Source organism: Odontesthes bonariensis, chromosome 13, assembly GCF_027942865.1.
Source record: "Odontesthes bonariensis isolate fOdoBon6 chromosome 13, fOdoBon6.hap1, whole genome shotgun sequence".
NCBI lineage: Eukaryota > Metazoa > Chordata > Actinopteri > Atheriniformes > Atherinopsidae > Odontesthes > Odontesthes bonariensis.
The window spans coordinates 20,739,647-20,795,528 of record NC_134518.1 but is presented as its reverse complement, the minus strand read 5'-3'; the positions used below and the strand labels follow the sequence as shown (position 1 = coordinate 20,795,528).

At 41.4% G+C, this 55,882-nt stretch overlaps 4 protein-coding genes and 1 non-coding gene across 7 annotated transcripts; 2 read left to right on the top strand and 3 right to left on the bottom strand.

Moving 5' to 3' along the window:
* Positions 1-335: 335 nt before the first annotated feature.
* chrnb5b (cholinergic receptor, nicotinic, beta 5b) lies at positions 336-16,688 on the bottom strand. Its single transcript, XM_075480665.1, has 6 exons — positions 16,609-16,688; positions 8,525-8,670; positions 8,340-8,384; positions 7,778-7,887; positions 2,648-3,638; positions 336-491 (listed from the first exon to the last, which is right to left on the bottom strand). The coding sequence occupies exons 1-6, from the start codon at positions 16,658-16,660 to the stop codon at positions 336-338; spliced, it is 1,500 nt and encodes a 499-aa protein (XP_075336780.1). The 5' UTR covers positions 16,661-16,688.
* On the top strand, positions 863-944 carry trnas-uga (transfer RNA serine (anticodon UGA)). The gene has a single exon. It is a non-coding gene; the product is annotated as a tRNA-Ser (tRNA).
* Positions 16,689-33,166: 16,478 nt separating the features above from the next.
* Positions 33,167-45,660, bottom strand: LOC142397800 (E3 ubiquitin-protein ligase RNF38-like). 2 transcript variants are annotated; one of them, XM_075481516.1, is made up of 12 exons: positions 44,239-45,660; positions 41,199-41,251; positions 40,880-41,061; positions 39,096-39,561; positions 38,155-38,295; positions 37,820-38,008; positions 36,083-36,244; positions 35,881-35,981; positions 35,429-35,495; positions 35,202-35,323; positions 34,733-34,832; positions 33,167-34,170 (listed from the first exon to the last, which is right to left on the bottom strand). In XM_075481516.1, the coding sequence occupies exons 1-12, from the start codon at positions 44,528-44,530 to the stop codon at positions 34,108-34,110; spliced, it is 1,938 nt and encodes a 645-aa protein (XP_075337631.1). In that variant the 5' UTR covers positions 44,531-45,660; the 3' UTR covers positions 33,167-34,107. The 2 variants fall into 2 exon arrangements, with proteins under 2 accessions (XP_075337631.1, XP_075337630.1); XM_075481515.1 differs by having other exon boundaries at positions 35,414-35,495; positions 44,239-45,659.
* A 761-nt stretch (positions 45,661-46,421) lies between these two features.
* Positions 46,422-50,788, bottom strand: LOC142397319 (uncharacterized). 2 transcript variants are annotated; one of them, XM_075480663.1, is made up of 8 exons: positions 49,956-50,788; positions 48,427-48,488; positions 48,208-48,318; positions 47,915-48,085; positions 47,749-47,784; positions 47,419-47,523; positions 47,189-47,306; positions 46,422-47,017 (listed from the first exon to the last, which is right to left on the bottom strand). In XM_075480663.1, exons 1-8 carry the CDS (start codon positions 50,332-50,334, stop codon positions 46,518-46,520), a joined length of 1,482 nt encoding a protein of 493 aa, XP_075336778.1. In that variant the 5' UTR covers positions 50,335-50,788; the 3' UTR covers positions 46,422-46,517. The 2 variants fall into 2 exon arrangements, with proteins under 2 accessions (XP_075336778.1, XP_075336779.1); XM_075480664.1 differs by having other exon boundaries at positions 46,422-46,990.
* A 1,184-nt stretch (positions 50,789-51,972) lies between these two features.
* LOC142397162 (paired box protein Pax-1-like) lies at positions 51,973-55,575 on the top strand. The gene is made up of 5 exons (XM_075480505.1): positions 51,973-52,199; positions 53,205-53,402; positions 53,488-53,528; positions 53,608-53,706; positions 55,223-55,575. Exons 1-5 carry the CDS (start codon positions 51,973-51,975, stop codon positions 55,369-55,371), a joined length of 714 nt encoding a protein of 237 aa, XP_075336620.1. The 3' UTR covers positions 55,372-55,575.
* Positions 55,576-55,882: the final 307 nt, after the last annotated feature.

Genomic DNA, 55,882 nt, shown 5'->3' with positions numbered 1-55,882 from the left:
AACAAAGCAATAACATGTATAGCATTTAGGGTTACAGTTTACTGTTCTTGGCTATCTTTTATGTTTCAGGTTGAGAGAAATAAACAGATTCCAGATGTAAAACTTGTGTGGAGCAGAGGAAGGCAAGTCATGTAGAGAACAAAGAAAGCCGAAGATCGAAAATGAGTAACTGGTGAAAGAGGGCTCAAGTGTATCATTATCATTTCCTGGTTGGGGTGCGGCGAGTGGTGGATGTGTAAGTTTCACGTGTTGAATTGTTACCAGAGCTGTATTTTCTGAAGAGAATAAAAGCAGATTTCTAAGTCAAATCATAATCACAGTTCAGGATTCAGGTGTCAGTTATTCTCCGTGTCATCAATAATGGGGGTGTTGTAACTCTGGAACAGAGGCTGCATGAAGAGGCCCAACGTACCGACCACACACACAAATACAAAGATCCACAAGAAGAGCCGGTCAATCACCATCGCCACGTATTTCCAGTCTTCAATGATCTGCAGAGAGACAGAAAAGTCACATCTTAAATTCTGTCACTGTATTGTTTACTCTCCTGAATATAAGGGATTATTATTCATATCTAACTATTTATTGTCTTAAATTACTGAACTTTGAAGTGGTACCAAAATGACTCAATCTCTGAATTGCTCTGATCAACCAGATTTGTCATTAAACTGCTTTGTATTTAGCCTATTAATGCTTAATGTAATTCCTAGAGTAAGAAAACAATAGCAAAACAAAGATAACAAAAAGTAATAAGTAACAAAAAGTTCTGATATTTGTCTTAGTTTACAAAAGAAGCATTTAAAGACCCAACGGAAAATTAAGATTCCAGAAGCATCAAAGGATGCTTGGTGCAAATATATCTGCTGCGATGGCCGAGTGATTAAGGCATTGGACTTGAAATCCAATGGGATGTTCCCACACAGGTTTGAACCCTGCTCGCAGCGTATTTCTCTCTGGGTGCTGGGATTGGCTGCCCACTGCAGAAGGCATCTTTTCATTGATTGTGACCCTGTTCAATAGGTGCCAAACTGGATGGGTCAAATGCAGAGAGTAATTCTGTGTGACTTGAAACTTCTCCTACAAACAGGATTAAAACTTGCTTCTCTCCCAATTATGCTGCTTCAATGTTGTCCTTAAAGGGATAGTTCGCCTCTTTTGACATGAAGCTGTATGACATCCCATATTAGCAATATCATTTATGAACATTTTCTTACCCCCTGCTGCGTCCTGTGAGCCGAGTTCAAGCCGAGTTTTGGCGTTGACGAAGGTAGTCCGGCTAGTTGGCTGGGGCTAAAAAAATAAAGCGTCTTGCTTCTTAAAACAATATGCGTTCAAAAGAGTAATACATTTGCATCACAAAATCGTCGATCTAGAAAATGTCAGACCTCACATCGCTTGGCGCTATTTTTGCCTCCCTTGATATCAATGCGTCCAGCCACCTAGCTATAGCCGCACCTGTTACGGTGTTTACTGCTCGGAAGCAGGGGACTGCTCGGTCAGCACTTCGGTCTGCACAGTTTACATTGGATGCATTGATATCAAGGGAGGCAAAAATAGCGTCAAGCGATGTGAGGTCTGACTTTTTCTAGATTTACGATTTTGTGATGCAAATGTATTACTCTTTTGAACGCATATTGTTTTGAGAAGCAAGACGCTTTATTTTTTTAGCCCCAGCCAACTAGCCAGACTACCTTCGTCAACGCCAAAACTCGGCTTGAACTCGGCTCACAGGACGCAGCAGGAGGTAAGAAAATGTTCATAAATGATATTGCTAATATGGGATGTCATACAGCTTCATGTCAAAAGAGGCGAACTATCCCTTTAACAAAAAATACGTAATATGAAAAATGGCCATCTCTTGCCTACACCAAGATACAACTTTGGAGATGTGGACAAGTGTACCTGTTACTTATCTATCCTTGTTTATTAGAGCTGCATATAGATAATTTTTGTCTCACTGAAATAAAACATTGAATTCATGCTTTTTTAGAATTTGGGAATTCAAGAATTTACAAACTAGCCCCATCTCAACTAACTGCCCTGCCTGCAGCCCACCACACTCTACCTTTGCTAATTCTAGGAAGTTTGATCTGCTACTCCAACGAGCGAGACATAGCGCTGGTTAATACTGTTAAAGTTTACGTTTTGTCAAGCGGGAGAAAAAAAACCTGCCTGTGCTTTCTTTGTATATCAGGGGAGTCAAAATTCAATGGGTTCGTTGTATTGAACAGTGTAATATGTATAAATTCACATTGAATTTATACAGTTTCAGAGCTTTGATTGTGAAACTGCTACATTTTGTGCCGTAGTTGTAGAATGAGCTGAGGGGGAAATGAATGTGCCCATTCTTTGGCAACTCTGAAGGTCTGTACATAATGTCATGTCATTCCTCGCAATATTTGCAGAGATAATTCAGTTTTAGAGTAATGGCCTGACCGATAGATCAACTTTACTATTCATAAAGCCACACAGCTAGTGTGTAAGTTTGTAAATGCTGGCATATTTATATGAAAATGTGTTTGTTTATGCTGCTCGACATGCTGGAAATATCTTTAAAAACAACAGTGTGATCGCAACATTAGCTGTTTGAAAAAACAAGCCGGTGGGTGTATACATGCATCTGTAGATACTTCTTCCAAACACTTACCCCTTCATCATCATCCTCACTCTTCATCTTCTCAGCAATGTACCGCACTCCATCCACTGCATCCTCCACATTAATGTTGCCCTTAAGTGTCATCCTCCTTCTGAAGTCTGTGTTCTCTGACAAGTCATTGATCCTCCAGCCGTAGCGTTTGGCTGACTCCTCATTGACAAAGAAGGACGAGGACGAATCCGCTACTCCTGATGAACTTCCAGTCCCACCTTCTGCTCCACACAACTTCTGATCTGAATACTTTTGCTTCTGGTGTTTTTTCCGGAATCGTTCACGGATGTTAGAACTTCCAGGTCGCCGCATGAACAGGAAAGAGGGGAGCCGGTACAAGAAGACACGTTTGACCCAGGGTGGCATGGTGTGTGTACTGGGGGACCGATGGTGCACATTGAGAACACAAACGCTGGTGACAATGGAAAAGGTGACCAGCACCATCGTAAACATTAGGTACTTCCCAATCAGAGGCACTGCTAAAGATGTGGGTGGCACTATCTTCGAGATAAGGAGTAAAAACACAGTCAGGGCCAAGAGCACAGAGATGCAAAGAGTCATCTTCTCACCACAGTCTGATGGAAGGTAGAACACAAGAATAGCTAGCGATGTGATGAGAATGCAGGGAATGATCAGGTTGATGGTGTAGAACAGAGGTTTTCTCTTGATAATAAAGTCATAGGTGATATCCAGGTATCTGATATCATTGGGGTCTTCATTCTTGCGTCCAGGCAGTGAAACAATATCCCACTCACCACTGGGTTTGAAATCATCACGGGAGGCATAGTCACTGAGGAGGATCAGATCAATCTCTGTGTGGTCGTAGGTCCAAGAACGAAACTTGAGGGTGCAGTTCTGCTGGTCGAAGGGGAAATCCCGCACTTCAATTTTGCAGGCCGATTTGTAGATTGCTGGTGGGAGCCAGGCGACCTCTCCATTGTTGGACACCACAGCGTTGGAGTAGAAGGAGACTTCATAGGTCCCATCAGCACTGAAGAAAATTAAGAGATCAAAAGAAACAGAAAAGTCAGGCACTATAAAAGTGGGACTCTATTTAAAAAAGCAGATTCCCTTGAAAATATTTCATGGACCACCTCTTGCCGGGCAGTCTCCACTCCATGCATTTCGTAACATGTGGCTGTTTTGGGTCCAATTACAGCTACAGGTGTAAGGCCAAAGAGCAACAGCATACAAATGCATAACCCTAACTGGGACTGATTCGCTAGCTCATAGCCAAGCAACCGATGAATGAGCCTGAATACTGATTAATACTGTTTGTCAAAAGTTGGTCAATTGATCTTATGCTTCATGATGCTGCTCATTGAGAGGATTCTGCCACACCTTCAACTTTGTCCAAGAGGAGCCACTGTGATATATGTCACTGATTAAAATATTCTATGATCTGCCACATTCATCTTTGTCTTGTGCAAGCTCTTTTTCTCAGTGAAGGTCATTTTGAGGGATTGCTGTCAGAGAGACAAAAATATATTTTTGTAGTAAACTGATTTATAATTCTGTGTTTGAAAAAAAAAATTCATGTGAAAACACTTTTGTATGCAAAGGGGTTCATGGTCAGCTCAATGACTGCAAGGTGCCAAAATCATGAGACTGCAAAAGAAGCCCAAATCATGAGCCCTACACACCCATGCTTGACTGTTGGTTAGAGGTGTTTGTGTTAATATGCTCTTCAGTTTTCACAAAAAAAATTATGCCATGCATAGTGACCTAACATTGCTACTTTGGTCTCATCTGTCCAAAGAAGACTGTTCCAGAAGTCTTGAGGCTTTATCCTGCCAACCCTTCCAAACAAGTAATACCTACTTAATCTAACTTGTGCTTTGCAGCCATCTGCTGGGGCAGCAACATCAGAGCCAGAGCTTCAAAGAAACAGAAAATGATAAAGAAGGCTGGGCCTGTCCTGGGGACTGCTCTGGGGCCCCCAGGGCTGACTGTATTAATGCTGCACAAGTTGATGAGCATAATGGAAAAAAATGCCCACCCTCTACACAACATAGTGATGAAAGAATGTGTGTTCAGACAGAGACTTCTTCAGCTCTGCTTCAACTGTGACTGTCTCCTCATGTTTATACATCTATTCATTCTGTTTCTATGCAGCAGAAGTCAGAAGCAGATCTCGAAGTAACCTGGGCCCTGTGTCCCTCCTCGGATAAAACCTCCAGAGTTCTCCTCTGCCGCACCTTTGTTTCCCTCTCGCCATACAACAGACACAGCTCTACACTGTTTGCTAATCCAGACATGGACACTCACCACTGATTACGTTGATTGCCACATCTCATAGTTTTCTTAATCTATTTAGCGTTTTATATCTTGTTAAAAATGAATATATATATATATATATATATATATTTACTTTCAACTTGTGTCTCTCTTTTGGTCGTGGTTTTTGAGCCAAGTCATGACGCCACGCAGAGTGGCACATGAGGTCATTCCTGCCAGCAGCAAAAACCATGAGTCCTTGTAAGTACTGCAACATTATAATTTTCCTCTGGGTTTAAAATTTTCATTTAATTTTAATTCTAGTTTATTTAAATATTTTTGTTATTGTACAGTCAAGAACTATCCTTTTGGACGCTCACTGAGGCCTGTAGAGTCTGAGATGTTGTTTTGATCAACTTCTTTCAGTATTTCACAGTCTGAACTTGGGATGAACTTGCTGGGATGCTAGGGAGATTAGCAACTGTCTTGAATGTTTTCCCCTTGTGAATAATCTTTTTCTCTGTAATGATCAACTCCAAATAGTTTGTAAATGGCGTTATAACTTCCCAGATTGATGGCAGCAACAGTTACTTCTCTAAGATCATTATGATGTCTTTCCTCCTTGGCATTATGTTAACACACACCTGAATTCTTCAGACCTGCAAACTGTCCTTACTTCTGCTTTTAAAGAAGCGCTGACACATGATGATAGATCAAGTGCATTAATTAGCAGCACCTGGCTGCTACTTACTGTCTCAGATCCGATGGGAGCAGTAAGAGTGCAACTAAAATTTTGTCATCATTTGCATTTTGACAAAATTTTGTTAAATGAAACCAAATGACCAAATTATTTATTTTCTATGGCTTGAAACAATACACTTTAAAATTAAAAGAAGGTGTACTTTCTTTTTCTACATAACTGTAATTCATGACTGTTGAAATATGTTGAACTGCAAACGTTGTACCTGTCATCTTAAAGGAAAAGCAGACACACAAGACAGCAAATTTGAAAGCAACTACTGACACACTTCAAATGTGCAAAGATTGACTTTTCTTCTTCACCTGTCCAAGGCGGCAGGCAATGTATTATAAATTAGTCTCCTATCAATTATGAAATAAGCCAGGAATCACACTTTGTCTCTAATGGTTTGGGGTTGCTGAATATACACAGGTTAATTAAAAATGCAGTGGCTCCACCTGCCTAGAGTGAATTCTGGTCTACCAGATTGAAGTCACAATCATCTGCCATCATTTTGCTTCCTATGCAATTCTGAATGTCCAATGTCATTCAGCTGACTAGCAGTGAGGTAGCACAGTTACATGCACAGCTGAGTTGAGCTACAGTTACAACTGGCCTTGGCGACCACTATCCTTTTGTACATGCAAAGGAGGGGAATCGACGCAGCAATGCAATGGACAGTGTGAGAAAACATCTAAGACAATATACTACTTCTAGCTTTCCCTGTGGGAGATCAATGTACATATAAGTATAGCTGAATTCATCACACAGACACTGTCTTTAAATTAATCGAAAGGTGATTTTGTCAGATGATTCTACGATAATAATAAAATCCGGATTTTCAACAGGTAATATGATTGTAAAAGCTTAATAAATTCAAGCCCTGTGATCTGGAGAGTGTCTCTATCCCCAGTCCAGATTTTTGCAAGTCTATCAAATTCAAATGAAAAGGTCACTCCTGGCCTAAGAGAGTTGTGAAAGCAGTCAAACAAAGTTCTTGAGTTTTTTTGCTTTATCAGCAGATAATGGCCTTAACGGTGAGGTGCAAAGCTCTATAGCAGCAAGGGAAGGGGTTGGAGTAGTGACACAAGCATTTCTTTGTGACATTTACATAAACTAAGGAAGCAGGGGCTTCTATTCTCAGCACATTTTTCATGGTGAAAATTAGTAGGTAATGTTACACAAAACTAGCAGATGGAAAAGAGACACAGGTGTTGACCTAAATGGGTGACAGACGAGGTGAGGTCCAAAAGCTTTCGTGTATGTCAGCAAACACTCCTGTGAATAGAGGCTGTGGAACTACTTCCTCCTTGACTGAACTTATTACAGCCCTGAGATTCTCATATTTTTCCCCATCTAGTCATTATATACAGCTGCAAGATTATTTCTATATATATACAAAATTTAAATATTATCATGTCATTATTTTGTACAGTACTGCTCAATGTGCAAAACTAAGCAAAGATTCACGTGCTGATAACTTTGGATATACTGTGTGGGAGTCAGCGTTTCTTTATCTGTATTGACACAGATTTTACATGAATAGTTAGATAATAACGTGGTCCAGCGAACAAAAATAGTTTTTCTTTGTGTTTGCATATTCAGCCCGATGAGCAGAGGTCAGAAACCCATCAGATGAGGCTAATATGGATATTTTAGTCATAGCTGAATTAAGAAGGTTTTTTAATAGTTTTTGGAGGCAAAAAAAGACGCAGCCAATGGAGGGGAATTTGCTCCAATGAAATAGTGAAACAGTAATTTTGTTGGCCACATGATGAGGATAGCAGTTATCAGACCAAAACTGGTCACTTTTCAGAGTAGGATTAGCAGGAAAAAAAACTTTCAGGCATATCTTAATCTCAGTCTCTACCAATCTCCCTTTATGTGCCTGTTTTTTTTATTTTTTATTACTGTTTAGCACTAAAACATAACTCATAATCACCAGACACTCTGCAGACACTCCAAACAGTGTTTTTGGAACTGATAATCCAAAAAGGTGGCAACTGGTGGGAAAAAGAGCAATAAGAGGAGAGTGGAAATAAGAGGATTGACTCACAAACCTTTTAGAAAGTGGGGCTTTTATAACTGTTTAAATTAAGTTGTACAAGCTTTCTTTCTGCACCTACAACACTCACACACAAACACACACATTGTCTGTTGTAAAGCCGACATACTTGTTATAGAGGACGATGTCTGGCAGCCAGATGTGTTGTGACGGGAGACGAATTTTCTTGATTCCCTCATACTCATCGGGATCCCACGTTAATCTGTAGTCATTCCATCCCTGATGTAAAAATACTTGAATAAATGAATACGTTCAAATTTCACAAACATATATACACATAACAACATCAATCATTAATAATGTTACAGCATATAAGGAAATGTATAAGAATAACATACCAAAAAAAATACATGAATTCAGTAACCATGTATAAACATACAGGTTTATCCCAGTAAACAATTGTTGAGTGCATTTTAAACTATCGTACACCAACATCTTTGGCTAACATGCCTCGAGCTAACCTCACAAGTGGACCAGCTATGTGTTTTTGCACATTTTTCAAAAAAACGCTGAACTGTCACAAAGCCAAATGCACGTTCAAGTGTCTGCGTGTATGTGTCTGTAAACTAGTACAACTCAGACACTTGCTTTGTCTCTTTGAGGCATTTCACACCAGCATACACTCACCCTGACAAAGAAAAAAGTTGACGAGAATGGGTATGAACACAAACCTGTGTGAGCCAACAGTTGGTGGTCATGATCTGCTCCCTCTCGTTCTGAAATAAAGACAAACACGGCTGCAGGATTCAGACAGCAACTGAACTCTCATTTGAAACAACAGTGTGTTTGCAAATTATTTGAGTGTAGAATATGGTGCACCATGTGTTGCATGTGGTGTGTTTGCGTACTTCCTTACCACATTGATCAGCTGGGCCAGAGATACCAGAATGTAAATGGTGACCTGCTGGCTGTTGTTAACAGCAGGTCTGATAAGCTTGTTGTAGCGCTCTGGTGACAATAAGTGATTCACTAGCCGCTCCTCCACCTCCGCACACAGGGCAGCTGCATTCATGCAAAAACACATATTATAATATTATAATACACATAGAAGTATAAGAAAAACAGTTGAAATTATACATTATGGAACAAATCTTGTCATATGTGTGTGTGATGTGAGTACAAGCCACCTTTATATACATTCAAATAGTAATATTTTTTGTTGTCTTTTTATATGATCCAACACTGTTTAGGCACATATCCATGTTATAATGAATTTGAAGGACTTAAAAACCATTCAAGTCAGTCTTCTAGTTGGACACTTTAAATAGCTTTGATGTCTTGAACAAGTGTCAACTCAGCACGATTCAGAATTAAAACAATCATACTTGATTTTAAGTTCTAACACCAAAATAATTGCAATTCTAATAAAAGTTTAACAGTATTTCTTTTGCTTGGGTAAAACAGTAATATAGCACATAGTTGACACCTCATGTGAGCTACTTTCATTTATTCTATGTCACAAGGTCATTAAAATATCTTCTGGTGATAGTGTAACCTTATTCTGTTGAATGTACTAACCAAAAAAAGTCACAATGTCACCCCACAGTGAAGCATGGTGGTGGCGGTATCGTGCTGTGGGGGGGGGGGGGGGGGGGGGGGTTTCACCAGCAGGGTTTTTGTTTTCTTAATTTATTTTCTTAAATTACATAGTTTTTGTTTATACCCATTTGGAATATTCATTTCAGATTTCTTTGAATACAATCCCCAAAATATCTACATTACAGGTTATAATTACAAAAAAATATGAAAAACATCAGTTAGAGGTGAATATTTTGACAAGCCACAGTATTTCAGAAATGATTCATTCACTTTTGCTGTTTATTGAATACATATTTTTTCTGCACAAGTCTGCTTTCTTAAATCACCATCAATTTGCAATTTTTAGAATTTTAATGGTCATGTTTTCACACACCCTGACTACTGCAGAACCCCTCACAAGTGCATCTGGTTGAGAATAACTTGAATTGGCTATTTGTTCACTGACCTAACGTAGAATCTTATTTGTGTCCAACTTATTTAGGTCTGATTTCTGTTATAATTCGATGTTCTCTAAAAATGACAGAAAGCTGCCAGTGTCCTCCTATAAGGTCAGTGCAGCCAGTCTTCAGTCAGCACTCTGTTAGCTGACATATTGGTGAATCCTGTTTACATAAATGGGGTTAAAATGAGGACAATAGCAGATGCGCACACCCACACCTCAGACTCTGATAGATGAAGCAATGTTAAAATCTCGTGTTGTGTACTCTGACCTATGGTGTGATGTCGTGATGAAGCTTGCTGAAGGTACTCAGCTGTGATGAGTGTGTAATGAAAGCAATGAAATTAAGGTTGTATTTAGTGACAGTCCAACTCACAGCGCACGCACACACATCATACACCTATCTACTTCCCACGCATCTCATCGTATACGCCGTACATGCAATGTCTAGTTCGTGTGACAATAAAGGGTCACTTTGTAAAAAAAAACAGACATGCAAGAGACTGCCGATGAAGGGCTCCTTTGACCGTGACCTACACAAAACAATATATGACTGAGTAAGAGAGCTTCACATACAGCAAGTGAGTTAAAAAACTTCCATTGATAGATTTCGAAAATAAATATTCAATTTGAACTAGATGAGCCATCATTACCTCATTAACTAGTTGTCATACTCTACTGTCCACTACAATCTCATTATATTCTCCTTTGCTCCTAAACAAACAGACACTTGGTCTTGTGTCTCACACCTGTTCCTTTGCTTGCTGGTTGCTTGGTTTCTTGAAGGCCTGTGTTATAGCTTTGTGCTGCTTTGGCTACATGAGTAAACTCTGATTTACATAACTGCTATGCTTCCCTGTTCGGACGACTGCATGAACTGAAGGCTGACCAGATAGATAAGATAGCCGTTGATTTAGTTTTATTAGAGTTTTAACCCGGACTAAGAGATCTGAACACATCACAGCAGTTTTAAAATCTTTACTCTGGCTTCCAGTCAGTCACAGAATAGATTTTAAAAGCCTGCTGATGGTTTACAAATCCCAAAACGGTTTAGGCTCAAAATATATCTGTGAATATAAACCTAGCAGAGCTCTTAGATCCAAGGACTCAGGCCAGCTGGTCCAGTCCAGAGTCCAGACAAAACATGGAGAAGCAGCATTTAACTGTTATGCTGCTAACAAGTGGAACAAACTGCCAGTGGAGATTAAACTTTCACCAAATGTAGACATTTTTAAATCCAGGTTAAAAACATTTCTTTTCTCATGTGTCTATGCATGAAATCTGGACGATATATTTTAATTTATCTTTGCCTGTTTTTAAATTCATTTAAATTATTTTATTTGTTTCTCTTTATATTCTTTTGTGTATTTTTAATGCTTCTTACACTCCCTGCTGCAATGCTTTTATTTCATGTGAAGCACTTTGAATTGTTTTGTATATGAAATGTGCTATACAAATAAATTTGATTTGATTTGATTTAATTATCACAAATTATGTAATTAGGATTAATATTCGAAGTGGCGTCTTTTCTCTAGAGCGATCATCCAAGGCTTTGCCAGACCACAAAGAGACAAAAATAAGAATGAGGCCTCTGTTTACCAGGCCGATCCAAAATTTTCTTCAGATCATTATAAGAGTAAACAACAAGAGTAACGACAAAAACAACCAAAACAAAAGGTTGATAGACTTTGGGGAATGGTGTATCGCAACTTTAATATATGTTCCCTAATTCCAGTAATAAAGATCAACATTGTCACCACGAGATACTTATATATCTTAGTCAAGAGTTTATACTGAAATAGCTGTGCAAACACTTCTGAACTGCCATGCAAAGTTGTGCGCTTCACGCTTTGAATATTGTGTGTTTCAGCTCTGCTCTTGCAATGGTATAGAAGCATTTACTCATGATAGCTCTAAGCCATGTCAGGAGAAAACTGAAAATGAGTGGTGCCGAGCTTTGAAAAGACAGGGTGCGCTCTTAACATGGTCATTCTACATTAACCTCCAACAAGCCTCCATCTGAAGAGGAGACAGGAGATGAGTGTAATGTCAGAGCATCTGTGTGATGACGATATACCCTGAGGAGTAAACTTCCTCATAGGTACAAAGATCTGCCCGTCAGGATTAGACAGAGACATGCACAAGGAGAAGAGAACAACAGACAAACACACCACCATAAAAACATATGACACAGGACAAATTCCATGATTAGTATAATCATCTGTTAAGATTAAATAGGATCACATCACATCATGATGATGAGAATGACAGTGATTTACAAGTTTGGTTAATGGGATTGGAGCCTGGCAACAATTAATTATCTCTACATGCCATAACTATACATACTGCTGCGTGTCGGTATGCTGCTTTCCTGTTGTCATTTACAGCAACTGGTTTTAGGATTTTGGTAACCTGGGGATTAAAACCCCCACCGTCTTTAAATCCTGTTGGTTGAACAAGTTTTTTTTTTTTTTTCTGTATTATTTCTCACTGTGCTTTCGTTAGGTGGATTATGACCTCTTACAGAGCAAGAATCATTAAGCCCCAAAACAATGAAAAACAAATGGCAGACCACAGAACACTATTTAAGGAACCTGAATGCTTGGATACTGAATTGTTATTGGTATCTATGCTGTTAAAATGAAATAAAAGGATGGAGAAACATATCTACATTGACCTTTGACAAAAGGATCAATCCACTAGTTTTAGGCTTTATGATCAGTTTATTCATCAGGGGGTATTTCAGTCAGTTTGTGAAACAGTTGTCTCATGTCATCTGTGGCTGACCCTGCATAAAATTTACCAGGCAAGGGGAGCCAAAACAAAACAGCAGGAGACTAAATTATGGGGAATTTAGGAACTGCTGTTGTTGGAACTGCTTTGATCCATAAAAGCTTGCTAAAATCTGGATTTATCGGCCTCTGTTTAAATCTGTCAAATTTCAAAGAAATGCATACAAAATCTTTGCAGAGCGAATGATACTTGGGTGTCTGACATAGCTGAAGTGTTTATTGGTTTGTTTCTAGTTCCGCTTTATTTAGATTCACAAAGGCCAGGAAACTTTCAAATCAAAGCTTATTTAAGCCATCTCAAAGTAAGCTTAAACCCAATGACTAAATTTCACTTTCAAAAATCATATCTCTTCAGATTATGGAAACATGTTTGTTTCAGTGCAAACCTTGACTCTCCAACTTTAATGTATCCTACATTAGTTGGAACACTTTTTTGTCATACATCCACCCATACATTTTCTGCCACTTATCCAGCAAGGGCAACAGTCTGAGCAGAGATTCACAGCCACCTGCTCCACCTCTTCAAGGGGAATAACGAGGTGTCCCCAAACCAGCCAAGAGATATAATCTCTCCAGCAAGTCCTGGGTCTCCCCCAAGGCCGGACACATCTGAGAAACTTCTCCTAAAGGGCAGCCTGACCAGAGGCAAGAACATCCCCAACTGGTTCCTTTCAATGTGGAGGAAAAGCAACTCTATTTGATGGATCTCCTACACTTTTCAGTTTATTCCAGTTTATTTCAACGTGTGCTCACGGTCTCATTTGTTTGGTCATTGTTAACGGCTTATGACTGTAGGTTATGGCCGGAACGTAGATCAACTGATAAATCAACAGTTTTGCCTTTCAGCTCAGTTTTCTCTTCCTCGCAACAGGCTGATGGAGCTCTCAGGTTGTAAGGGACCAAATGGCCCGTGACAAAGGGCCCAGTACCCCATTCTTCTGAAGCACCACCCACAAAACACCACGAGCAACATGGCCATACAACATCAGGTGTACTAATTATCATGAAAGACTGGTACAAAAAACTCCCCCACACTATCCAGTATGCGATTGAAAATAAAAAGCTGGACTAGAGCTCCATGACCAGTAAGAACACCACACTGTTTATCCTGAATTTGAAGTTCTAACATCATCATTCATTCACTTGTTGTCCATTAACTTTTCAGTGAAGAAGCATTTGCGTAATGCTGACCAATCAGTAATATCCTAATCTATGTACTGTAAACATGCTCTAAAGAGTTTTGCACAAAAAATCGCAGTTAAGAGGTTGCTGTGTAACGATTAAATAAATGTAAGTTACGTTACACATACATTGTAATGGTCAGGGCTTGGAAAGTGGCTCCACCAAATGCTGGTGTCTCCAGCCTTTGCCTTTCCAAGACTGCTCTATGCCTGAGTGAAATGGGAGAAGTCGTTTTGACTTAAAAAATGTAAAAGGGACAGTATAAAAATAAACACAGCACAAATTTCACAAACTGGGAAAGACAGCTGACTTGATGCGACCACCAATACGAAGTGACGTCACTTAAGACGTCAAGTGTAGAAAGCATGGAATGATGTAAGGCGCAAACTTTGACGGCAAATGCTAAAACAGGAGCTGAGGCTAAAATGAGATGTGTATGAGGCTGACGTAAGTCGAGTTGAGTCATTGGGGAGTCTACCAGCAGGTCTCATCACACATGTATGCACACCTACACACACACACGCTCCTGTCCGCCTCACTGCACTCTCCACACCTCAATAATTCATGGCCGCTAAAATAAAAATACCATCATCTCTGATGTACAGAGACTCAAACATAATTACAGATTATTCTCCAAGTCATTCCCACCCACATAAAATCAACACAGTCCCCATCAGAACACATAAACAATGTAAAACTAAATAAAAAAAACAGACATCAGATATAAGGATGATCTATGTGATAAATCCAGAATCCAGACAGAAAAAAAACCACTCAGATTATGCATCCTGTTGGTTTCTCTTTAGGACACTGAATTATTCAGTGCATTACCATCTGTGGCGGACAAAAACAAATCAGGCTTCAGCTGTCTTCGGCTTTACTCAGTACACTGCCCTAATCTGTCATGCTATCAAAGACACTCGTGACATTCATATGCATCCATATGTGGTCAATTTCCAATGAGACATTTAAAATTAGGATGAAAATGAACAAGAAAGATTTTCCTGTTCCCATTATATAATGAGGATTCTGTTGGTTTCTGAGGTTTTGTGAGGATAAAACTTAACAATGATGATTTTATCTTATCTGTCACAACCTCTCCCATGACACTCCCTGTCCTGCCTTGCTCTTTAATTTGAGGACTAGCAGGAACAAAGGAGAAACAATGGATTCAAGAAAAGTGGCTTTTCTCAGTGTTTTGTTCCCACAGTGTCACTTTTGACTGCTGCTCAGGTTTGCACTGCCTGATTCAGTCTCTCATGTTTGCAAAGAGCATGAATTGCTCAATTCATCTGCCTGCGTCTCTCCCTCAAAGAGCAGCATCCGAGCAAGTTTTCCAAGACAATGACTAATGGTCTACTACGACGTGTTGACTCACCGATGCTGGGCCCTGTTGCTCTGTGGTTAAAAAGCAAGTTGTTTTTAAACTCAAGAGAAACAGCAACTTTTGAGTAAACCTGTGACAAAATGCTACATATTTCTCCCCACCCACATATGAAGTCATGAAAAATGGAGATAGTTTGAGATGTTGTCATGCACTTGCAAGTATCGAATGACAAAAGCAACGCACAACTACATTTAAAACAACATGCAGTATGCAGCTCACACTGAGAAAGACAAAGCACAAGGGACAGAAAAAAGGCACAATATAGAAATCACTATGTCAGAAAATTACAAATAAATGATAATGAGTTGGTTTGAATTGAATGATAACAAACTGGATGTAAGTATGATAAATCAATTGAATTGGACTGCATATAACTAAATTTGTATGTTTACTTTCTCTTTTAAGCGCTTTGAGATTGTTTGCTGTAAATTGCTGCTATGTGGTTGAATTCAACTGAATTAAACTGAATCTGACTGTAATCTTCTTCATTTTCTACCAGCCAATTCAAATCCTGGCTTGATTCTACTTCAAAAAGCCTGGAAATCCATTTCCTGTACAAATGTCCATCTGTGTCTGAGACACAGGGGGAAAAAAAGGTTTTCAAAAGTATTATTGCCAGATTAAAAAACTAATAAAGAATGAATAAACTTGCGTACATTGTATCTATCGTAGAAAGTTTGCCCTGTTTTCCTGTGTTGAACATAGATCCCATTTCAGAACCATGGACAACTCCTGGAAAAGATTCAGCTCTTAATTCATTTCATTTGAACGGCAGGGGGATGTGGTGATTAGCACCTTACACCAAGAATATTCCTAGTTCCACTCTTAGCTGGGGCCATTCTGGTTGGAGTTTCCATGTTCTCCCTGTGCGTATGTGGCTCTCTCTGGGTACTCCGGCTTCCTCTCACCATCCAAAAACATGCACATCAGGTTAAATTGGTAACTCTAAATAAACCCTAAGTGTGAGTGTGAGCGTGGATGGTTGTTTGTCTCGTTTGTCTCTATGTCGCCCTGTGATGGGCTGGCGACCTGTCCAGAGTGTACACTGCTTCTGCCCAATGACAGCTGGGATGGGCTCCAGCCATTCAGATTCTTACCATGCAGCTGCTTAATGGGCGAAAACAAGAACACAATAAACAATAAATTTGTCTTTATCAAATTTCCGACCAATACAAAAACTCATTATATTAGGACGAGGGTTTGTTGTTTAAAGAGGAGCCAGTTGATTGAGGCTTATTAAAATCACGTGCTTTAATGTCTGACGCAATAAAACGCTACTACTGATCCCCACTGGCCTGCTTCCCAGCGTCCGATACACTGTGTGTAAGGCAGAAATATGCACGGCATAAATGGTTCCCACACACACAGAAAAAAGAAAGAATTACACATTGCTTAAAGTTCTGTAAAAAAAAAAAAAGTAATATATGGCGTTTTTGGCAGCAAAACAAATTACTTGTCGGACCTAATTAACTGATTAGCATGGAGTCAAGAAAGAGTGATGGCATTTTACAACGGACAACTAAAGATAGTTCAATGAAAGCGCCATACACAAAGTAGAAGCCCCCTGTCCCATTCCGGGAGCATTTGAAAATATTACTCACTTGCCACGGTGAGAACCAGGACAGCCAACGCTGTTTTCACCGGGACTGCCATCGCTTCCTCCCCTCCAGTGCGACACACACGAAAACTTACAGATGGAGGGTCTGCCGCGTTTCCTTCTTTTTTGCGCTCGATTTGTAGGAGTAACGTGGGAAACAACAAGAAAAAGACTGGAGGAATTAAAGTGGTTTCATTGCGAGAGACTCCGTAGACGACCGCCGGTAGTTGAAGGCTGGAGGCATGGAGAGGAGTGCAGACTGTTGACTGAGCCGAGAGATGCAGAGGTTGGATGCTTTCTGCAAGAGCGCACCGACTCCACCGCTGGTCCTGGTGCTGTGATTGCGCGAAGCGGAAACCGGCAGAGGAGGTCAGATTCTCCTTAATTCTTCTTGAGCGATGCAAACAACGCCTTCCTGGGAAATATGAGTTTAAGGTTGGTGGGGATACTGCTATCCTGTTATCGCCAAAGCGGCCATTCTTCAGATCAAAGATTTAAGCGCACAGGTCCTCTCATTGCCCTTGCTGCCCAGCGCGCTCCCCGGCGTCAGTTTCACTCTCCGCCGTCTTGATCGACACAGTTTGAAGTGCGTGACAAAAAACAGGAAGCGATTACAGTCAGAGATCCCACAGGGATGCCCTTTAACACCAAGGAGTCACTTAACCAACCTAATCTCCTTCGATTAAATTTGCTTTTCCTCACTAGAGTTTTCCTTTTAAGTTTTAATCAAAATGCTCATTTATGAGACCTTAAAAGTTGCCTTTGTTATATTGTTATCTTATAAAAGAAAATATTTAATCTTAAGTGTTTTTTTAAATCGATTAATTATGAAAATGTACAGTCAATAATTCAGAAACTGAAGGAGCTTGTTAGCAGCGAAATGAAGAACTTGTTCTGTATCAGTGCAGTACAGGCTGATGGCTTCCCCAATGTGATAGGACATGGGGAGTGGAGGCTTAGGGTCATGACATTTTGCGCAGGCCACATGAAAATCTTTGGATTCAAACAATATGTCGTTTGAAATAATAGACCAGTAATTCAGAGAATAAGATATCGCGTTGATTATAGAGGCTATGTGTCCACTGATTCCCTCTATATGTCCACAAGGTAACAGTAAGCTACAGGAGATCGGAAAAGATCACGAGCAGATACAGGGAGAAAGAAAAAAGACAGTATTGTTTAAACAAAAACAAAACTCAGATTTGAATATGAACTGCAGGAGTGATACACAAAGCAGCAGCAAAGCAGATAAATACCAATCAGCTGTTATGATTCAAACACAGAGTAATAGTGACAATAAACAACAGCCAGAACCAAATAGTTCTTTGCCTGTCAACAAATGTCCATAAGCAGCAACCAAGATTTGTTTCACTTCGTAACATACATCAACAAGGGACGCAATCTGAAGCGACACCTATTGTCACACGCTCATGATGTATGAGTGAGCGCACATACATGTGTGTGAACACAGTACAATGGAGATAGGAAATGCAGCAGGCCCTCTCCGTATGCACACATCTTTGTGGTCAAACCACCTTTTAGCTGTCTTTTTGGTCATGTGAATGCAAGAGGAAGATGTTATCTTAAACATACTTACCAAAATTACTCCAGCTAATTATGTCAGCATGAACAGAAAGTAGTCGGACAAAAGGTGAAATAGAAAATATGTACATATATGTATAAAACAAGTGCAAGTACAAAAAATGTAAGATGTCACATCAAAGAATGGTTGAGGAGAACATATTCATTGTGGAAAAAAAGATTGTTTTAGGGGGTATGTTGTGTCCTAGAGCTAATAGCCAGTTAATCTTGCAGAGAAATGACTTCACTTCCAGTTGATGAGCTTTGTTACAGATTTAATCAAATCATGACAAAAAAAAGGCAATCGAAAATTAGAACCGATTTGATAACCTATATGTGAGGCTTGGTCAACTGTTCTAATTTGAGAAAACAGGAAAAATTTGACTGGACTGAATTTCTCGTTTAACAGATTTTGACAGAGATCAAAGTCACTAGGTGTTTCTATGGGAGAGGGGCCAAACTGCAGACATACCCTCTCCATATCGAAAGGAGTTAGCAGAGGTGGTACAGGGCATCTGGTTAGGATGCCACCTGGTCGCCTCCCTGAGGAGGTTTTCCGGGCACATCCTACTGGGAGGAGGTCCCGGGGCAGACCCAGGAATCACTGGAGGGATCATAGGTCCCTTCTGGCCTGGGAACGCCTCGGTATCCCCCAGGAGGAGCTGGAGATGTCTGGGTTTCTCTCCTGGACCTGTTGCCTCTGAGACCTGACCTTGTCTGAGCGGATGAAAATGAATGGTTTAAGTAGGGTTTGATTTAGTGATTTCACTTATTAGTTATTTATATATTATTGTGTGACTTTTATGATTTTACCTGTTTGGAGCTGAACTAATGCTTGAAATAACCACAGTAGACCACCCTCTCCAGTGTCACGTCGGGTCAAATGACCTTTTGGTGGCTTTGGAGAGAGTAATGTTTACTGTTTTGATGACTTCATCACTATCAGTATGAGTATATTCTACTTTTAGAATATTTCCAAAACAGACTTATTTCCCCCCGGTTCTACTTCTTGCAGGTAATCATCATCCAACCAAGCTGTATGCATTAAGGTAACTCCAACTTCAACCAGGCGGTTGAGTGTTTGAGGCACAGATGTGAAATGAAGTGACAACACTAAAACTGCAGTGTGCAACAACAACAAAGATGTATGAGAAAAAAAAATTAAATATGTTTTTCCTACTAGTACTGCTACTTTCAGCAAGTAATCACATTGCTCCATGAACTGTTATGAACTATTCATGTCTATTTTTAGCAGGTCCTTCTACTACAAAGGAGAAAGCCATATCATCAAATTAATGACATATAGAAGAATAGTACTGAAGGTGATGAAGAAGAAGAACGTGCAGAGATCTGGTCGAAAATAGCGTTTTGCAAGAAGTTAGAGGATATATATCTGAAAAATGGAAGCTCAGACTTTTTACATATCGCAAGAACCAGTATGTGAATCAGCATGAGAAACATGAATCATGAGACAGTGAAGTGGTTCCGGGACCAGCAAAGGCAGAAAAATGGGAACAGACATCGACTGAAATAGCTCATGAAAAGCAAAGCTTTTTTGGAATGACATTAAAGTTACATGTTTTCTCCTTGACAGTTCATTTATCCTGCCAATTTGGATAGTTTTTGTTGATAGATAGTGAGTGGAAGGCATTTGAAATGGTTGTCATCTCCAACTTGACCGCCAGATCTCGGTAATTGTTGCACATTGTTCCGTTAGATGGACCGGCAACCTGTTCAGGGTGAACTCCACCTCTCGCCTGATGGCGACTGGGATAGGTTCCAGCCACCTTGTGACCCCAAATTGGGTTAAGCAGGTATGGAAAATTGATGTATAGATGGATGTTCTTCCAGAGAACTGTCTCCAATTAGTGAGCCACCTAACCTAACCTTGGAGGTTATGACACTTACGACATTATTCCAAAGCAGTTACAGTTATCTGTTTGAGAGTAGTTTGAGTTTTATGACGTTAACAATTATTTGGATTAAGTTTAATACTTAAAAAGATTTTTTTCCATTGTCCCAAAAATGGAAATATTGCTATTTGTACAGAATTAGAGATAGTAGTAGGTAGATTTATACATAATGGACATTGCTAGACTGGCTGTTTCCAGTTCTTATTCTGGACCTTTTAACCGCATAGTGACTCCAACTTCATATTAATTATTAAGATATGAGGGTGAAATGAATCTTCCCATCCAAACCAAAGAGTGGTGAACAAGATTATTTCCCCAGATGTCTTGATGTTTCTTTAAGCCTCACATATATAGCAGATTCTGAACAAATGCAGTGTTACACGTGACATCTCAATCATGTACAACCAAAAGAAGATGCAGAACTTAGGTCTCACTTTCCTAATACAACAGAGGCATTTCACAGTTCATATGTGCATGAACACACACTCCATAAAATAACCACAGCTCCAGTTTCAACCTAATTATATTATCCCCCCATTACACCCCATTACAGCCACACTTGAACAACATGCAAGCATCAGCCTGGCAAAGTCCCCACCCGTCTCTACTAATAAACATTATCTCTGCATCCTAAAAGCAATGGAGAGGATCAGAGGGAGGCCAGATTTAATCAGAGCTACTTAGAGCTCACTGTGGGGTCTGCAGAGAAGCCAGTAAGCAAACACACAAGCATGCACTACAAGGAGAAAATCTTCACAGTCATTTTTTGCATACCATTACCTCATAGGACATTAGCAATATCACATATAGACCTTGAGAACTACTCTGACCTGCTGGGCTATAATCTGCCTTTTTTTTCCTACCTATTGAGGGTCCTTTTCTCTGAACGTGCAGAGCTGATCACTTTCACATCTAGTCTTGATGTGCAAATAAAAAAATAAAGGAGTGTCAGAACCATGTGAACACACATTTATGAATCAGGCAAAAAGAGTACCTATGCACATTTCTGCCTTTCAGTGTACACACAGTTTTAGTCATGGATCTACACTCAGTGATATACATATGGCCCCTGCTACCATAGGTTGGTTACAGCAAACTGACAACATCAGCATCTATTTCCCACCAGCTGCATATGTTTTTGTATGTGAATTGATTAAATATGTGTAGTTCCCTCCTTTCTCTCGAAAGCCTCCACACCAGCCTCCGTGTTATTTAAAATGTGTTTGCCTCCAACTGGCACTGTAAGTAACAGCGTGCCCTGTTGAAGTGACCGATTCCCCTGCTGCATTAATGTTGTCAGAAATTCACATCACTAAGGGACATTTTTGTCTTGGACTGACAGTATGAGATGAGACTCTCTAAGTTCCAGTCTGGTAACCTGTCACAGTTGATCACTGTCTTGTCCTAGTGGGACAGAATCAGTATGATGGGACTTCATCTTGTCGCATCTCGTCATTTAATTTCCTGTTGCAGCTTTTTGTTCCTTGCTATCAACAACAGCCACAAGTCTTCATTGTTATTTTCTACTCCTTGTCCATTTCATCCATTCATGCATGCTGTAATCCATTTCCTTTTTTCAACTCCTCCCATCTCCTCCAATTGCTCCTCTTATCATTTTAATTGCTCTTCTTGAGTCCTCAACTTACTCTGACACCTTCCTCTAATCTCTCTCAAAGCAAAGAGAAATAAAGGATGCATCCTACAGAGTTCCCAGTGGGTTGGAGAAAAATATTGGAAAAATCATGGGAAGGTCATATCGCTGAACTCAATTAAATGTTAGTGGGTATTCTGTGAGAACCTTTAGGTTGGTCCCAACACAAAGCATGAATCTGAGTAATCTACTAACGCTCCTGTAACAGTATAATTTTTTGTAAACACTTTTTGCAGCAAATTATCATTTATTACTTCTAGAAGATGTGAGACAGGCCTCAACTCTGACAATGTTTAAATCCAGGCGGAAAACAGTTCTTTTTGGCTGTGCGACAAATGAAAGTATTTTATCTGCACTCTTCGCTTTAATTGAATTAATTAATGATTATTTTTTATGAATTATTTTATTTGCCTTCTTTTGATTTTATGTAGCTATGTAGCGATTGTGCTCTAAAAATAAATTTGCCTTGCCTATTAGTTCTTGTTACGCGAATTTTAGCCCATTCCTCCCGACTAGATTTCTGTTACAATTGACAGTTGCTTCATGTCTGAGGGTTTCCCCTCCTAATGATTCTCTTCCAGGTCCTACATGAATCTTCTGTATATTAGTCCCACTGGATGTAACTTTGCTGTGAGAGGCAACAGAGGCGATCCTGGCTAAATTTACGCCCTGGGCGAACCATCCCTTGCCCCCCCCCCCCCCCCCCCACACACACACACACACACACACACACACACACACACACACACAAAAAAAAAGACTTACCCCGCCACCAACACAACAACATATTATATTATTTGTATTATTTTATTATATATAATCTTAAATTCAAAAGGTACAAAAAAAATGAGAAAAAAACATGATAAATAAATTAAATACAGTATATAGATATCAACACAAATCCTTAAATAACCTAAAAATACTAAAAATAACCGTTAACCAATGTCTTCTTGAAATACTGGTGATGGTAACTTCTTCCATCCAACTCATTCCTGGGGAAAACAAAGTCAGCAGGTACCTCACTTGGTCCTCTGCAAACCAGCTGTGTCCAAATTCTGTCTGTCAGAACTGAAGGCCAATTAGCAGGGTCAGTATACAGAAGCTCATCCTCAGGCACAGGATTTGGTGGGATTTCTGGTTGGGGCATTTCTAATAAAGAGAAAATGGTATTGTCATTAGTATACATGTTATTCACAGCATTTATAGCGTTTACAAAAGTAAAGAATTATGCAAAAATTATGCACACATACACCACAGTACACACACAGACACACAGACACACAGACACACACACACCTGAGGAGTCCTGCAAGGAACATGAGGCTGAGGCTGAGGTAGATGGCTCGAGGACCATCCCTGAAGAGGCCTGTGTGGCTGCAGAGGCAGATGGCCCCTCATGAGGGTCCAGGACCATGTCTGTGGAAGTGTTTGTCTCATTTGGCCAGTGGGTGCTCCAGCTCCAAAATATTTCAGAAGTGCCCCTGAATTTACAATTAAGATACAATATTATATAAGTTAGATCACACTAACATCACACATGCATCAGTTACCCAATTAAAATGACCATAATGCACATTTTATTAACATTTGTTAACATCCTATTAACTAAGCATAACACACTACAATTTAGTTAAAAAGGTATACCACATGTAGCTTACAAAATGCAATGTCAATGTACATTAGAAGTTATTTAATTTAGCATATAACTTATAACAATAAAAATAATCCAGGACTTCTGTGTGAATTTGCACTTGTTGTGTTGCAAACACAAACTAGACTAGGTTGCCTATGGGTGAAATTAGTTGCATGACATGACGCCTCAATTCTAATTCTAGTTTCTTCTCTTTCTAAACTGGGCACCTGATGGCTTCTTCGGTCTTTTACCATGATGATGATCCAAGATGACTTGCCATTATTACCTTTGCTTTTCCCATTAACACTGTCCGTTCACCCGTCAATCAACCGGAGTCAAGTGACGTAAACAAATTCACGTAGATGACTGCACAGATTTTTTTTAATTTATTTTTTTTTACATTTTTCACATAACCCAATTGATTACATGAAGGTATACAATTCATTTTAGGAATGAAATACAGTTTATTTGGATTGGCAGCAGTTTGTGTTGTGTGGCCTGGGATCAGTCTATCCCCCCCTCCCTCTTGCCTCTTCTGACACACACAACCTGTATGACTCTCAGCAGCAAGTTGACGTGACAATGAGGGCGCCCCAGAGCCCACTCCGCTAACTTGACATGGAAATGAGTGGTAGTCTAGAAAACTGGCGATTTTTTTCGTTTTTGAGGGCGCTCGTGCGCCCTCACATAGAGTGCGCGCCCTGGGCGGTCGCCCACATTGCCCATAGCAAAAACCGGCACTGAGAGGCAATTCTAAGTGGCAGCCTCTGTAGTTCTTAAGATTCTTGTGCCAGTTTGGCCATTTGAGGCCAGATTCCTCATTATTTTTTTGGTCTGAGCACAATGAGGGCTATGGAAAAGCCTCCAGCTTGCACCTCTTGAGCTAATGAATCTTGAATTTTTTTAGATGCGTTTCAGATTATTATCCTGTTGTAAAAGGCATCCTCTTCACATCTTTAGCTTTTCCGTATGCTGTGATGTTTATTTACAGAATACGTTTGTATTTAATTGAATCTATTCTGTTCTCGACAAGGGAAATATTCAATGTGCCACTGGCTGCAGCACAAGCCCAAAGTGCAAGGCTGATTCACCCCCGTGCAGAACAGTTGGATGGGTGTTCTTTTAAGCACTTACTTGTTGTGGCTGAAATATTCGACATCAAATTCATTGGTTCACTGAACAGGTTTCAGAAATGTTGCCTCGGTTTAGTTTATTGAAAAACCTCTGATGTTGAATTCTGCTGTGAGAATGAGAGAAGGTTTGTGGTTTGACTTCATGTCATTTGGAGATCAGTTCTTCTATTCAGCAAACAGCCCACAGGTAAAGAAATTCTGACCAGTGGTCCCAAAACATCTGCATGGCTTTCTACACCATGCACATTGGTCATATGTAAACACTAGAATACTGTTGACATTAGCACAGAGACCTTTACAGGCTGTGCAGCTTTTGGTGATGTGGAAATTCACCTCACGGTGCACAATGCAAACGGGTGTAGGTTGATCAAATTCTAATATGTCATTACAGAGCTCAGGATGTGCAGGGTGATGTGCGTGCAGTGATACTTTGTGTCTGTGGCAGCCATTCTCCACAAAAACTCCCTCGTACCATCTTTGTGACAGGCCAGAAGAAGCATTATCCAGAGGCAATAGAAATGTGACGGGCATGAACCCAGCACACACAGAAATGTGACAGCATTACACATGGTCGAAATGGTCGAAATGACTGAAGATAATCATTTAAATACCAAAGGGCATGAAAATATTTTCATAAAAGAAGAAATTTAATTTTTAGTTGATGTTATTGTTGTTTGGTTTACAGCAAACTTACAAATACAAATACACACAATGGAAATATGGAAATAATACACAGAGCATGCAAATGAGAGTCCAATCATGATATTCTCGAATAACTTCTTCAAAAGCTAAAGAAAAACATCCTTAAAAATGTAAGGCTTTTCAAGCATTTTTAGAAAATATATAATTCTCATTTTAGTCAATTCAACAACAATTTGTGGTTTTATCAAAGCAATATGATTTACAGGATATCTACAGCACATCGATGTTTAATGCATTTGTTACACATTGCTTTCAGTGATAAGTATTTATGTGAAAATCTGCTATATGAGTATGACTATCCATCCTCTCAGCTGAGTAAAGGTGAGGCTTTACATTTTGTATCCTCGTGGTGCCCTCACATGAGCATGAACTCTCATGAATAATAAAATGTTCCATAGTGCCTCTCCCGGAATGACTCTGGTATCTCCCAGCATTACAGCATGGGTGATTCTGTCTCGTTTGCTGATTTGGTGACTCACTCACATGGCATTAGACAGAAGAGGAACGGCTGGAAATGACTCATAAACTTTTGTATTTTCTATTTTCGGAGCATGAATGAGCAGCAGAGGGTTAATCTTGTGGATCCAAGAAAAATACATCCTCAGATGAAGACATTGCTGAAAGCTGTGACCCAGAAGCCAAAAAAAGAAATTTCAACAGGCTTGTACAGAGCTACCCTTTGCAATAAAATATTATGACTATTCTCAATTTGTAGAACTCCCCTAATGCTTGCTTTTACAGGCTAAAGTGCCTGATCAAGCTGCAGACTTAAGACGATCTGTGTTCTATCAACCAACTTCTTTTACCTGTCTTCTCAAAGTGATTAAAAAGTAGGAAAATAAAGCTGTAGTCTCAAAAAAAAAGTTGAGTCAGTGGCGCTCTCATGGAGAGCAGCTGCTTCTGTTCACCTGTTATGGGGCTGACCAGTTAGCGTAAAGAATGAGACTAAATGTAATTATCTGGGGCAGAACATAGAGTGTGATGCTGAGCACATGAGCCTCATGGAGCAGGTCAAAGCAGAAGCATGAAAGGTTGCCGCTGCAGTTCAAGTCCGAGCTGAAAACCAGCACGGAACGGTGCTGGCTGTTCGGGCTTTAATAATATAACTCATGCTGATGATCCACAGAGGTTACCTTGTGATAATCTCATATTTACACTATTACCAAGCTTTTGCTTTTGTATTTCAATGCCAAAACAGCTGACTTGATAAGATAGGTGGATAATGCTATAATAGCTATAATTTACTTTGAAATTATGTCAAAACCATCCACGCCCAAAGAAAAGGAGGCAAGTAAAGTAACAAACCCAAAACATGGGGAAGCTCAGAGTTCTTGTGACTGGCAAGGACTAGCTGCCATATCAGCTGCAAATGAGACGCATTAAATTACGTGAACTGAATGCAGATAACATTTCTAGACATGCTGGGAAAGTATTTTACCTTTACAGCATAATTTACAAATTAGGGGCTCTTATGTGTGCAGGGAATAGAAGCTGGGGGCATCTTTTGACTTGCATATCAAACACAGAGTCAATGACCAGAGAAAAGACAGAAGTGTCTCTCTTGTCTAGGAAAAGTATTTAAATTTTTGCAAGTTTTTATAACAAAACTATGTAAACTGAGACCTTAAAGGACATAGAGGGTGACACAAGTTAACCCTTGGCTTAGGGTAAGCTGTAGGATAGTATTGGTCATGCTCAAGGTTAGAGCAAGTCTGCAGGAAATGAGTGCACGTCCTTGTAATAGCTTCTGAGGTCTAAAATAAATGACTGTGTTCTGAGAGAGATGCCCCCCGTACACTGTTACGCCACAATGACTCAGTCTGTGGTCGACATCAGCACACCTCTCGGGCCAATTGGGTCGACAGTCAATACCCAGTCTTACGAGAATAAAAGCAGACTCAGACACACACATCGTCTATCCAAATAGAAGAAGAAACTCAGAAAATAGACGAAAATCTAAATTACAATTTCTTATTTCCAGGGTTTACCTGCACTTTAAATGTAGGAGGGGAACTGTGTTCAGTGTAGAAGAAACACTGGTCACATGTTCAAAAGCACCATATAAGAAGACTACAGTGACAACACGATTACTGTTGTCAGCGAGTCTTGTGCATCAAACAATACAAATTATCCACATATTTTGCCCCTTCTGTTGCACAAAAACACTCAGGGTCACATCTGTTGGGTTACGACACAAACTGTAGCCATCACTGTAAGGGGGGTAACTTATGTGAGTCATATAAGCCAATTTGCCATTTTGACCTCTATCTAAACCCTCTTTCGAACAGAGGACAATACTTTTCCATTATCACCGTCTCAAACTTTGCCTTGAAACCCTCTTTTGAGCACAGTAATAAATAGCCCTTATGTGGCCTGACCTATCGGTCTGAACGGACATAAACCCCAAAACAAAAAAAAAATTACCTCAACTAGATCATCAAGTAAGCTGACATCAGATGTGCTTTTCAGCCTCGTAAATAATATCAGATCACGGCAGAAAAGTGATCTAACAGTAAAACCACGGAGGCTTTAAAGTGATAGCCAACACGGAGAACATAAAACTAAAACTAAATATTCTATGCAACTATGGGTTCATCTGTATTTATTTGTGTATGCACAAATGCATTGCCAACGACTTTGTGAACCACACTCATTGTAGGAAATATACGTTTATAGTTAGCTCAAAACAAGCACAAAAAGATCATAGGACAGGGGTGTAAAATGTGAAGAAACAATGGGTTCCTTGCTTTCCAGAGACAATATTAAAACTGCCAGTTAAAAGATGGGTGAGGTCCAAGAAAATTATGGGTTCACTGGAAATCCATCACATGATGGTATCCAATTGTGTCCTGTATTCAACCTGCAGGTGCTTAACCCACCGTGACCTGATGCAACATGGGTATGCTTTTACATATGAGAGACATACACACAACTGTTGTAATTTAAAAATAAATTTTGATAAGCATGAGCTCAAACTTGATATCAACACTAAAAACAGAAAGTTTAACGTGATTAATGGTGTTCGGCTTGATGGTGCTGGTTTGAATCCCTGCTGTGGCCTTTAATGTTCTCAATGTGTGTGTTTTTTTTCCAGATACTCTGTCTTCCCTCCACAGTCCAAAAAAATGCATGGCAGGGTAAATAGTGCTTCTAAATTGAGCATAAGTATGCGCATGCATAGTTGGTTATCTCGGTTTTGGCCCTATGATGGACTGGTGACCTGTCCAAGGTGTACCATGATGCTCGCCCAATGGCAGCTGGGATCTATACACCCCGCGATGAAATGTAAGATTCACTGGGTCCGCTATGTGAATACACAAAAACATGATGCCACAAAAGATTAAGAAAAACTATTTAGTCGTTATATTATAGTTGACCTTTTCAGGGTGTGATCCTTGTAAAACGTGTTACCGCTGACACCTACTGTAGTATGAGCCTCCGCTTAGGAAGGTGTGGTGTTAATGTGTCTCCCTGCGGTCGTGCGCAGCTGGAAGGTGGATGGCTGGGTTAAAAGAAGAGTGCGGATAGTGTCGTGGTAAGTTGACCTGGGTTTGAATCTTGAGCCCTCCGCATGAAAGGTACTACCTCCAGTAGGGGTCCTTAGGCAAGACTGTTAGAGTCTTGGCCATAAGTGGCTAAGTCGCTTCGGATTGAAGCGTCTGCCAAATGCATAAACATAACGTGACATTTAAGCCTCCTCTGCAGTATGTGTCAAAACAGTAACATTAGAATATTTGTCTACTTTGAATTGACACTCTTGTGGTAAAGAATAAAAGCCAGCAAGCAATTATTCCTACTTTGACAAATAATTTGATAAACTTTACTCCTCTCTTTGAGGTTCAGCAGCTCCCTGAGGAGGGAATTATCCAGAACACTGGGAAGACGACCAGAGGGTCCTCGTGTCTGTGTACACTGTGCACAGCGCAGCACAGACTGTGTATATGCAGTACTTCACAAACCAGATGACGCTTTCTGCATTCCTCATTTTTGCTGCGCATACCCATACTTTCAAGGAGGCCCAGTGTTCCACTGTTCTTTTCACTCCTCATATTCACTCTCTGTCTCCGTCTCAGACACACCTCGTGATCCACGAGTGACAGTGATGTCCTCTGTCAGCTCGGGACATGAGAACAGGGCCAGCAGCCATCCAGCATGGAGGGAGGGGAATCCCTATGAAATAAATATTGCACACATTTCACTCAGGGAGACAGGCAGGGAGCAATGAACCTCGTTGTTCACAGCTGTTCACATTACCGAGTGTGGAGAGGGAAAATATAAGAAGATCTGGATAAAGGCAGATACAGAGCGTGCCAGTGGATACATGGTTATATGTGAATATAAGTGAAGCAGGCAAAGCTTGATGCCCTCACCTCCTTTTTATATACCAGCAGGATGGAGAATCCATGTACCCTGTCAGCGTGGGACGGCCAGCACAACACACATGCGCTCACACTCGCATCAGTGCATTTCTGCCTTTACACACAAGAAAGTGGAGACAGCAGGTGCATAAAACCCTCTGCTCTCTGCACTAAAGCAAAGGCAGAAAGAATCCCGTCTTTAAAATTGCAGAAGGTATGGTGTCAAATCATTATTCATAACTTTGTGAAATATCCACAGAATCACTGATGGGGCGGGGGTGGGGGGCACACGTGTGCATGCCTTCACTGAAATCTTTGTCCCAGAACACAGAAGCATTCAGGAGTCAGTACATACAGATTATAAGGTTATTTGCTGCTAATGAAGATCTAATCCATAACACTCACACGTGCAGCTTTGTGAGGACACTTTACCGTTTTACATTTGTAAAACCAAGTTTGCAAAGCCAAGTTGGCTTTGCATAACATATTCAACCACAGATGACTAATATTCTTATATATATATAATATTCCCAATATGTTCTCACAACGTAAAACTTCCCCTTAAAATTGATTTGAAATCTAAATGAGCTCAAGCTAAATGCTGCATATTCATTTAATTTGTTTCACTGCTTTTACCTACGAAATATAATTGAATCCAACAAATGAAAAATGTTTCAGCCCTTGTAGGCATAGATAAACCAAAAATAAAGAAAAGTGACAGTAACCAGAGGAAGCCACTGCAGGGCATACAGCGGCCTTCTCTGCAGCACTGCTAATGGCCTTCAAAAGGTTCAAATAGGTTTCTTGTGTAAAAAAGTCTTTCTTATTCGTCCTCTGTCTTTGACCTGAATTTCACAGAGTTGGAGAAAAATTCCTCTTTTCATAGAACCAGCTGCCTTGAACTTGTTACCAGTTTGGGCAAAGCCCCAAGACAGAACAGACAGCGACACACACGAGTGACCGGAGTGCGACTAACCAACCAAACAGGACACTCAATCCAGAACTTTAACCAGTGGGACCCCTCTCGGCTAACTACAGCTCTACGGTACGAAGAAAATCAATTAAAAAAATTGGATAAATGCAAAAAGATGTAGTTAGATATGGTATTAGGTGTTGATTAGTTGTTTTTGCAGGTATAATTCAAAAGTTTGACCAACAGAATTCTGCAACATCGAGATGGGCTCATCAACCATCAAAGTTTGTGCAACTTTGCACAACCCCACTCAGGAAAAGTGAAATGGGGTGAGTTGGAAAAAGAAAGCAAGACAAGGCAAATCATGCGTTTCCCGGAAGTAAGTGGGCCGACAGCTTCAGACAGAAATCCCCCATCGCTTCCACTTCAATGCGGTTGAAGCAGGTTAAAGGAGTGGGTGGTGATCACAGCAGAAGCAAAGAGCCAGAGGAGGTTGGAAGGAAAGATGCACAAGTGACAAGGCAGTAGAGAGGAAGAAAGTGGTGAGAGCAGATAGCTGAAGGAGAGAAGAAAGAAAAAACAGAGGACAGTGCAGAGAGAACGCGGTTACTGACGGAAAGGACAGGAGTGGTAGAAGAGAGTGATAGAAGAGCAGAAGAGGCAGCGTAAGAGACGCATGAAAAAGGAAGCAGAAGCAGATAAAAAAAAAAAAGGTGAGCAGAAGCTGACAATTGGAAACATTCAGAAAAAGGGACAATGACTCATCAGGCTCCTGATTTCCTTTCACAAAAATCTATCATTTAAAGCACTGCACTGCAGTTTTGAGGAGCCAAAACATAAAAATAACTGTCTGCAGCCACAAGATGAAGAAGGAGCCCAGCAGCAGATGGAGAGTCCCCAACAGACGCTTGATCTCCACATCATAGTCAGGACTACATGAAGCAGCTCAGAAAGCCAAAATCCACAGATTCCAAAGTTCTCAGAGGTGCGAACCAGCCTGTCAGATCTGTGTACGAGTGCACAGAGAAGTCCTCCTGTTTTCATGGCAAAGGTTGCTCGCACCCAGTACAGATAGAATTCATCCATTTGTCTGTTTTCTGCATTTTGGAAAAACTTCACTCAACATAAAAACTATTCATGGAATTAACCTTAAAAGCTTCCGGACTTAATTTTCAGAACTTAAAACCTTGAAGTGCGCAGAACTTGCCGTCTAACAATCAAAAGCTTGGGTTTTGACTGCTGTCTTTCAGTTCACGTGCAAGGCAAATGTACAAAAGCTGGCTACAACACAACAGCAACACAAAGGTTGGCCAGGCTTGTGCTCAGACATGACAAACAGTTTTTTTAAACAGAGGACTTTGGTGTCTCCTCCAAACCTTTCTGATGCACAACAAACACACAGCTTGCGAGTTGCACAAAAGTGACAAGGAAAAAAAAATAAATCAACAGAAATCAGGTCTCAGCAAAACGACCAAATGAATGAAAGATGTCAGCTATCAAGCACAGGGGGAGAATTCTGGAAACTTGTAAATATCATTTTTAAATATATATATAATCACAATATATTCATATCAGTGAGGTTTTTTTTCCTTCTTTAGAACACCAAGTTAATCTGGATCCGACACAAGGTCTTTTGCCAAATAAACACAACACAAACACAAGATTTAACACTCTTCCTCCGTCGCCATCTTCATAGATGAGCTTCGCAGAATGTGAAAAACAATGACATTTGTGTTGAGTGCGCCTCAAGCATCTCCGTCCAAGTTTGTGCAGCAAAGCCTGGAGGTGGCACCTGGCATTTGAAAGTAAACTGTCGACATTGTCCTAATACATGCAGTAACACAGCTCAGTTATTCAACAGAAGGCACGGGACAACATGACGGCTAAGAGATGGTGTGTACGTCACTAACAGCCTGTGTGTGCATCAGCTGAATACAGAGATCTGTGTCACTTCAGATTTAAAGTGTTTCACTGATCAAGTATTCTCATTTCATTGTTGCTCACTACATTAGACTGATTAGATGCTTGTTTGATGCACTACACCTGCAACTCCAATCTTAGTTTACGCTCCTAATACTTTTACTTTTATAATTTTCCTGCTAATTTATCTCCTAATCTACTTCGTTTTCAATGTCAGAATTGAGGTTTGTCATTTTTGTCACCGTCTTTTGAGTGCAAGGACAGAAAGGGTCAAGAGTCTTAAGGGAACCTTATGAGAGTGTTTTGGTTTTCCACATTCAGGAAAATTCAGTGTGGTCACTTATTACCAACAACCCAGACTTACTAGATTTAAGGGCAACACGCAAAAACAGCTGCTCACACGGGGTAACATCTGTGTCACGTCTTCAGAATGTCGGACAGCTCATCATAGTGCGTCGAATCTGCTTTCAGATATTACCTGTGCGTCTGCATGTTGTCAGAATTATGTTGCACTGAGTATGCATTAGGCAACTCAATACATGTCAGTTACCCAAGTTGGGCACATCGAGAAGAGCTGTAGCACCACTGAGTGGTCAGCTGAAGCTGTTGCACCATCTCAACAAGATGTTGAAAGGCGGAGCAGCAGAACTTTAAAATATTGCAAAAAGAAATGTAGCACAAACAAACCGGTTTGTCTCAACATCCAGTTAGACAAGAGAAAAATATATGTACAAAATACCAAGTTTAAAAAGTTCATATCAAGCCTTTTATTTGGTATACATATATTCATAGATTTATACAGTATGTATATAGATATATATGTAACATGTGCCACTGCAAAAATCACAGACAAACTTATTTTTGCTTGGAAAAGAAAAGAAAGGAAGAAATATATGTGCTTAGATTCAGAGTAGTGCTGTGAAGCGCTTGTAATGAGTGACCGGAATGATGAGGTAACTGCCAGGCAGGAAAACAACTATACAGTTAGAATAATAATAATAATAATAATAACAATAATAATAATCTATTGAAACAAATTAATCAAATAGGCAACCGAGAACTACAGTGGCAGCATGGACCCTTAGTGTCAAAAAAGAGAAAAAGATTAAGTTTGCAACATACATACATACACACACAGTAGGCATACAATCAGTGCATAAACATACAAACAGGAAGTAAAGTCACTCATGAAAGCAAAACCTCTCATGTTGTTACTTTTGTCTGATACACAACAGAAACTCAGGCATGCTGCGGGACAGCTAAAAATCTCACACACCGACAGACACGCATACTGAAAACACACACGGTCTTGTACCAAAAGCCCGGCATAACTGGGCTGACCAAGTAAATGCTTGCAGAGTTGTGGTGCGTGCACATGTGTACTCACACTCAAACACACACACACACACACACAACTGCAGGAAGGAGGGTCATTCACTGAAAACGTGAGGACCTATGTGCACGTACAAGAAAGAACGGAGTGAGAGGGAAGACGTTTGATGAAAGTCACATCAAATGTACGACGCAATCTTTTAGCAAAGAAAGAAACAGCCACAAAGGAAGAGGAAGTGCTGCACAAACATTTAAAGTAACGCTGTGTGTTTGTGTGTGTGCACGCACATGTGCATCAATTCATCAGGAGCAGGCAGTGCTGGATGTGTTCGACTAACAACAGGAAGTGACTGGCTCCCTCTTGTGGTCACTCTGAGTCTCTCTGAACCTCTGAGGCGTCGGCTCGACAAATGGGACACGTCCTGTTGGCCTGAGGACGGACAGAAGACACAACTAATCAGGCTTTAGAGGAGTTTCATGTCCATGTTTTCAGTGATGACAGAGAATTTGAAATCTGTTCAGTTGGCATGCAACTTAACTCACAGCCTTCCTACTAACATTGATGTGCCACAGTTATTACCCAGGTTCAGGGGTTCTGAGGCTGAAGCTCTGGGCATGGCCTCCTGCCTCTACATCATAAGGCTGGGTTATGCTTAACACAAGAACTTAGTGTTCAAACAACTCTCTTAGCATTTTCAGGGAAGAGATCATGTGCCGAGGCATGCGCAGCATCACCAGGTGGTTCATATTTTCATGACTGGAAATTCATTTAGGAACATTTGGACAGCTCTCCTGGCATTATTCCTACACTTTAATGTAGATCTGATTATCAGTGCCCTTGTTTTCTCTGGGTAGGTTATGAAATGCTTTGCTCAGAAACCTGAATCCAAAAAACACGAGACAGCAGGTGACAGACAACATAAAATCATAATGGATTAAAGTTCAGGCTGAACCCTTCGTCAGTCGGCTGTCTACATGTTGTGCCGACTCACCCTCAGCCACTTGTCGACACACTTTCCGTGGAATTCGTGACTGCAGGGCAGGACTCGCAGCAGTTGGCGGGACTCGAAGTCACTCATACATACCACACACCTGCAACCAGACACAGTTAACACAAGAGACCTGCTGTTGAAATACGCTTCTCAGATGACCAAGTGGGCATTCAGGCAGATCTTGCTTGACTTGTAAGCCACAACCGCATTTAAGGACTCTGTTATTTGAAAAGGCCACGTCTCATTCACATGTTTAGTGGCTCGTATTCATCAAATGGAAAAAGGTTTGAGATAGCAATACCACCCGTCCTGCATCATCTGTAGGAAAACCTCTAAATGCTTCAGGATTCACTCAAAGAATACAACATATCTGACTCAGACCCGATAAACTCCTTGATCAAAAGAACTAACAGAAAACCCTAATTCCACCTTATCAGTGAATAAAATGGTTCTGAAGGGCAACACTCACAGTGTTTGTTCAGACTGATGGTTATTTGGATTGAATCGATAGGAAGGAAGCTGTTCAATGTCTCCCTTGGTCAGTCCTCGGAGTTTGGCCTCTCCCAGGCGTTCGGCAAGGTTCAGGAGGGCCTTTGAGAGAAAACAACGACACAATAATAAGAAGTCTGCCGTCAACAAGCACGTAGGCAAGACAACAAAAGAAAGAAGAGGAAAAAAAACCTCGTAATTTTCCACCTCTCCATCATCTACGTCCAGCTCAAGGCTGATTGCAGGACCTGTGGGCTGGACTGGCAGCATTGACCTACAGAGAGAAATCAACGAAAAACATCAGTTTATCAAATAAACTATTAAAGATGTGAAGCTGCAAACACTCTCTCAAACCAACATAAAAATAAGCTATACAAAAAAAAAGAAAAAAAAAAAAGAACACTTTCATCTAAATTATACAGTGAAAATCTTACCTTATTCTCAAGGAAGCCCCTTCCGCTCTTTCCTACGGATCTGCTAATATCTGTTTATCCAAACAATTTGAGCCCTCATTTTCCAGATGAAGCTAAATTATTCCTGATTAGCAGTGCCTCCTCCATCCTCAAACTGTTTGCACGACTCGGTAACAAATATCAGGTTGCCTGCGGCACTTCGTGACCATTTCTTGTCTCAGTGGGTGAGTTCTCCAGTCTACTTACAGGAAGTAAGGCAGGAGGCTGGGATGGTAAGGCGAAGGTGGAAGCTGCTGCGAACGGTACCGTCGCCCCGGGAGACGTCGAGGAATGAAGTTTGGATAAGACTACAGAGACAATTCACCACACATACATGTCAGATTGATCAGACCGAGCGCGCCACTGTTAGATGCACATATTTCGAACCACATTTTTTGGCGAGGCTCACCACTCCAAAGAATTCCTGTGGCAGAGGATCGTGGGAGAGGAAGTGGAGCTGTGTGGAGTGTGGGGTGAGGGCCGGGTGGGTGGCAGGAGAATAATGGAGCCCAGCACCCAAAGACAGGTGCTCTCCGAGGAGCTCCACGTCATTCTCGATCCTCTGTAAGGGCTGGATAGATAAGGGGAGAAAAGTGTGGAAAATGAAAAAGAAGAATGTGAAGGAGCTACAGAAATGTTTCAATTGTATAATGGCTACAAGAGCATTTCCGACTGCTGTGTAAATACAAAGAAATCAGGTGGAGGGAGAAGTATCAGCCTTCAAACTCCTGTAAAGAAGTAATTTAAGAAACATTAATATGTTGCTGAAATCAAAATAAATTTAAACGTTTCTCTCTAAGATCGATTTGCATTCAGTTCATGAGGTTCCGCTTCTACAAAGCAGCGAGCATTTATCAATATGAAAGCCACAAAAGAGATGTCATACCGCAGTTCAACAATGCTCTGCTGCGACAACAGTCTGTATGTTTCCGTTAGGGTTAAATGCATTAAATTTGTTCCTACCAGCCACTGTCAGTCCAACGACCAGCACCTGACAACTTATTCGTAGAGATGTGCGGCACTAGAGGGGGGTGAGTCCTAACTCCCCACAGTGCACTTTAAGTTCTTACAGTCAGTGAAGATCTTGTTGCAAAAAAAAAAAAAAACAAGTACACAAAAGCACCTAAATTTGATATCATTTTAAAAACCAGGTGAATCTGTCAATCAGGAGGATTTACAGCAAGTTGCCATCATTGTAAACGTGTAGTGTGAGCACCAGCATCAAAACACAGCCTGTTTGAGCAAGCAGAAGGTGAAAACATATGCAACATGTCTGCAAGCACACAAATTAGGTCCGACACTCGTGTAGTTTACACGAGCATCACACTCTTCACACCACATGTCTATTTTCTCGCACAGAGAAAAACAAATTTGTCTCTGATAATACTGCAGCAGACAGAAAGAACAGGAAGCACTGGGCAGCTGAAAGGTATTAAATACTTACTACTCATACTTTTATTCTGCTGTACAGGTTTATTATTTACCAAGTTAAATTCGGATAAAAACTTTTTTTTTTTTTTTTTTTTTTTTTAAAATGGGGGGGGGTTGTCAAAAGAAAGAAAGCAGTGATGACTCAGCAGACTGAGCCATAACCCAAACTTTCAACCCTAGTTCAGGTGAGGCTCTGCACAAACTAGCAACCAAATTCTACGATGATTTGAGTCTTTGATGACGATCAAGAATATTTCCATCTGGGGATTTTCCATCTCAAAAAGTGCCCACTTGTTTGATCAGGATCAGCCTTTAAAATTTCACATACCTGATCCACGATCTTCAGATTTTCCACGATCATTTAACCCAAAACAACACTTTCTCTTTATCTTTGACAATGCCTTACATTTGTATTTTACCGGGGGGGTTACTTTGAAATAAAGTTATTCCAGTGCATTTCCTGATTTAATACTAACAATAAAACGGTTTCTAAGTGCCAATGAACTCTAAGAAGACACTGATCATTTTGCATCAACCTCACTTTTCCAATATAAGGAGAGGATTCTTCCCTCCTTTTTTTTTTTTTTTAAACAGATATGAGAAGAAAGTTAGAAATCGATAGATGAATAAAATCTTCTTACTTCATACTTAAACCTCTATCCGATACCAGATCAACAAAAGCTGAAACACGCGTGGTGTATGTAATTCCACTCACTGATCGTGCCTGCTGCGCTGGATAGGGTCCAAACTGTCCAGGCTGTGGCAGGTGAGGTGGATGATGGGAAAGGTGTGTGGGGGGATGGGTGAGATGAGGAGGAGGAATCAAGAAGGCTTGGTCACTGGATAGCAATGATGGGAATGGGTATGGCATTGGTAAGTGTTGGACAGAACAAGTCTGAAGGACCTAAAAAGAAAAGACAGCAAGCTTTTATTCACTACAGCATGCCAAATACACAATTTCAAAAGCATACTTTAAACTAACCACTTGAGGACATTTTCTAACCAAGATAGACACGGTAAGAACCTCCTTCAAGAAACACAAACACTCACAGGAGGCGGGACGCTGCAGACGGGATAGTGCTGTCCGCTAAAGACCACGGAGCACGCCGGAATCTGCTGTGGAGCAGAGCGAGGGGGGAGGCCCGGTGGCGCTCCCGGAGGAGACACAGGATACGACACTGGAGCTGAGCCCTGAATGTGGGCACCAAAAGGGGGCAACAGTCAGAACTCGATGCACACAAACTGCTTCAAAGCTCTATCATTATGTAGATACAAATCTGATGATCGCTCATTAGAAATGATTTTTTTTCTGTCAGCTTTCACTGACCGACACCTCAACACACTCTTTTACCTGGAAAAGACACGCTGAGCACAATTACTGCAGGGACCATCTTTACATTTCCGCTGCTTATGTAAACAGTATCCACCCAATTCAATTATTTGAGTTACGAGTTGCGCTCTCTTTTTAGGGAAGAGTTGAGCATACAAAGTGTAAGACCACCTTTAATAACCATAAAGCCATAAATGATGTTCTTTGAAATGTATTCAGCTTTCTGAAAAGACTGATGATAATTCACACTAATACCTAAAAGGGTAAAGGACTTTTATTTTGGTAAGAAACTCCTTCCACACTAAATTTAAAAGAAATGATTTACTGAATTATCTGGGAGGGTAAAAATTTAACTATTCATTGATGAAATGTCACAGTTGCATTCAACATCAGGTTGGAGGAAATAGTCTAATCACAATTGTCTTCATTAGTAAACTGCAGTTAAAACCTTCAGCCGTACTTACACTGATAAACCAATGAGATGCTGCCTTTCATTTTACCAGTGCCTTCTTTTAGTCTCTTTATCTACGTTTCACACACAAATGCAAGCGCAGACAGGCTCTCTTGCTTCAGGGGTCAGAAACCTTTTGTTCACTCTCAACTGTGTGTCGTCTGTTTTGCCACAAACACACCTCTCCAACATTATCCACACTGAACCCACCTGCTCGTGGAGGTCCAGCACCATGCTGCTCTGTTGCTGGGAAGGGTGTGGGTGCTGTGGATGGGCCCCGTGGTGCAGCAGCCTGGGAGACAGGTTGGGTGACTGGTGAAGAGGCCTCGGGGAGGGGTTGGGGGGATGGTAGCCTGGGCGCTCTTCAGGCCCGGACCCCGGTCCTGGCCCTCGGGGAGGTTGCTGGCTGTAGGGTGGGTAACCCTGAGGAGGAGCTGGGTGGCGGTAGTTTTCATCCTGATGGCCCGGCGAAGGGCCGTGGTGAGAGTGCAGGTGATGGTGGTGATGATGGTGAGCACTGGGGTGGTGATGGTGGTGGTGACTGTTGTTGCTGTTGTAGTGGTGGTGGTTGCTGTTGTTGTGGGTGTTGTGGTGGTGGTTGCTGTTGTTGTGGGTGTTGTGGTGGTGGTGGCGGGTCAGACGGTCTCTCCGTCCACGCTGACGTCTCATTGGAGGGCTGAGGTGGAAGAAAGAAGGAAAAAACTGAAGAGGAAGCAGAGGGAGTTACGTTGACATCTGCATCAAATATAACTCCCGATCAGCCACCTACAAAAACTTAAATGTCTTTTGGTAAATAATCAATAAAACATCCAACAAGCAGATTAAACATATTTTAACTGTCAAACTCAAAGGTGACCTTCAAACACCTAAAAAAATAAATCAAGCCTTTAAAAAAAAGCATTTGATCTCTGTGCTTACTTGGCTTAACACCAAGATTCAAAACGGATTCAATTTTCTTGACTGACGAATTTATCACTTAAAGGGATACGCCACTAGCCTGGCGACGCCATCCTACGTACTGGCCAAATCCCCCTACCTCGGTTCGCTCAGTGTTTTGCCAATCAGCAAACAGTTGCGAGTGGTGACGCAGAAATCACGCACGGAGTCCATTGTAGTCCATATAATTGTAGTTCAACCGCAGCGGAAATAAACATGGCGACGGAAGAACGCTAGAAGCTATCCATGAAGTTGTCTCAACTCTGGAGAGCATTATACAATTAAAACAAGAGCAAGAGGAATGCCTCGTCAATTTTGTTAGTGGCAAGGATGTCGTAGCTCTCCTTCCAACTGGCTTTGGGAAAAGTTTGATTGATCAAATGGTACCGGTATAATGAAAGCGGATGTGGGAAGCGTGATTCGCGAGCTAGAGCCTCGCGAGAGTAAGCATGAACCTCGGCGCAAAAACCTACGTCCTTTCTAAACATTACTGATTGGTTAAGGGAACTCCAATGAATTTAAGTTGCTGAGTAAGGTCCCACCCTCCATGGAAACAGATTCCTTTTGGACTGAAACATACATCTGTCCCATCTGTGTTCGAAACAGAGGTTGAGCGGAGTAATATTTCAATCGGCGACGCAAGCATGGAGGTATTACGCGAAACCAAGCAGTGGTCAGTGCTGTGAGATTCAGACAATGCCTGGGTCGCCAGGAAAACGCTCCCACACACTTATTTATGTCTCGGGAATGCGGGGATACACTTAATTTGGCCTGGGGGTGGCGTATCCCTTTAAACTACAAAATGTCAGAAACAAAGTTAAAGTTTTACGGTGACATCTCCAAGTCAAGCAGTCCAAAGCACCAAATATACTCAACTCACATTTACATCAAACTGAGAAATGCAGCAACTTCACTCTTCACTTTTTTTCCAGGTGTTGAACAGACGCGATAAGCAACCTCAAGAGAAACATTTGAAATCCTCTAATTTGTCATGATGGTGTATAATTACCAGACCGGTCATGAAAGTAATTGGTTGTGTATTTGTGTCACAAACATACCTGCGGCGATTTCTCACAGGTGTGTGGCATCTCTCTGGCATGTAGTGGGGGTGTGGTCTGCGACTAGGAGGTAACTCCCAAGGACGAATGGGAGAGGAGGGAGTAGAAGGAGGGGCGGAGCTTAGATCTAACATGGACTGCTGGGAGAGACGCTGCCTTTTTGGGCTTGGGCTGTCCTCCATCTGTACATTAAGAGGAGGGTGGAAGGGGAAACCATGGAAATAGTTGGACAGTGGAAAAAAGACAGCGTAAACGATGAAATACAACTTCTATTCAAAACAGGAGCATAGAAGACACAACCGGCATCTTTCATACGTACTTTGTCCCGATCCTCGCTGCACACATTATCTGGATGGAAATGCAGCCCTCCTCCTGTAGGCCGGAGAAGAAAAAGAAAAGAAAGAGAAAAAAATAAATCTGTTAAGGCAGGGCTGAGAAAAACATCAAAATCACAAGATACAAAGGACACACACTTGCTTAACCAACGAAAACACAACAATACCACACACACAGGCAGCTGGTTGATTTCATCTTCCACTCTAAAAACCACATTGGATGCCACAAAATGCAGGTTATTTTCATTCAGCCTGGATGATTTGTTTGAATAGCTCTAAAGACTTGACAAAAGGCAACAAAAATGTGCATCTGACAACATCAGAGGCAGTTGCAGCTCTGGTTCCACAGCAAGAGCTTGTCCTGCAAACAGGTTTTTGAATTTCCCACTTTAAACAAGAAAGGAAACATCTCGGAAGACGTTGCCTTCGATCACAGCCATGAAACGGTCAACACACCAGAGCAGCTTGTTAGCTAGTTTTTTTTTTTATTATTATAAACTTTTTTTCTCCCGTTATCAACTCAACATTATCGGACGGTTTCAAAATCATGACAGACATATACACATATTCTCTGGCATTTTGTAGACATTTAACAAAAATCAATCAAAGCACTTCATACATCAATCCGGAAGGAAAAAAAAAAAAAAAAAACATCAGAAAGAATGACTTGAAGAGTGAACAGTGTTTGCACTGCAATGACAGCTCAGTGCTGTCCTAGAAATATAAGAAATGATGAATCAAATTAAAACAAAAAAAATAGGACAAAATTACATGAATAAAGCACTAATGCTTGAAAGAATCTCAGAAAAAACAGTGCATTCCCATCTGTTTATCTGACAATCCACATGTGCAGTCTGGATGCAACATGTGCACACACACAACTCAGCAGCTTAAGAATGTCCTTGAAGTAACAAGAGTTTCCTCACAGCAGTCTACGACCCCCCCCCCCCTAAAAAAACCTGTTTCATCACCAAAAAGAGGGCAAATAACTGCTCCCGTTACGCCTTTTTGTTTCTTCTTCTATGCCTTCCTCATCCAAACAGCACTTCTGCCTCCTCAGAAACAACAGATCTGAAAGTATTCCCCTACCCCTTTCTTGTCTCGAGACGCCATTCCACAGCAATGTGAAGACTGCCGATAGTGACAGCTCAAAGATGCCCTGCCAGTGGCAGCGGACAACAGAGAGACGGGCAGTTGACTGACGATCCAAGAACAGGGCCGACGCACTGGCTTGCATATTAATTCATCTCTCCATAGGTTTTTCTTTTCCCCCCTCAGACATTATAGGGTCTTGAGCTTTAGACGCCCATGAGGTAGGTGGAAAACTAGGTCTGTTATTGCAGATTTATCCTGGAGGCAAGCGGCGAAGAGATGGGAAACCAGCAAGGACGGGTCCCATTAGCTAGCAGACATGACCTTATTCCTTCCAAGCATAGCTTCTGGGGTAAGACTGACACCATTTTTATTTTTTTTCCTGGACAGACAGTCAAGTCGGGCAGGGTTGCGAACTTCAAGTAAAAGCTGTCATCAGGAAGCAATTTGTTCATGACCTTTAACTTGGACACAACGAGCTAAACCAGAAAACGCATAGCTGTGTGCAAAGAGGCAATCGACTTCACCCACATGATCTGAAAAGATCTGACGTTACAGGCAGAAATCTGTGGAAACTGGCTTCTAATGAGTTGCAGTGGGTGGGATGAAGCAATGATTATTCAAGCCTGGAACCCAGGAGCTCCTCCACGATAGAGGAGATTAATAAAAGGACATTAAAACATCCCCAAATCCAATCCCGACGTAAACTGCATAAAGTGATGCCAAGAGGCGTTCTATAGTAAGATGAGCAAGGATGCACTTCAGTAGATACAGTCAAATGTCGCTTAAACACGGAAAAACTTTTAACGGGCAGCTGCTAAGAGGAGACAGAAGGCTGTTCACAAAGGATGAAAGCATATTTTTCAAGTTATTCACACAGACCTGTCTGTAGTCTGTCAGTTTGGGAAGCATATGGGAGTGGCCCCTCTATGTGGCCTTTTTTTTTGGGTGCTGAGGAACAGTGCTGCTATCATACCACAGAGCCATTAAAAGCATGCCTTCATTCATTTGGTGCACTTAAAAATAGGCTTGGGTAAAGCCTCAAATCAAATTTGGCTTTGTCCATTTTTTCTCCCCTTTTTAAAAATATTTTCCTTTCTGGACAGCTCGGCTAACCACTAACGTTACGAGCATGACAGGCCAACTGCTTAAATACTTGACTGATGGTAAGCAACACAAACATTCCTGCTGCAAAAAAGTGAAGAAAGCAACAACATGGCAACGCACATCAACCTTTATACTGTCCCGACCCACGAAAGAGAGACGCGTTTGGCCATTTTTAGGGCAACTGAGAGCTTTTAATGGGCTAGAATTCATGTTTATGACCATTAAGGCTCCTGGATTAAAAACAACCAAGTATAAAGAGAGCAGAACTGTTGCTTTGCCAGTCTGCATCTCAACAGGAAGTAAACTGATAAAGATAGGGTTTCATTTAAAAAAAAAAAAACAATCAAACATGTACAAGGCCTGTTTCAAGGCTTTAAACTTCTCTTCTAATCAACATCATGCATTTTATAGAGGCTGAAAAAAAAAAAAGTACGAGGAATTTCTACACAAGGGCAAGTGAATTCACCCCTCAGTTGAACCCACACAATGTCCATCAAACCAACTTTCTTACCGATTGATCGGTTGACAGATAGTCATGGGCAGAGCTTCAGCACTACGGTAAAGAAAATTTAGAGGCAAGATACTCTGCAACAAACAAGACATTGGCAAGAAAAAGTTAATACAGGGCAGAGCTTCCCACACATTTTTACATACAGCTGGCCTCTTTTTTTGCAACACCTGGCAGCGAAAACTCCAAGCCTTTTAGTTAACTGCCTAAAAGCCTCACTGCAAGTGGTCTGCCTGCATCCCTCAGGGAGGTGTTATCCTCTGTGCAAAGATGCATCTCGTAGGGCAGCAGGCCCTGTGTACTTTAAGCTTGCTTACCAGCCCCGGGGTGTCTATGAGCTCCGTGCGCGGAGTGGCGCTGCGCCCCTGCGGACAGGTAGCTCCCCTGGGGGTGCTGCTGCTGCTGCTGGCTCTCCGGGTAGCTGCGCCCTCCGTGGTGAGGCGCCCAGACGGGGTTGCTTTGCGGCGGGTAGCTCACCCCTCCTCCGCTGGCATTTAGCAGGCTCCCGTTACCGACCGCGTTACCACTGCCGTTGCTTCCAACGCTGCCGTTCATGGAGAAATGATAGAAGCCAGAGCGAGACCGCGACCGAGTCCTCGGGGGGTCCATGGCTGGAGAAGAGGAGGGCGGTGGTGGACGGATGTGATATCAAGGTAAGTGAAAGAGATCGACGTCCAGCAGCCTCGCTCCACTACCGCTTCCCCGCGACTCTCTACCCTGCTAGTTACAGCTGAGGATGATCGGTTACTACAAGTGTTTCCTAAGGCATTTAAAGCGGATTTCGAAAATATAGAAGCAGCAGGTTCAGGGAAGCACAACCTTCATATGCCGCACAAGCACCATCTACATCGACTTCATCCACTCGCCCCTGTCAATGCGGGTCAACTCAATGAAAAGCACAATTTTATTTTATCACACTAATCAACTTAATCAAATCTTCGAAAAAAATAAACCAGTTATATGGGTACCTAATAACACAAAGCGACAACAAAATAGCTATTTTGCCCCTTCTCAATCATCAACGGTAACCTGGTTACCAGAACGGCTGAACAAGTCTTTGCTTCCCTTTTGTCTTTTCACAGTGAACGCTTTCAGGGTCTCCCACGGCAAAATAAAGTATTTTATAGGCACTGGTCGCACGCATTTGAGCCCTGAACTAGAGAGCCTATTAACGACATCTTCATTAATAATCAATTTAACAAAGCTTGCTCTCTGCCGTGAAAATCCAACCAAGTTAAATACTTAAATCCGTCAACACAGGCAAAATGGCTAGCTGTCGAGCGTTAGCAAACTAAACGAACCCAGCGGTCTTTATTCTAGTTGTAAAATAAAGTTATTAGCATAGGTTTCTAAGTAAAATAGAACTAAACTGCAACGACTAGCTTCTGTGGGCAGCAAAGTTACACCCCTCTGCTTTGGCTAACTATACCTGCTCGTTCATTAGCATAATTTCGATTTTCCAGCTAGCCAAAGGCTAACAGGAAGCGAAGTCTACAGGGGAAAACAAGTCCAACTGTGCCGACATTACAACCTAGCTAACGTCGCAGTGTATCGATATTAAGCTAGGTCTTTGTGAGAGACACCAGCAGGCCACCTCAACCCGCACGAGAAAGCAAGCAGCTACCTTGTCCGTCAAGTAATGCGAACAATATTTGTCTAATTTAAATCCCCTCTCGCATTTGCTATCGGGTGTTTTCTCTGGTCAGCGGGGAGTTGAGTGGAGATCAATCAATGGGAGTCTCGCATCTCTGTCAAGTCACGATCAGTCAATAACAGAAAACTATTTAGTCCTGTCGCGACAAAAAATGAAGGAAAACCTTTTAGCAACTCACAGAAATTCGCGAGAGGACATGTTAAGACTCTTAGAACACCTTTTTCAGTTAAATGTATTGACTCAGTACAAGTGAATGACGATTTTAAGTTGCACTTTTTGATCTGAGTCGATTACCTCTGCCTGGAAACCGCAGGCAGCTGCTCCGCTCATTAATAATTCAGCAGCTTCACAGTAGAAATACTACGAGACAACGCTTTGTAAAATCCTAATGGCTTTATACGGCTTTTCAGGTAGATGTGCTATACGTGCACCGACAGGTGCTCAAGGATTCCATAAAGCAAACCCCTGCTTCTTGTGTTTCCATGCATCAAATGTCGTAGTATCATGCATCTCGAACACGAATTATAAACAATATGAGGAAATCTAGCTTTTAATGTTACAAAAACATCAAATATGTTACTTTAAAACTAGCATTACGCATGAGAGGATAGTCACCCCACAAGATATGATGAAATTCAGGTCAAAGGCAAATATGTACTGTTTAAAAAAATATCTACACAAAATGTACAGGTATAAAATGTAAGCCAGCCAGCCTACTAACAGATTAATTCCTTGGTGAACATAACATTCACAATAGATGAGAAACCTTCAGCTATTCCACAGTTTTTTGGGGTTTTTTTGGGGGGGGGGGGTTGTACACAAAACAAATAAATAAATGAAAAGATCAAAAGATATCATGTTTTTACTATCCAGTCACATTTCAAACTGTTTAGAAAACAATTTAAAAAATTAGCAAAATATATAAATACACAAAATCTCTCTTCATCTCCTTCTATGACGTACTCTTTGCTTTGGAGAGAGAAGGTTTTCACTTCCGATGTCCATGTCAGCACGAGCATGCAAATCCCCGCGTTTCATCCCGCCTCTTTTCTTCCACCTCTCTGCCTCTCTGCTCTTCCTGCTCTTCCCTCCGGCTGTCTCATCCCTCCTCTTCTTCTCTGGAGGGGGTATCGTCTGCCTGTGACCATGGAGGGGTTGTCTGAGGGGGTCCGCCAGACAAAGTTCATCGTCGGAGTTGCAGCGGGACCTCCCAGGCAGTCCTCCTTCCCGCATGGCCTGGGCCTCCCTCCTCAGCTGCTTCACCGCACGCCTCTCTCTGCGCCTCTCTCTGCGCCTCTCCGGCCACGTTTTCCTCCTGTCAGCTCGACTGCTTCCTTCCTGCGTCGTCCTGCTCCTCCCCTGAACCGATGGCTTCTCCTCACCACTCCCTCCTGTTCTGTCCAAGTGTTCCTGTGCTGAAGGATGCAGGGATCTAACAAATTCTGAAAACAGTAAATACTGCAATGAAAGGCTTTCCTGATCGTTGCTTTGATCCTCTTGAGTTGAGATTAAACCCTAGAGCTTTAAAACAATTTAGGAGAACGAGCAGGGTTCAAACAAGTTTAGATCATTTTATGGACAATAATGATGAATCAGACTATATCTTTTGTTACCCATGGCTCCTGTCTGCGTCCTGGTTCGACGCAGGAGAAAGTCCTCTGTGGTGTCATACTGGCAAACGTAAGGCAGTGAGGGGAAAGTGCCACTGACCATCCTCCTCCTCGTGCACTCCTGACACAGGCAAAGATACACAGATGAAAATAAGGCCAAAAGAGAAAAAGTAAAGAGGGCCAGGGACCGGGCACTAAAGTTAAAGATAGGATTATTTGTATCAATCACTTACATAGCCATAATGTCCCCTTTTAGAGCAGTTGTAGCAATGAGCGTGTCGACCGCTGCGTTTGAGACCGCAGACATTCGTTGGTCTGAGAGGAACTTCTAGCGTGATCTAGAAGAAAAAGGTCATAGCTTATTAAAAATACACGTATATTAATTTATATGTTAACATGTGAATAAAACACCACAACATTTCCTTTCCTGCCCATTACTCTACTGATCTCCTTCCCCACATTTCCTTCTCTCTACTCTAATTCTATTCTATTCAGAATTGTGATGCGTTTGTTTGCTTCGTGCATGAAATGAAAGTAAAATCAAACCAAAAAATTGAACTCACGGTCAAGTGATACTGTCTCCATATATCAGGGCAGACCTGTGGAAATCCCAGAAAACAAGGAAGGACCATTTCTTATGAGCAACGTGCAGAGGAAAAATCTGACAGATGCTTTCTGCAACTCCTTCGCCGGGAAACGTGCTTTTGGGGAAGTGGTGGGCAAACTCACATCAGACAGGTGGCCTGTCACCCGACAGCGCTGGCAGTGTTGGTTCCAAACTGGAGGCAGTCTGCAGGGACTGAGGCCATGTGACGGCAGTCCGCAGCTAGAGCACGGCCGGCCCGGACAGTTCTTCTGGGTGTGGCCCTGGATCCCACACAGGACACAGGTGGGACCCTTCTGCCGATAGAGAGAAAGAAAAGTTTGCTCGTCCTTCTTTTTAAAGACGACCGTTGTGAATTTGTGAGCAACCTCTGCAGCAGGGCACCGCTGCGAAAAGGCAGATGAGTGTGCTTCTTTACTTTGTGGAGGTAGCAATTTTTGGCAGCGTGTCCCGTCCTGTTACAGATGTGACAGATCGAAGAGCGGCCAGGCTCGTAATAGCGGCTTGTTCGAGACTGATCTGCACCATACTACACAAGATGAAAAGACAAAAATATGGCAAAAATATATATTTTTAAAAACACAACCTTTTTAATTCTAGAGTTACGATATCTTGCATAGACACGGCACTAAGTTACCTTGTCTTTGTCTGATACAGCCCAGGAATCTGTTCCTGACTTCACTTTCTCATCAGTCCAATCTGTAGTGGAGACAGTGACCGTTGAAAGCATCGTCAGACAAAAACGTATACTTCACCACCACAAAAGACGGGACTGAGCTGCTTTCGGAACAGCTCTTCAAAGGAAGACAAATCTTATAAGCTGTGCCTTGTGGGGCCTTTAAAAGTTGCGCTCCGAGTAACTACACTTATTTGTAAACCAAACCCAAAAACTCATTCGCTGTAGTGGATCTACAAGTTTGGCCAAGAAGACAAAGTAGAGGTTCAGTGCTGCTCCGTGGTGTGAATAAGAGCATCTTTATTAGTGTGATGATAAAAGCGTCTCACAGTGTCCCCTTCACAGTTTGTGCATAAAGCGCATCTGCAGATATTCATACATACCTGAACCAAATTTTATATCTGTTGAGCTCGTTGAGGTACTGTCTGTCCTATCATTCTACATCCTGTCTGTGGAGCGTTACAGCTAACGGAGTTGTACAAACTAATCGTCTTTGCAGTTGCCCTTAAAGTCAAACGCGACCTTCCCTCAGCAGCCGCAGCAGGACCTTGTATATGTGTAACGTCAGCTTATTTCTGACACGCTCAGTGATTAAAAGCGGCAATAAGAGCAATGCCTGACACGTGAGGCAGAAAGTGATTCAAACTTTTCTATCCCCAACACTGCAAAATGATCGCATTTTTCTTGATGGCCGGCTGTAGTCTCATCTGACCACACTACTCTCTACAACTCCAACAGCTTTTGGCGAACTCCACACATGCGTTTGTGTTTCTTCTTGGAGAAATTCCCTTTTTTCCACAAAAAAACCCCAGCAGCTTCTCCAGTTACTTTTCTGCGATTGATCCCCTTCCCAAGTAATCTGACTAAGTTTTAGTGATCTGTTTTTTCCTTTCCAGTTTGTTGTGGTTCAGTATTGCGCTCAGAGGAAGGTTCACAGCTTTTTGTATGTTTTTTGTATGCACCCCCAGCTTGGCCGGGGGTGCTGCAATCTTTACGGGTTGTAGCGCAACAAAACAGGAAGAACACCAGTGACGCTTTCGCAAAGCACTGTATAATCAGGCAGCTTAGATAGCATAAGCTAAAGCGAACAGGTTTTACTTATACTGCACACACACAGACCAAACTCAGGGATGAAGCCACACTGTTTCGCAGCATCAGTGTCGAATGTCGGCCGACTGGGAATTATTAGTTATTTATTGCCAATGACTGCTTCTTTAAGATTTGTATAGTTTTATTTTTCTATTGCAAATTTCATCTAAACTTTATTGGACATATGTCAAGTTGTGAGTTGCCACACACTGCAAATTCAACCAAAACAAAAAGCATTTTAATATCTGTTTTGTTCTCTTTTTATTTTATGACCTTGAACCTTGAAATGTGACATCACAGCAATAGGTTTACTTTTCTTGTTCCTGGGACCACGACTTCTAAAATAAGTTGAAAGACAGCAACACAGTGTTTACACAGAAACTGATGAAGTATAGTCCCACCTTGAGCTCCAAAGTCATCATCAGAGCTGCTCCAGTAGCTCAAGTTGAGCTGGATATTCGAGTCCTCCACCTCCTCCTCGCCTCCAAGGATCATCCACTCCTCGATGGGCTGGTTGTTGTCCCCATCCTCCTCTTCCTCATCAGTGGAAGCCCAGCTGGTCTGTTCAGCCTTTGCTGAGGTGATGGAGAAGGCGAGGAGGAGTGGAGGTGAGCTATCTCTGCTGAGCTGAGCAGCTTGTTTTCTCCTTTTACGGTGCTTCAGGAAACCAAAGTTAATTTCTTCCCCACTCTCTGAGCTGCTGTAATCCTCAATGAAGAAAAGACCGTCTTTGGTTTCTTCCTGGCCATCATCAACCTCATTTTCATCCGTATAGTTCATATCACAATATAAAACAAGGTGTAGCTAAACAGCGCCACCCAAAGGTTTCTGCAAGCACTCCTGCAAAAAGTCAAACAACGCCTCGCGCTCATTTACGCAACGAAAGCTTTTATAAGTAATCAGTGCTGGGCCGGTATCAGTTGTGTTTGAGAAATTTCATTAAAAAACTTTTTAACATCACGTGGGTTGTTAAATCTTTCCAACATTATGACACGTGGTTAAGGCTACACTGAGCTAACCCAGCGTTAGCTAGCTCCTTCGTGGAAGAAGCAGTTAGTAATGTAGCTAAATTAGAGAACACAATTACACATCACCCTAAAACAAAGCACATTTCGGTTTCGTGCTGTTTTAATTAATTATTTAGGAAGCCTTCGCCTTCACCACGCTACAAAATGTCCCTTTCTTACACCGTACACCTAAATTTTCCCCTCCGTACTTGTTTACATGTACTTCACCCGGCGTTTCCGGAAAATGTTGGCCAACTGAAACTGAACCCGGCGTTTAGACGCTCTAATCCAAGAGTGAGACACTCGGACAAAAATGGTGATAAATGATTAACGAAAAAAAATAAAAAGAATACATAACTCTACACTGAAAAAAAAAAAAGAAATAAGAAATCAACTGTATACAAAAAGAAATGGTACTACTATTATTTCATACTTAGACTTATTACTGAAATCGTACAGATTGATAGGGATGGATTTAAAGAGCAATAATTATGTTTATATTCCAGCATTAATCAAAAATGGTACAAAGGATGAGCCGGGTTTTTGTTTCTTCAACGTATTCATCTTTTTATCTATTCATATTTTTATAATACAAAATTAAATAAGCATTTGATCTGTATTTCACCAAAATGTCTTTCCTTGAGGGTAGACAACTTTAAAGCCTCGTGGTGTTGTTAAATATTCAATTGTAATTGTTAATGAAGAACTATCACAATCACGTTTACATTCAGAGGTGTTTGCTGTGGGGTGTCTGGGGGCTCAGGGAGCTTTGACCGTCCTGGCTGCATCCCTGATCACGTGAACGTTTGACTGAGCGCCTCCATCTGTGCGTGTGAGTTCAGAGGCTCGTGCTGCTGTCCACCGTTCAGGTGCTGAAAGTCGCCGGGAGTCAGCCCACCTGCTTCCACACCCAGCTTTTAACTTTTAACCCCCCAAAAGAAGGTTGTTAGTTTATGGGGGAAATTTTGTGTCAAAAAAATTAATATAAATATGAACGAATTTATAAATGTATATATAATTAATATAAATATAAAAATGTGATCGAGATATATGTGAGTAAAAATGAATATAAATATGAACGAATTTATAAATGTATATATAATTGGTTTGATTTGATCTGTTTGTTGACAGGATGATAGCTCGAACCTTTACGGGCGGAGGATGGACAGAAGTGCCTAACTTCTGATGTGGATCTTGGTTGATTTTTTTAAAATCTATTTTGCCCACTTTTGAAGCTTACCTCAAAGAAGATGAGTCATAACAAGAAACTTGAGTCAGTGCCTGATGTATTGATATTCTACTAAGTCTTGTGAGACTGCTTCTGGGTCCGTTTATGTGTGAGGTTCCTGCAGACAACCTTTAGCGCTGGATTATAAAGTGCGTGGCTCTCCGCGCGGCAAGCCACGCGCGGATGTTCGTGTATGTGACCATGCCTTTTGAGTGGAGTTGGTTTGATCCGCTCCGGTGCTCGGGATACGGCGGGGTGAACCAGCTCGGCGGAGTCTTCATCAACGGGCGACCGCTACCGCACGCGGTGAGACAGCGCATCGTGGAGCTCGCGCAGCAGGGAGTGCGTCCCAGTGAGATCTCCCGCCGCCTGCGCGTCAGTCACGGCTGTGTCAGCAAAATACTCACCAGGTAAACGGACTTTATGATGCATTTAGTCTATATATGTATAAATCCACGCCCAAGCATGTAGTCCACGAAGCATAATTGTTGTTTTAAGTGTATTTCAGGTTAAGACTTCTCAAAACAGGTTACAGTTTTGGCACAAAATTGGGAAGGTGTGTAAATATTTCGAAGAGAGGCTTTATGTAAATGCGTACGCGTTCATTTAGCCTGAGCTAAACCTCCGTGTGGCTCATGAATTCTTATTTTGTTAATTGAATCCATATTACAGCTCCATCTCTAACTTATATCGATGCAAAAATCACATCTACCTCTACATTTATTAAAGCATCGGCCAAAGTTGGACTTAACTTAACCGTTAGTTTCACTGTTGCATGATTTAGGGTTCATTCGAAGTTACACCTTTTAAAAGAGGAGGTGTAAAAAAAAGTCTCTGCCGCCGTCCAGCTCCAAAGATGTGAATAGTTTATAAAGTAGTTCTCCTGGTTTTTAGATGTTGATAAAAATCCGCTTCTTTCAGGTTTTTGAATGTTCTTCAGACAAAATAAAAGTAAGAAATAGGTAATTTGGGCATCACAGGGGAATTTCTGCATTTTTAAAGACAAAAAAAAAATAATAATAGATGATTGAAATACTTGACAAAATGTCCATTGGCCATGAGGATTTTTGTTTACTACATTTTTACTGTTACAGTATCCCATGATGGAATAGTGCCGGATCTTTTCTGTGTGTTAGTAATACACAGAAAAAGGGAAGCAGTTTGATTAAACATAACACAGCAAATGAGCTCAACATCCAGAAACTGGAGTCGGAGGATCCATCAGCTAACATTTTGAAAGCAAATTCATCAAGCAAAGGTCGACTTAAAGTAAACTGAATTAAAATTAAACATCTGTTATAAACAGTGACACGTAATAGTATTAAACAATACATCAGAGTCTATCTAGAAGTTGGTGTACTCTCCACCACCCCACTGGTTAACCCCCCTGACAGATATCAGTTTTGTTTCTTCAGGTACAATGAGACGGGAAGCATCAGACCGGGCCTGATCGGTGGTTCTAAGCCCAAAGTGGCCACTCCCACTGTTGTGAGAAGGATTCTGCAGCTGAAAAACAACAACCCCACCATGTTCGCCTGGGAAATCCGAGATAGGCTGGTGCTGGAGTGCGTGTGCGATCACAACGGCGTGCCCAGCATCAGCTCCATCAATAGGTACAGAGGTCCTGGTGTGTGTAGGCATGTGTGCGCTCAACATCACGGATCTGTAACAGTGAACGAGTCCCCTCTGTCTTTACAGGATCATCAGGAACAGGGTCCAGTCTGAGTCTAGAGAAGTTGGTAAGTTTTTTTTACCCAAGCCTCCTCTTCTGTCCCTCTGCCTTCTTCTTACTAATGTTGTCATGACCTCTGTCATCAGCGTCATCTGTTTCCATGGGAACAGACTGTTCATCTCAGTCCAGTTTTTCCATCAGTGGGATTCTGGGAATCAGAAAATACAGCAGCAAACACAAGGAAGGTGAGAGTGCATTTGAAAGCTGATTCTGACAAAGTTTGACACATTTAGATCAATCTTTTGAAACTCTTGAGACATTGCTTGTTGCCAAACATGAGTGTGCATATTCTTCAGTGGGAAAACTAAGCAGCACCTTGATCTCAGAAGGTTGCCTTCTTTTTAGGTTTTCCCCCCAGTCTTTCTCAGGTTTTTGACAAGTCTTCCATGCAAAATTCCTGATTTTAATGTATGCTCTGAGAGTAGCAAAGACTGCTTTCTATGAGTCTTTTGATATAACACAAAATTATATTTGAACAATACAGGCTGCCCTGCCCCTGATATTTTATAACTGGTGTGAAGTTCCTCACCCATAAAGATGGCTTCTGTTACTACTCTGACTGCCGGAAAAAGTCTATTTTTGCATCTTGTAGTTGCATGACACACTCTGATCATGAACTGAACTTGCTGGAGCAGCCTATGCTGGACAAAATAGTGCACATTATTTGTAGAGCTTTTTCTTTACCGTTGTATTGTTTATTTTTTAATTATTCTGGGTTATTTTCAAATCCTCATCAGACTTGTAGATAACAAAACTCTTTTCCCAGAAAGTTTAGACAGTTACTTTGATCTTTGAGCACAGAGAACACCACGAGGGCATCTAATCTGGAATCACTGACTCTAATTGTATGGATTTGAAAGTTTTATGTATGAAACGTTAGACTGCATGTGATTCATTCTAGTTTACATAGTTGAGTAAGTCCTGAGGCAAATGAAAATCCAGTTTCAGAAACTTTAAAGTGTCATGGTCTCTTTTGGTTGTGTTGTTTAGATTCTGTCATTTAGGTTTGTTTCTCTCTGTTTTCAGACTTTGTAACATCCTAATGTCTGCGTTAACTTTACTTCCAGTTTCATTTTAAGACCATTTTTCCTTCTTGAAGTCACAAAAATGAAGTTCTCTTTTGGTTTTGGTTTTTATGGGGATTTATTAGAAATAAGTCCATCAAAGCAGGAAATCTCCTTCGCGTCCAGAATATAAAACTTATATAGTTTTGAACATTAGGTGTTTTAAAGGAATGACCTTTATCCACTTTCTGTTTTTACATCTGAAAATAGATTTCCCTTTATATGAAACCTGTTTATTAGGATGTATGTATACGGAGCAGACACAGAGATTGCAGTGGATTCTCTGGACCACACAGCAGATTGATGCGTAAAGCCGGTGGTCCTGTGTTAATATTAGTCTGGCGGAGACAGCATCAGCAGCAGGGGGCCCACCTCACCTCCCCAGGCTTCCATCCTCTCAGCCAGCAGGCTCTCTGCTCTTCCCTGCCTGCCCATCACCTCAGCCCCTCATTACAGGCCTGTTTACACCTCCACCCTTCCATCAATGCAAGCATTGCAACTCGCAGTGATAAATATGCAGTTACTGGTAGAAATGCACCCATGTATGCGGGCTGTTTTATCACTCTTCTAATTAGAACAAGTGGAGGTGTAAAAGGAGATTAAAGTGAACCTGCACTGAGGGTTTTTTGTTTTCCAGGAGCTGACGGTTCCTGTGGCGAGCATCAGGACCAGCAGTGTTCCTGTTGTGGCACCTGGGGGCTGTGTGACCCCTGCCTGGCTTGTGTCTCCACTCTGAACTTTCACCCCCAGCTGCCAGCAAATCATAGTTCAGACCTGTTAGGTTAGTCCGCATTGATATACGATCTCATATCCCTCACATGACTTCAGTCATCAGGTCGGTACAGTTGAAGAAAAAAGTCTGACATCAAGACAAAGAGTTTGAAATAAATTGAAATAGCATACCTCGCGTGTGATGATTTACTTGTATAATTTGTAGCAAACTGCAAGCCCATGCTGTTATCTCAGAGGCCTAATAAAGGGCCATCAGTTCAACACGTTATCGCTTGTCTCTGTGGTCATTTTCTCCTCAGTCAGTGGCTGAGAAGGAGCATCATTAGGGCCCCGTGATGGAGAACAGTTACTGTTTTCTCTCCTTTGTGTGCATCTCCCTGGCTTCCCCTCAAGGAAGAAGGATTAAATGAGAAGGTGGGAGATGCTGCAGGGACCAGGAGGGTCAATGAACACAGCATCCGTCCTGTTTGGATCAAACTTACACAACTTTACTTTTACAGTATCAACTAAAACAATAAGTAAATATATGTAATTTGCTAATATTGGCATGCATGTGGATATAATT

Coding starts and splice junctions, on each gene's coding strand:
- chrnb5b (XM_075480665.1), bottom strand. CDS start 16,660: ATGGCAGTCCCGGTGAAAACAGCGTTGGCTGTCCTGGTTCTCACCGTG. Junction 8,385..8,524: donor TGGCCCAGCTGATCAATGTG/GTAAGGAAGTAC, acceptor TCTTTATTTCAG/AACGAGAGGGAGCAGATCAT. Junction 3,639..7,777: donor GACATCGTCCTCTATAACAA/GTATGTCGGCTT, acceptor AATTTTCTTCAG/TGCTGATGGGACCTATGAAG.
- LOC142397800 (XM_075481515.1), bottom strand. CDS start 44,530: ATGGACCCCCCGAGGACTCGGTCGCGGTCTCGCTCTGGCTTCTATCAT. Junction 41,252..44,238: donor TCATAGACACCCCGGGGCTG/GTAAGCAAGCTT, acceptor TCCGGCCTACAG/GAGGAGGGCTGCATTTCCAT. Junction 39,562..40,879: donor CCTGTGAGAAATCGCCGCAG/GTATGTTTGTGA, acceptor CTTCCACCTCAG/CCCTCCAATGAGACGTCAGC.
- LOC142397319 (XM_075480663.1), bottom strand. CDS start 50,334: ATGAACTATACGGATGAAAATGAGGTTGATGATGGCCAGGAAGAAACC. Junction 48,489..49,955: donor TGATGACTTTGGAGCTCAAG/GTGGGACTATAC, acceptor TCTCCACTACAG/ATTGGACTGATGAGAAAGTG. Junction 48,319..48,426: donor CTGTATCAGACAAAGACAAG/GTAACTTAGTGC, acceptor CATCTTGTGTAG/TATGGTGCAGATCAGTCTCG.
- LOC142397162 (XM_075480505.1), top strand. CDS start 51,973: ATGTTCGTGTATGTGACCATGCCTTTTGAGTGGAGTTGGTTTGATCCG. Junction 52,200..53,204: donor GTCAGCAAAATACTCACCAG/GTAAACGGACTT, acceptor TTGTTTCTTCAG/GTACAATGAGACGGGAAGCA. Junction 53,529..53,607: donor GTCTGAGTCTAGAGAAGTTG/GTAAGTTTTTTT, acceptor CTCTGTCATCAG/CGTCATCTGTTTCCATGGGA.